The sequence below is a fragment of the Nicotiana sylvestris genome, chromosome 9, assembly GCF_000393655.2.
Source record: "Nicotiana sylvestris chromosome 9, ASM39365v2, whole genome shotgun sequence".
Taxonomy (NCBI): Eukaryota; Viridiplantae; Streptophyta; class Magnoliopsida; order Solanales; family Solanaceae; genus Nicotiana; species Nicotiana sylvestris.
In genome coordinates, this window is record NC_091065.1 from 103031782 (window position 1) to 103103870 (window position 72089).

Genomic DNA, 72089 nt, shown 5'->3' on the forward strand with positions numbered 1-72089 from the left:
GTCATCACAATATCCTAACAAATCAAACTTTAAACTTGTAAGCCGAAAGTTTACTTGCACAATCAGTATGCCAAATTTCAAATAAAATTTGTAACTTCATACGTGGATTTTTACAAAAATTCAATCTCGTATGTTTGAAGTTATTTCTCAAATGGCTAAACTTAAAGAAAATTATAAACTTAGATCATGGCTTAAATAGCAGTTCAGAAATCGACTATTTGTGCACTTGTTCCAGCACAATATATGTTGCTTTCTCCTCTAAACTAAAATTAGTCGCATGTTGCCTTTGTATTTCAAACATGTAGTTTACCATAAAATTCTTAATGCAAACACTTCAAGTTCTCTACTTACAATGACAGAGAGAAAAGATACTGAAGATTCGACTAGGAATTGCTTGAGAGTTAGTGAACAAAAATACAGCTTCTTATCAAATTTGTGATATTCTGACTAGCTTCTTTTATTTTGAATCGTGTTTCAACAATTGAGTATTAAAAATTCTCAAAAGTCAGTGTTGATACAATTGCAATTTGATTTAGCCGGCTATTTGTGCAATTGCCCCTTTTTAAATGTCGCTTTTATGAATGCATGTGTGCTAGAAAAAAGGTTAAAAACACTGTTTGCAAAAATTAATTAAATATTTGAAGGAAATGTCACCTATGTTATGAATAGTTTGTACATTGGATACTACTTTGGATGCTACATTGGATACTCATGTTGTGAATAACTTAAAGATTAAATTTCCTACTTTATGTCCATCATCTTTACTTTTTATGCCTATAAAAGACCATGTAATTGCAATGGAAAAATACACCAAAGTGAAAGAAGAAAACACTTCTCCCTTCTTTCTATCTCTTCTTATTTACATTTTACTGCATTACTTTTATTTTATTACACGTTATTAGCACGAAGCTCTAATTTTATTCTTAACTCCCGCTAAGTTGAGCCATATTTTATTAAGTTTTCACTATGTCAAATTTATCAAAACTTGAATTTGTGGCACTTGACATCACCGGAAGGAACTATTTATCATGGGTTCTTGATGCTGAAATTCACCTTGACGCTAAAGGTCTTGGAAATACTATTATACAAGGAAATGAAGCATCAAATCAGGATAAAGCGAAGGCCATGATTTTCCTTCGTCATCTACTTGAAGGGTTAAAAACTGAATATTTAACCGTAAAAGATCCACTTGAATTATGGATTAATTTGAAGGATCGATATGACCACCTAAAACTTACGGTATTACCGAAAGCTCGGTATAAGTGGATACATTTAAGGTTGCAAGACTTTAAAACCGTAAGTGAGTATAATTCTGTTATCTTTAAAGTAAGTTCTCTATTAAAATTATGTGGAGACACTATCACAGATGAGGACTTATTGGAAAAAACATTTTCTACTTTTCACGTTTCAAATGTGGTGCTACAACAACAATACCGTGAAAAAGGTTTTAAGAAATATTCTGAGTTAATCGCATGCCTACTTGTGGCTGAGCAGAATAATACTCTATTAATGAAAAATCATGAAGCTCTTCCCACCGAGTCAGCTCCATTTCCGGAAGTGAATGTTGTAGCAACATATGATAAGTTTGAAATAAAACAAAATAATTACCGTGGTCGTGGACATGGTCGTAAACGTGGACGTGGCAGGGGCGAAACAATTATCGTCATTATGGTGGAAATAAATTGGAGAACAATAAGGGTTCTCAAATTAATCATTCAAAAGGTAAAGCTAGTATGTGTCACCGATGTGGTATGAGAGGTCATTGGGCACGCATTTGTCGTACGCCAGAACATTTTGTCAAACTTTTATCAAGCCTCCCTCAAGAAAAAAGAAAATAATGTGGAGGCACACTTGACCTTTCAAAATAATGATGATGAAGCAGGTCCCTCAAATAAATATGATTCTAAGGCACATCTTGCATATAAAGATGATGATTTTGAAGGCCTAACAAATATTACTCATTTAGAAGTTGGAGACTTCTTTGAGGATATTGACTGAAGAACTAATCATCTTACTGGGGAATGAAGCTATAAAAGTTGTTATTTTTATGTTTGCAACTAGTTTATTTTTCTTGAGTGTATTTTCCTAATGCATCATGTGTTGCTAGTTTCTACATTCCTAATGTATTTCTTAATATTTTTTTCCGCTTGTCTTTCATATTTCTTATGATGTATTTTTTTTTTATGAAGAATATGAAAATTCCCCAGTCTTCAGTTGGACTCAAGATTAATAAAGATGATATATGTCTTCTGGATAGTGCTACAACACACACTATTTTAAAAGATAAGAGATATTTCTCTTATTTGGTAATGAAAGAAGCGAATGTTAATACAATATCCGGTAGTACAAGATTAATTGAAGGTTCTGGAAGAGCCAATTTATTACTACCAGGAGGAACAAATTTGGCTATTGATGAAGCACTATATTGTAGTAAATCTCAAAGAAACTTATTAAGTTTCAAAGATATTCGCCAAAATGGCTATCATATTGAGACTACAAATGATGAAAAGATTGAATATCTTTATATTACTACAATAATGTCCGGTAAGAAATATGTGCTTGAAATGTTACCTGCTCTTTCCTCCGGCTTATACTACACAAGTATTAGCAGGATTGAAACACATGCCATAGTAAACGAGAAGTTTACTAATCAAGATAATTTTATTATTTGGCATGACCGGTTGGGCCATCCTGGTTCTAATATGATGCGTAAAATAATTGAGAATTCACATGGACATGCAATGAAGAATCAGAAGATTCTTCAATTTAAGGAATTCTCTTGTGCTGCATGTTCTCAAGGAAAATTAATTATTAGACCATCAACTATTAAAGTTAGGATGGAATCCCCTGCATTTCTGGAACGCATATAGGGTGATATATGTGGGCACATTCACCCTCCATGTGGACCATTCAAATATTATATGGTTTTGATAGATGCATCTACAAGATGGTCACATGTGTGCTTACTATCAACTCGCAATATGGTATTTGCGAGATTGTTTGCTCAAATAATAAAGCTAAGAGCACAATTTCCAGATTATGCAATTAAGACAATTCGTCTTGATAATGCTGGTGAGTTTACATCCCAAGCCTTTAATAATTATTGTATTTCAACTGGGATAACAATTGAGCATCCGGTTGCTCATGTGTCATACACAAAATGGTCTAGCAGAATCATTGATCAAACGCCTCTAATTAATTGCTAGACTAATGCTTATGGGAACAAAACTTCCCATTTCAGTATGGGGTCATTCTATTTTGCACGCAGCAGCACTTGTGCGGATAAGGCCCACAAGTTATCATAAAGTCTCCTCATTGCAATTGGCTTTTGGTCAGGAGCCAAATATTTCCCATCTTAGGATCTTTGGTTGTGCGATATATGTTCCAATTGCTCCACCACAATGCACAAAGATGGGTCTTCAAAGAAGGTTGGGGATATATGTTGGATATGAATCTCCTTCTATTATAAAATATCTATAGTCGATGACTGGAGATTTATTTACGACAAGATTTTCTGATTGCCATTTTGATGAGTCAGTATATCCAACATTAAGGGGAGAAAATAAGCAGCTAAAAAAGAAGATAGATTGGAATGCATTATCACTATCTCATTTATATCCTCGAACAAATCAATATGAACAAGAGGTTCAAAAGATTATTCATTTACAAAATATTGCAAATCAATTGCCAGATGCATTCACTGACCTACCAAGGGTGACTAAGTCACATATTCTAGTTGCTAATTCTCCAATTCGAGTTGATATCCCGGCAGGACAATTAATTAAAGCAAATGAGTCTAAGCCATGCTTGAAACGTGGTAGACCAATCGGTTCTAATGATAAAAATCCTCGAAGAAGAAAAGGAGCAAGTGATCAAAGTGAACATAACACAGAGGTAGTGGCTCAAGAAGAGCCCTAAGACGTAACAAATGATAAGACCTTAGGAGAGGTCCAGGTACCTGAAAATAATAAAAATGAAGAGACATCAATAAGTTATGTCTCAACCGGGACAAGGGTTTTCCCAAAGGCCTGGAATTGATTATATGGAGACATATTCTCCTGTAGTGGATGCTATCACCTTCAGGTATCTCATAAATATGGCAGTGCAAGAAAAACTTGATATGCATCTAATGGATGTTGTTACAGCCTATTTGTATGGATCATTAGACAACGAAATTTTTATGAAAGTACCTGAGGGATTTAAAGTGCCAGAAGCATATAAAAGTTTTCGAGAAACTTGTTCAATAAAGCTTCAGAAATCTTTATACGGATTGAAACAATCAGGTCGTATGTGGTACAATCGCCTGAGTGAATACCTGTTGAAAGAAGGGTACAAGAATGATCCAATTTGTCCTTGTGTCTTTATAAAAAGGTCTGGATCTGAATTTGTTATAATCGTCGTGTATGTTGATGATTTAAATATCATTGGAACTCCTGGGGAGCTTCCAAAAATAGTAGACTGTTTGAAGAAAGAATTTGAAATGAAAGATCTTGGAAAGACAAAATTTTGTCTTGGTCTACAAATTGAGTATATGAAAGATGGAATATTTGTCCATCAATCAACATACACCGAAAAGATTTTAAAGCGATTCTATATGGATAAAGCACATCCATTGAGTACCCCGATGGTTGTGAGATCACTTGATATAAAGAAAGATCCATTCCGACCTCATGAAAATGATGAAGAGCTTCTTGGTGCCGAAGTACCATATCTTAGTGCAATTGGGGCATTAATGTATCTTGCCAATAATTCCCGACCAGATATAGCTTTCTCAGTAAGCTTATTGGCAAGATTTAGTACTTCGCCAACACAAAGACACTGGAATGGTATTAAACATATATTCAGATACCTCCAAGGGACCATTGATATGGGTTTATTTTATTCAAATGAATCCAAGCCATCATTGATTGGTTATGCAGATGCAGGATATTTGTCTGATCCACACAAAGGTCGATCTCAGACAGGCTATTTATTTACAAGTGGAGGTACAGCCATATCATGGCGTTCGACAAAACAAACTATGGTTGCTACTTCTTCAAATCATGCAGAGATAATAGCCATTCACGAAGCAAGTCGAGAATGCGTTTGGTTAAGATCTATAACTCAACACATTCAGCAAATATGTGGTCTTTCTTCGAAAGAGAATATTCCAACAATATTGTATGAAGACAATGCTGCATGCATAGCTCAATTGAAAGGAGGATATATCAAAGGAGATAGAACAAAACACATTTCACCGAAATTCTTTTTCACTCATGATCTTCAGAAGAATGGTGAAATAGATGTACAACAAGTTCGTTCAAGTGATAATTTGGCTGATCTGTTCACTAAGGCGTTACCAACCTCAATATTTGAAAAGCTGATATATAAGATTGGAATGCGTCGTCTTCGAGACATTAAGTGATTTTTCATCAGGGGGAGTAACTACACGCTGCACTCTTTTTCGTAACCAAGGTTTTGTCCCACTGGGTTTTCCTGATAAGGTTTTTAACGAGGCAGCAAATAATGCATATTATAAATAACTATGTACATCCCAATATTTTTTTGTAAGTTTTTAATGAGGCACATTATCTTACATGGACATCCAAGGGAGAGTGTTATGAATAGTTTGTACATTGGATACTACTTTGGATACTACATTGGATGCTACATTGGATGCCCATGTTGTGAATAACTTAAAGATTAAATTTCCTACTTTATGTCCATCATTTTTACTTTTTATGCCTATAAAAGGCCATGTAATTGCAATGAAAAAATACATCAAAGTGAAAAAATAAAACACTTCTCCCTTCTTTCTATCTCTTCTTATTTACATTTTACTGCATTACTTTTATTTTATTACAACCTAACCTTAGTAAGAGCATGTTTGGAGTAGTTGTTTGAAACTGCTTCTTTTAATGGATAATTATATGTTTGGATAAAAGTGTTAGAAACTAATAATAATTTTTAGTAAAAAAAAAACTGATAAGATGTTCTTTCAACTAAATGACCAAAATATATTATTTAAAAAAAATTAAAAGTAGTCACGAGAAAAATGAGAAACAATGAATATGGAGTTGAGAGGAAGTTAGGAATTTTATTTTGGAAAAGGTATATTGAGAATAGGAAAATATCAACAGTAAAAATAGTAAACTTGTTGGTCAAATTAAGTTCTGAACTTAGGGTTTATCGAAAACAGTTTTTCTACCTTCTTATGGGTTAGGGGTAGGATTTGCGTACATACCAACCTCCCCAGATCGCACTTGTAAATTACACTGGGTTTGTTATTATTGTTGTTAAACAAATTAAGAGCATGTTTGACCAAACTACAAAAAAACTACTTATTTTGAAAAGTATTTTTGTTCAAATTTTGAAAAGTACTTTTATTCAAAAGTGCTTGTTTTTTGCAAAATAACCGTTTGTGTTTGGTCAATTCATTTGAGTAGTGTTTTTTGTAAGCAAATTGTGTTTGACGAATCTTACCAAAAAGTACTTTTGAATATCAAATTACGATAAATGACAGTAAAGATTCAGTTTGTAATTAGTATTATTTAAAAAGAAATATGAATTTAAATATTTATTATATAGGAATTCAACAAAAATATATAATATAAATTAAATATTTTAATTAATATAAAATATAATTATTTCGAAGCAATACTATTGGGTACATGATATTACTTATTATTAAATGATGATTTAAATATATCAAAATACATCATTCAATATTTACTTAAAATCTACTCTTATAAATCACCATATAAAAGAAGAGATCTATTTGTAATAAAGAGGAATAGGAGAAAGAGAATAAAAAGGGGGTAGAAAAAAAATTAAATTAGTAATGTATATATTTTATATATATATATATATATATATATATATATATATATATATATATATATATATATATATATATATATATATATGTTGTAGGAATATTTTTGTCTTGAATAAAATTTCTGCTTCTGCTTCTTGGAAGAAGCTAAAATTTGTAGCTTATTTCCAAAAGCAGAAAAATTGCTTCTGCTGCTGAAAAATACTTTTTTTGTCGTGGCCAAACATTTCAAATTATCAAGAAATAATTTTTTGAGCAAAAAAAGTACTTTTGACCTCCAAGAAGCTTAACTAAAGCGGCTCTAAAATTACTTATAAACTAAAAAATTATAAGTTGAAGATGGCAAACTTACTTTTAATTGATTTTGGCTTATAAATACTTGACGGATAAGCACAGGAAGTAAGTGATATTCGAGATCATATGGGTTACATGGGATTCTAATATTAGTGAGCGCCAAGATAAGCCAAGTATGCACACAACAAGGGGCAGAAACACTAGGAAAAGTAATTGCTTACGTTTGAACAAAGCTGAGAATGAACGAAAGGAATTATTCGATCAACGATCCAAAGTTAGTTACGATATGAATGCACATAAAATTTTGGAGTAGTATCCATGCAGTATATATGTTGACAATCATACAGTTGTAGAAGACTCCGGTATAAGTTAAAAGAAAGAATTGAGTCCAGGTCATAGACAAAGGATTGAATTTTTAGATGATGGTATCACGGATATTCCATAGCGTCTATGAAAGGTAAAATAATAACTAATACCAGGAGCTGCAAATCGAAAGATAGCTTAAGCCTACATAAAGGTTGATCAGAGGGAAGAGGAAACTAAAGAGTTACATCAACTAAGTAAATCAGGAGTCTGATTATTGGACCCAGAAAATTATAAATCGTGATTGAGAACATTGCAGGATAACTCTTAAATATCAGAGGTACAAAAGAGATAGTACAGTAGCCATATTCTATAATGGCTCTACGATAAAGCTAGTTAGAAAAGTATCAACCTCATAAGAAGTCGGTATGAAGCTCCCACCAGATTGTGTATGCACCAGAGGTGCAAGTATTATAATAGAGCTTCAAGTTGTAGAGGTAACTATGTGGAAGGGAGGTTATGAAAGGAATAGAAGAGATACGGCGATATTTTAAGGTAAGTAAGGTAAAGGTTAACAACGTTTGAGATACTCAGGTGCAGAAGGTTGTGAATAATCCATACTTCAGATAGAGGTCTAGAAGCGTTGGGATTCAGTATCCAGGAATGATAGCGGTGTCATTAGTGGCATATCTTCCAAACTATGGTTTCCAGATACCAAGAGGTCTAGTTAAGAGAGTAAAGAAGAGTTAGAGATGATGTGATGTCTCTCTTGATGTTCCAGAATAACATAAGAAAATCTATGGCGCAAGCAAGTTGAAGGAAGGTTGTGAGTAGTATAAATAGACATGTATGGTCGCAAGCTAAAGTATGGTAAAGCGACAAGATTTTAGGAAGACTGGAGTAAGGACAAGAAAGGGCGAGTGAAAAGGTGACGAGAAATGGATAAGTCCTCGGGATTAAGCCCAGAAAATAAAAGAGTTAATGGTTTCTCTAAGTTATAGAAAGATCAGTATAGCCTGAATGAACTCAAAAGAGTCTAAGACTAGTAGCTTTTAGAAGAGATGGAATACTCCCTGGTAATAGAATGAGAGTGTAATTGTGACAGATAAAGGATGATGTTTGGGCCTTCGATTGAGAAAAAAAGAAGAAGAAAAGATTTCACGGACGACATGGGATTAGAATACCCCACATAAGATGAATCACGAAATACGTTATTAAAGTATAGTATCGTATCGCCCCAGGTGGGTTAGGAAAATCACTTCAAATGTTCCACGATGCAACGTGAGCCCTAGTGATTAGATAAGAGGTTTCAAGTTATTCGTAGTAGATTGCAGATCAATATTGAGGTGAATCAACAATAGATGGATAAAGTTCCAATGTATGAGAAGAGATAAGGATTCCATCCTTCAGATGAACAGTAACGAGGAAGCATTAAAGGACTTAGATTTATACATACATGAGAAGCAATGAGAGGGTAACCTGGAGTTTGGTAGCAGACCTCAGCAATGATAAATCGAAGTAAGAGTCATGGTATAGTATGACCTACCTAGATGCAGTAAAGTCATACGGATGGATAAACGGATCTATGAAATAAGGTATAGCAATATTCGTAAGTTCAATAAAGTACCGAGCGAAGAACTTCATTATACCTATAGATGCCCAGAGAGACATTTTATCAAGCTTTGTATATGTTTACAAAGTGAGGCCTAGAGATTGGCTACAAGCTGGATGAAAGAGAAGAGAAGAGTCGCATAGACGCACGTACAAGGAAAAGTCATACAGGCTGCATGATGGAAGGTAGCAACAGTTACGAGATTGGAAGGATTCCGACCACAAGTTGTGGTGTGAGAAAGAGGCCTAAAGGAGGGAATTCCCTGGCCTTTGGATTTATCCGTAGAACAGTTGCCTAGATGGCAAGAAGAGTACTAAAGTATTCGGCAGACATAAGTTACGAAAATAATAAGTGCATCGGTCAACATTCGAGGACGAATGTTCCAAAGTGGGGAATGATGATACACCCCATGTTTTCATACGTGTAAGTACGCCATAAATAAATTGATGGAAGCTCAGAAAATGAGATGTTACATCCCGCATTTTCATACATTAAAGTTTCGTCGTAAGTTAATCGACGTAAGTTCGGGAATGAGATTATTTTGAGATTATAAGCATTATGTTACTTCAAACAAGTGATAAGTAAATTCGTGAAGATGAGAGGGTAAGCAAATTGAAGAAAATGAGTTTCGTCGAAGTTTGACATTTTAAGATAAAATACGGTCCAAGCTATAATACCCGATATTTATGGACTAGTGCTATACAAGATACCACATGCCATAATAGTAAGATGTACAAAGTGTGTTAAAAGTGAGTAGTATTTTAAGTAATTTGAGATAATTCCTAATTATGTGGATAATTAGATAATTATTGATTAATGGGAATTAACAAATTAATTAAGGTATTGGTGGTTAATTGGTTGGGAATGGGTAAACATCAACGTGGCAGCAACATAAATCAACTAAATTGACTCTTAAATCATTCTTCAAGGTGGCAAGGATTAGTCATCCTAGTGGGGCCCATATCTAAAGGTTAAAAATAACCTCTCTTATTCACCAAAATGAATGGCTCACCTCTGCTAATTTAAGAGCTTTCGTTATCTCATTTTGGGAGGAAAGATGTGATTAAGAATGCCTATTCAAATTCACAAAGACGTGGAATGGAACATGATAAGCTTCAGCAAAGATGTTGATTTGAAATAGCAACTTAATAACTTCAAATGTTTCATACGAAGGCTATCTAATACTATAGCAACGTGGGATTTGTGATTCTAAAGGAGTACGGTGCAATATTTTTCAAGAATATCATATGGATTGTTTCCTATTTCGATTTCGTCGTTACGTATTTTGTCGCAATTGGCGTGTGTTAGAAGGTGTCAAGAGAATCGGTTCAGGTATGTTAAGGCTATCCCTTCTTTTCTTTTGGCATGATCCGTACAATGCAAACGAAACGAGAAAATATACAACTTCCATAAATGACTTTATTCATAGAAATGCTAGAGATGCTTATGTTCTTGATTCCCCATATGGTTTATTATTGTATCTTCTGTTCACGGGTCTCAGAAAATACGTAAGTTGATGAAGTTTATTTCATGATATTAATCAGAGGCATAATGGTCTTATGACGTTCCGAAAGATTTTAATGGCGTACTTCTCATGCATTTCATTCATTTATACATGCACATTGACCCATGAACAGATGGCGTTATATACGCGTATATATATATATATATATATAATATATATATATATATATGGGTTTTGCTAACATACTACATGAAGGTAGTATGTTAGCATTGTCCCCAACTTTCTTTCCTTTTAAATACCCTTAACAGTGGTTCAATAACACACTTAGTAGAGGGGTGTTTTTGTCTTTTTCCCCAAAAAAATAAAAAACAATTTGTACTCCCCCATTTCCCTTTCTTTCTCCCTCTCGTTCTCTTTAAATTTTTGCTAACTTTCCCGATCTGTTTTTTTGGCTGCAAAGGTATCGCTAGACTCGCTAGCTTCTTTTTTCTTTAGTGATAATTTTGGGTTTTCATTCTTCTTTGAGTTATTTGTGAATATTTCCGGAGGTTAGTATTTAAATAAGTACTTGATTGAGCCAAAACTTTCAAAAAAAATCATGAAAAGAAAATAGGGAATACCAAATCTAAAATGCATTTCGTAAATGGATGCTTTTCAACTCGATAACCAAACTATCTGAGAGGATTACATCAAAGAAAGAATTTGTGATGCAATTTCTTTTGATAAACGAAATTTTAAATCTTACTGATTTGATATGATAAGAGAAGGAAAATGCTTATAGGCAGAAAATAGTGAAGATAGCGCAAAAACTATTTGAAAAGAAAAAAAATTGCAGAACAGATTGTCAGTGCCGAAACGTTCTACCATTGAAAGAGAGAAAGATTCATTGAGGAGAATGATAATGAAAACTATATGGCTCAAATTATAATTATAACCTTCAATTAATAAAAAACATAAGGGTACTTTAAAGGGCAATTTTGAAAATTAGAAAATGGACACAATGCTAACATACTACCTTCATGTAGTATGTTACCAAAACCTATATATATATATATATATATATATATATATATATATATATATATATATATATATATATATATGGGAAAAGATTACGGCACTATATACGCATCACCACCTGATCAGCTGGTATACGTTGATGATTTGCTCACAGTGGCTGAAATGATATGATGGGATGTCTTCAGAGGCTTGATGATGTTATGAACGCATATACCCATGCATGGTATAACATTTATACGCATATTCATGACATTATAATTTTAATGATTCACAGAGTTATTCAAACTTACATGTTGAGTCTTTTACTCTAATGTTTTCTCATGTCTATTATTTATTGATTTTCATTCCTTACATACTCGGTACATTGTTTGTAATGACGTCCCTTTTGCCTGGGGACATTGCGTTTTATGCCCGCAGGTCCTATAGACAGGTTGAGAGTCCTCCAAGTAGGCTATCAGCTTAGCGGAAGATATTAGTGCGCTCTATTTGCTCCGGAGTTGCTTATTTGGTCAATATGATCAGTACATGTATTGATTGGTATGGCAGGGCCCTATCCCGGCCTTTATAATGTTATGTACTCTTAGAGTCTTGTAGACGGGTATCATGTATACGGATATTTGTATGGCCTAGTCGACCTATGTTTTGGGTTTACAAGCGATCATATTGGCCTTATAGGCCCGTATGTCATATGTACAAGTTTCTATATTAGGTTGTGTGGTTTTATGTCGAGTGTTTCCTCACATTTTATTATTGTTGCCTCATACAGCCCTTCTGGCCCATTTACCCATGATGATGTAGTAAGAAAGATATGTTACGTTGGAACTCGGTTGAGTAAGGCACCGAGTGTCTGTCGCGGCCCATTGGTTTGGGTCGTGATAGAGGGCTAGTGCATCGCGTTCGCGTGGTGTTTTCCGCGTTCGTGTAGAGTTAATTTCGGGGCAACTGAGTTGTGCTTCGCGATCACGAAGCTATTTCCGCGATCGCGATTAAGGAATTACTTGGTAGAGTATAAACTTTTCAAAAATGAGGGTTAGTCATTTTTATCAAAACATGAGTTTGGGAGCTCGGATTTGGACGAGATTTTAAGAGATTTTCAGAGAAAGCTTTTGGGTAACGATTCTTAACTCCTTTATGGTTATATTACACTAATATATGGTTGATTTCATCATTTAATTTCGGATTTGGGTTGAAAAATTAGGGAAAATGGAAAGAAGTTCTTCAACTAAGATTTTGGATTTTGATTGAGCTTTTAACTTTGGATTTGGATAATTTTGGTATGAGTAAACTCGTGAGTGAATGGGTGTTCATATTTTGTAACTTTTACCTATTCCGAGACGTGGGCCTAGGGAGACTTTTTAGGGCGATTTCCTAATTTCTTGTGTTAGCTTTGATTTCATTAATTATATTAATTTCTTATAGTTATATTTATGATATGTAATTGATTTTGGCTAGATTTGGACCAATCGGAGTCAGATATTCGTGGGAAAAGCATTGTTACAGATTGATTTGAGCTTGGTTCGAGGTAAGTGGCTTGCCTAACCTTGTGGGGGAAACCCCTTAGGATTTGGTGTTGTTATGACATGTAAGCGCCGTGTACGCGAGGTGACGAGCGCGTACATGGGCTATTTGTTGAAAAACTTGATTTTTACTGAGTAATAGACTGTTTCATCTTATCTGAGTATACTAGCATATGTAGTTATCCTGTTAGCCAAGAATAGCATGCCTACTTGTCTTAATTGCTTATTTGAACTCTTTGCAGCATGTTTAGTGAATCATGCTCCTTCTCAACTTGTACTTAGTCTAAATTATAGGTTTTCTTTTTGTAGCTGTTATCTTCATTTGTTTGAGTTGCGTATTTACTTTGGGACTGCAGGACGGTACCCCAGGAGATCCCCCTGCACATTTACTTTTGAGACTACGAGGCGGTTCCTCGGGATTTCTTCCTGTACATTTACTTTTGAGACTACGAGGCGCTTTCTTGGGAGTTCTCCCTGTATGTTTACTTTTAAGACTACGAGGCGGTACCTCGGGAGATTTCTTGCTCATTTATTTTGGGACTACGAGACGGTATCTCGGGAGATCCCCTGTTGTTTATCCATGTGTAGTGTATTAATATCATTGTTGTGTTTTCCTTTGTTTCATTCCAGTATTTTATTATAGTGTACATTTTCCTGCTTCATTTATTATAGACCAGTGGGCATGACCTGACCTCGTCACTACTCGATCGAGATTAGACTTGACACTTACTGGGTACCATTATGGTGTGCTCATGCTACTCTTCTACACATGCTTTTTATGTGCAGATCCAGGTACATCATTCCAGCCTCGCTATTAGTTGTGCACCTGCTGCTGTTACGGAGACTTCAAGGGACATCTACTGCGTCCGGTGACCTAGAAGTCCCCCTCTATCTTTTGTGTAGTTGTTCCCCTATTACTTCTAAACATTGGTGTATAAAACTTTTAGTAAATTCTTAGAAGCTTGTGACTTATGATGTTCCGGGTCTTGGGGAAAGTTCCGTATGTATTTTTGGGAGTTGCTTTTGTATATGTCAAACGGTCTTTCTGTCATTTGTTTCATTACTGTACTGTTAGTGGTTTAGATTTATTCTTCATTTGTTGTTTTCCGCAATTGTTAGGCTTACCTAGTCGTAGAGACTAGGTGCCGTCGCGATCTCTCACAGAGGGAAGATTGGGTCGTGACAATTTTGACGTTAAGAATTGAGGGAGAATTATTAACGGGAAAGAAATTAAATGAGAATTTTTGAAAAAATGACAGTAGTGAAGTGTGTGACATACCCCACGGAAGTACACGTCCTCTTTTGAAAATTATAAAATTTTGTAATTTCCAGTCACTATCAATTAACAGGAACTTTGAAAAATAAATTGTGAATAGTACAAAAACACATCCAGTAATTAGACTTTTTAAAATGTATTACTATTTACGAGCCATCCAGATCGAACGAAGTGTTGCTTAACAAGATTTTAGTAGTATATGATCGAATATATGATTTTAAACTGGTACAAAAGCAAATAACTTATACATGAAAATAAATTTATTGTAGTTGTATTAGTCATTTGCGTAGTGCACTCATAATTGCATTACTTTTAGCTACGTAATTGTTTGTATTATAATCAGAGTTTGCTCGAAATTGCATTAAAAAATTATTATTGAATCATTGATTTAACTTTGTTTCTTTTGCTTTTTCTCTGACAATACTAATGTTTATTCGCATATTTCTTTTTGTATGTCCAAGCATGGGAAGAAATATCTCTCTCATTTAAGTGTGTGTAAGGCAAATGTTACTACAATTCTGGTAGTAGTAATTTAATTGAAGGTTGTGGAAGAGCTACTATAACTCTACCTAGGGGAACAATACTTATCATAGATAATGCAATATTCTCCTCCAAGCCCAGGAGGAACTTGTTGAGTTTTAAAGATATCCGCCGAAATGGATATCATATTGAGACAATAAATGAGAATAATCTTGAATATCTCATCGTTACCAAGCATGTCTCTAGTCAAAAAAAGGTTATTGAGAAGTTCTCATCTTTATCTTATGGCCTGTATTGGACAAGAATCAGTACAATTGAGGCACATTCTATCGTAAACCAAAAGTTACTGATTCTAATACGTTTGTGCTTTGGCATGATTGATTGGGATATCCTGGATCAATTATGATGAGACGAATTATAGAAAACTCAAATGGTCATCCACTAAAGAATTTAAATATTCTTTTAAATAATGAATTTTCTTGAACTTCTTGTTATCAAGGCAAATTAATCATTAGACCATTACCAACAAAGGTTAGGATTGAGTCCCCTATATTTTTGGAACGTATACAAGGGGATTTATGGACCTATTCACCCACCTAGTGGGTCGTTTGGATATTTTATGATCTTCATAGATGCATCTTCTAGATGGTCTCATGTTTGCCTATTGTCATCTCGCAACCTGGCATTTGCAAAATTAATGGCACAAATAACTCGATTATGGACATAGTTCGCCGATAATCCAATTAAGTCTATTCGACTTGATAATGCTGCTAAATTTTCATCACAAGCATTCAATGATTATTGCTTATCAATTGGGATAAAAGTGAAACATCTTGTAGCTCATGTCCACACTCAAAATGGCCTTGTAAAATCTTTGGTTAAACGCCTGCAATTGATAGCAAAACCATTACTCATGAAAACGAGGTTGCCCACTCTATTTTGCATGCAGCAATGCTAGTTCGTATCAAACCGATAAATTATCATAAATATTCTTTGTTGCAATTAGTTTTAGGCCATGAACCTAATATATCTTATTTAAGAATTTTGGATGTGTAGTATATGTGCCTGTAGCACATCCATATCGCACGCCTAAAGCGTGGTAGACCATTGGGTTCTAAGGATTGAAATCCTATAAAAAGAAAAAGAAATGATCAGGATGACACCAAAAGAGTCTACAGAAATCAATTCTGAGATTCATGAGGAAATTACTAAGCCTGAGACTCAAGAAAATAATGAACTATCGATAAATCCAATTGATACTGAGATGAATTTGAATCGATTGGACATAATGGTGGATTATGTCTTTACAAATAACATTGCATCTAGCATTATGCAAGATAGTGAGGATCTTGAACCTCAATCTGTTGGAGACGTGATTGGCTGAAATGGCAAGAAGCAATCCAATAAAAGTTGAATTCACTTGCGAAACATGAAGTTTTTGCGCCTGTAGTCCAAACACCTAACGGTGTTAAGCATGTTGGCTATAAATGGGTCTTTGTACATAAGAGGAATGAGAAAATTGAGATACAAAGATATAAGGCACACCTTGTTGCACAAAGATTTTCACAAAGGCCTGGTGTCGATTATGAAGAGATATATTCACCTATTACGGATGCAATAATGTATCGTTATCTTATTAGTTTTGTTGTCCATGAAAAGTTCGACATGTATTTAATGGATGTGGTTACAACCTACCTTTATGGCTCACTTGATAATGAGATACACATAAAAAAAATTCGAAGGATTTAAAATGCCTGACGCACATAATTCAAATTCCCAGGAAATGTTTTCAATCAAATTGCAAAGATCTTTGTATGGTCTAAAGCAATCAGGAAGAATGTGGTATAACCGCCTTAGTGAGTATTTATTAAATCAAGGTTATAGAAATGATGTCATTTGTCCATGTGTTTTTATAAAGAAAACAACGTCGAAATTTATTGTACTTGTCGTATATGTTGATGACATAAACCTTTTGGAACTCCTACAGAACTCCAAAAGGCAACTGATTATTTAAAGAAGGAATTAGAGATGAAAGATCTCGTATAGACAAAATTATGTCTCGGTTTGCAAATTGAACATTTGACAAATGGGGTTTTGGTTCATCAATATGCATACACAGAAAAGGTATTGAAACGGTTTTACATGGATGGAGTGCATCCATTAAGTACTCGTTGTTCGATCACTTGATGTGAATAAGGATTTGTTCCGACCTCAAGAAAAGAATGAAGAGCTTCTTGGTCCTGAAGTGTCATATCTTAGTGCAACAAGGCGTGACATAACTTTTTCAGTTAATGTCGTAGCATGATATAGCCATTCTCCTACAAGGAGACATTGGAATGAAATCAAACACATATTTCGGTATCTAAAAGGGACTACCAATATGTGCTTATTTTATGACAATTATTGCAGTCCCGATCTTGTTGATTATGTCGATGTTGGATATTTATCTGACCCACACAAGGCTCGATCTCAAACAAGTTATGTGTTTACATATGGAGGCACTGTCATATCTTGGTGATGGACCAAACAATCAATCGTAGCTACTTCAACTAATCATGCTGAGATAATTGTTACTCATGAAGCAAGTCGAGAATGTGTGTGGTTGAGGTCTATAATACATCTTATTCGAGAAAAATGTGGTTTGAAACGTGACAAGCTACCCACGATTTTGTATGAAGACAATGCAATATGCATAACCCAATTGAAGGGAGGATTCATAAAAGGAGATAAGACAAAACACATTTCACCAAAGTTATTTTTCACATATGATCTTCAAAAGAATGGTGATATCAATGTGCAACAGATTCGTTCAAGTGATAATATGACTGATTTGTTCACCAAATCTCTACCGATATCAACCTTCAAGAAGCTAGTGTACAAGATTGGGATACGAATGCTCAAGGATGTGAATTGGTGCTCTCATCAGGGGAAGTTAATGCGTATTGTACTCTTTTTCCCTTACAAGGTTTTGTCTCTTTTCCTTGCAAGGTTTTTAACGAGGCAACCAAAAGGCGTATTTCTAAACATGCGTACTCTTTTTCCTTCACTAGAATTTTTTTCCCACTGAATTTTAATTTAGTTACGATTTTAACAAGGTACGTTATTTGTTGAATAGACATTCAAGAGAGAGTATTATAAATAGAACTGTATTCTAAGTATCTATCTTTTACGGAGTTTGTTACTTTGTGACTAAATTATTTTTCCCCTATAAATAGAGGGATTTTATCCCATTGTAATTCAATCTCAAAATCAATAAAATTCTCTTTCTTTTCTTTGACATATTCTTCTTTCTTTTATTATGTTATTTCACCACTAAAGTTATTACGTGCTTCTATATGTGCCACGAAAGTCGGATTTTAATTGTAAAAATAGCACAGTATAGCCAGTTTTCGGACTGGTCATTCAAAAATAGTCAGTGTTTACAAAGTCAATGAAAAATAGCCACTATTTTGCTGCAACAGAGACCGGTCCAGCATAATATGCTGGAGTTCGGTGCACCTGTGTATGAACTCCAGTATATTATGCTGAACCGCTATACTTTGCTAACTCCAGTATAATATACTAGAGACCGGAGCACCGGTGCTCCAAATTCCAGTATATTATACTGGACAATTATACTTGCTGGAACTCCAATATATTATGCTGGAGTTCTAGTGCACTTATGCTGGAACTCCATCATATTATGCTGGAGTTCCAGGATAAGTACTTATCCTAGAACTCCAGTATAATATGCTAGAGTTCAAGCATACTTATGCTGGAACTCCAGTATAATATACTAGCGTATTTTCCGGGTTTTGAACAGTGTTTTCGCTCAGATTTATCTTTACATAAAAAGTGGCTAAATTTCGATTACTTTTGAAACTGGACTATTTTTGAACGACTAGTTGTAAATCTGGCTATTTTTTAATTTCTTGCATTTTAATTTGAGTGCAGCACTCTGGGACTTCCCCAAAAAAAATTGTCTGAAGTTAGAAGCCAAATAAGAAAACAGCATAAAAAGTTAAAACGAAATCACAACCCAGTAATATATTGAGTATTCAATAAACAATTTCTAATTGCTGTACACAGACAAAGATGTTTACAATATCCAATATGAACTGTCCCTGTAATTAGTAAACAATAGCTTTACACTTCTAAATTGTAATCACGCAAAGCAGAACGCAGTATAGTCACCCATGAGGCCATCACTGTCCATGACATTAAAGAAGCACAGCGTTTTATGAAAACAACTGACCTGCACTCCTTCATCAGGGTACTTATTGTTGCAATAGAATTGCTGTATAAGTGGTCACAGGCGGACCTTATCAGTGACTCCTGGCTTCATCTCCAGGTAGTTTGTCACCATGAAATCTACAAATCAAGAAACAACGATGGGCAACTTGAGAAAAGAAAGAGAGATGAGAGTATAAATTCCGGTGAATAACATGATCACCAATTATGCATAGTACATTGCTAGAGTATAAAGATGTAGCAGATAGGCGTAGCAGCTACTCATGCTGTAACCTTGTTATTTAAGAAGGTTACTAGAAATAATGGTGGTCATTCAAGGCACTTGCATTTGGACAATTATGGGAAAAGGGAAAAGGGAGGCATTTGAGAGAATCTGCTGGTAGGTTGGTAAGAATGGACGGAAAAGTAAAAAGGAGTATTAATAAATGCGACAGTGTATTTCCACCTAAAAAGGCACCCATCTCTATGTAAATCCACGAAAATAAATAAATGGCATCAAACCTTTCCTTCCTATTCTTCAAACCAATCAACCCCTTGAATCTTTAATACAGAAAGCAAAGCATCAATCTCTATGTAAATCTAACTCCATACTGAGCATAGACGAAGTGTACCGTAGCCAATGAATTTGAGAAGGTTCCCAAACCACTACCATATCAACTATTGGAATGGAGATCTAAAAGCTCTCAAGGCATTTCCAAGGATGAAGGTCCATGACTTATCATAATAAAAAGGAATGACAAAACTATGTGTGGGTCTGCCAAATCTTGGTTATTGAGCGATAAAGTGCAGATTCAAGTAGTCTGTCAAATTAATTGGCATGGATAATAAAAACAAAACGAGACTGCATTTAGCCATGCTAAAACACAAAGCGCCTTCTTGAACAGAAATTCTCCACATGTGCCGAACGTGGGGAATCAAGAAGTTATACTTTATTCAAGCAAACAATCAATCAACTTGACTAGATTTCCATGACAGAAGAACCAAGTTCTTGATACGAGAAATTTTAGAACATATGAAGATATTTCATGAAATAAGAAATTACCACAATAATGACCTTCTGATAGAGTGAAATTTGTCATCATCCAAATTTGCAAGCTCTTGAACACCTCCAGCAGCACCAACAGCTTTGCTTTGTGAATCTACTGTCCCTTCTGCATTGTCCTTGCACGCATTGAGATCTGCCTTGACATCTGAAGAATAGGCGCAATGCTTTTGGAGCCACCTATCAGTCTCCCAGAGTACATGCATTATACTCTCTCGTGCTCCATAACCATGACTCTCATATGGAAGAATTACAAGGCGACAAAGTGCACCATGACCTTTAAGTGCATTGAAGAAACGATCTGACTGTATATTTTAAGCAAAACGAAAAGAGTTTTTAAGATCAAGACTCTTGAAGTCAAGGCTAGCAAACTCATTAGATAAATCTAGGAAGAACTAGCATACTTACGGAGTAAATCAAGAACATTTGCAACTAACTTGCCTACTTTAGGTGACAGGCAACATTCACGGAAAATATGGCTCTTGAAACAAGATGCTGAAAGAAGAATAAGAACAAGAGGACTGTCATTTTACCTGCATCGTCAAGGTTCCTGGATTGTTGTCCTCCTCCCCATGGATAAGCAAGATAGGCTTCTTAATCTTATTGGCTGACATAAAAGGGCTCATCTCAACATAAGTATTGGTCGCCTCCCAAAGTGTTCTCTCTTCGTTCTGAAAAGATAAACAAATAAGTTCTTAGCAAAGTAAGTTAATGAAATAATCCTCCTAGAATGCAGAGAGAAACACCAAGTCATTAGGACTTTAGACTTATTGACCTTACACATGACTTGGGAGGATTACCTGGAACCCAAAAGGTGTTAGTGTTCTGTTATAAGCACCAGACCGAGCAATTCCACAACAGAAAAGATGAGGTGCATGTGCAAGGAGGTTTGCTGTCATGAATGCCCCATAGGAATGACCACCAACAGCAATTTTGTTTGGATCGGCCACCTAAAAAACAAAGCACCACAGAGCTCAGCCGTAACTCCAAAGTTTCACGCAACATATGTTCAGCGGGAAGAAGAAAAAGCTTACTCCACGGCGTATAACTTCTTCCACTGCAGCCTCAGCACTTGCAACAAGTTGTTCTATGTACCTGGTTAAGACAAGATTTAATCAATAAACACCCAAACCTCCAAATTGCAGGTGGAAAAGTAAAGGAATCCATTTCATCACAAGACAGAGACATGGTTTATCCTTAAAATTAGTCCCCGAACATCAATAATCTATCTACAAGGAGCAGCTGAAGGAAGCAAGTCCAGTCAACAGCCCATGACATCATCCCTCCCCCCACCCCCACCCCCAAAATAAAAGCAACAAAGAGAAAGAAAGGGTTTAATAATGCTTCATCACTTGTCAGCAACCACATGGGCACAAAATTTTACGCAGAAGAACTTCAGTAGAGTAGGTAGATGCGGCATGGTATTCAGCATATTACTGCGGAGTTTTTTATATTCAAACTACTCCCAAAATCATTAACTCTACAAATTACTAATACACCAACAGTATCTGTGGTTAGCACGATACTCATGCAAAGTGAATTTTGTTTAGAAGAACTAAATCCGTGGTTTTGATGGAGAAGTCCAATATGCGCTCCAACAAGCAACTTTCACATGGACCGCCTTTCATGCTGTGATTCATAAGAATAATATAAAGATCAAACTTTCAGTATGCACTATGCAGTTTTACTCATTTCATAACAAAGTGCAGAACACCAACAGCTCAGAACACGAGGGCTAACTGATCAAGATGCAACTGAAAGCAAAACATGCAAAAGAAAGGGAAATCTAAGATGAAAGGCGGTAGCTAGTCACAGCATTTTCCATTTTCCAATAGAGCATTTACAAAGAGTGGAAGAACCTGGGAGAGCAGGATTTCACTTGTGGATGCTCATTTGTGCTGTAAGTTTTACCAGATAAAACAACAAGAACAAATTCCCAAACAAAGTCCCCAAGGGCATAGGTAAGTGGTTGAGGCATAGGAGATTAGGAGTAACAATCAGAAGGGCATTTGGTAGTCGTTGAGGCACAGGAGTAACAATCAGGAGATCCCAAGTTCATACCCTGCTATAACAATTATTGTAAGCCCAACTGCTCGATCATTGTTGGGCATGTTTACTCGACACATGTGCTTGTAGACATTTAACAGGCTACCTGGTGAATTGGTTGAGGCTGACCTGAACACTGCCGTCATTAGAAAAAAAAAACTAGCATTGTCCCTAGCAAATGTGTCTTTTTTGCTTCCTTGTTGACATTTGCAATATTTCTTCGAGTTTGGCCCAAATAGGAATAACATATTTCACTTACAAAAAAAATGTAATTCACATTTCTCTTTAGAGGTGCTCTAAGCTTGCTTTCACTTGACCGTGAAGCACCCCTGCTTCCATTTCGGTTTCTCATAAATGAGGTGTGCCCACTCATTAAGTTCTCAAATGAATTAGATTTAAACCTTTGATTTTAAACCTCTGATTACCATTGAATTAAAGATTTTTTTCACTTATAAAAAAAAACATAAATTGGATTTATACCTTTTATCACACTTCTGCTCTTAAAGCTTAGTCTTGTGACTATGCTTCATCGATCAAAAATTTGCTAGGAGTCTAATTAATCTTCTTGGGGGGTTTGTATGTCAATTTTCAATAGAAAACGTAAAAGACCTCTTATGTTAGAGCAGTGTTGTTAAAATCGGCCGCTTCCTCGCTTAAAGCGAGAAGCGATGCAAAGTGAGGCATCTGGCGCTTCTCTGATCTGAAGCGTATCAGGTACAAAAAAGCAAGCGCTTCCCCTGAAAAAGCGAGAAGCGAGAGCGACAGAAGCGAGCGCTTCTCTTTATATTTGGGCTGCCAATGTTAATTAATTAAAAAGGCTCTCTTTTTTTAACTTCAAGATCATCAAGTTTGGTCCCAGGTATGTGATATCTTCCTCCTCCTCCTCCTCCTTCTTCTTCTTTTTCTTTTTCCTTCACTATTTCAGTGTCCAAATAGCAGCGAAATGCTGCGAAATTTTTTTTCCCCTTCAGTTCTTCTTTTTCTCATTCTCTTCTTTTTCTTCATTTTCTTTCACTGTTTTAGTGATAAATTGTAGCGAAATGCTGCCCATTTTTCGTTTCAGTTATACTGCTATTTTTTGGCATACTTACTGTCATTTTTTTCATATCATTTATTCTTAGTTGTCTATGCAGTATTTATTTTAAATTCCGCTTCACTTCAAAAAAGCGAACGCTTCGCTTCTCGCTTTAAGCGAAAAGGGACTTGTCGCTTTTTCTCGCTTCACGCTCTTCACAAGACTGTGTTAGAGAAACTAAATTTTTAAATATCAAAATAATGAAATGAGACACTCATATCGGAGTGAAAGGGATAGTGAGGATTCATGCAGCTAGGCCCAACTAGATTGAGATTGGTCTTATTATTTGTTGTTGCCGTATTTGTAGCAAGAAGACAAACCCAGTTTTTCCACTAGTAGACCAATGATCATTAAACAGATTTAGTCAAGTAGTCCTACTGCTACTCAAACTGATAAAGAGAAGTCACATCCTTAAATTATTAGTGCATAAGTTTACCTGTCATTGGCCTCTTCATCACCCTCTCCGATGATTGGAATTGTCGGCCCTGATAAGACAGCAAACCTGAAATTTGTGGTTCCAAATCAAGCAGTTCCCCGAAAAAGACTAACATGACACACCGGCAAAATAACAATTATAGCAAGCAAAATTTAGATGGACAATACAGAGAACAGAGACACACCTCCTTGCTAACCATAGGAGGGGGGATGTTGGCCCAATGCCAGCAAACTCATTAGGGGAACCTCGAACTTGGCTAGCTGCATCTTTACTCTTAAATTCTCCTGGGTATGACCATACTAGGCATGGGAGGGGTCCATCTCTCGAGGGATCATAACCTGGTGGAAGATATAGGGTCGCAGTAAGTTGAACTCCATCCTTCCTCTGATACCTGATCATTTCTTTTTGCAACGATTCCAACTGTGGGTATGGATGAGGGAAGTTTGTAATCTGACATGCTTTTTTCTCTGGCCAGCTCAGAAGGTAGTACTGAGTGTTTTCAGTTTTGGATTCTTTAGAAGTGAGTATCTTCAACTTATTTATTGACAATTCCCCTTCTTTCTGATCAGACATCAAAGCAACAACAGTCTCAAAATATTTTTCCCTGTTACTCTGCCAGATTCGTTCCTTACTGCCTGTATTTCTGAAAGAATTCATGTCAGATCACTTTCTTCGGCAAACGAAAAAATATGGGAAAAAACGTACACCAGACCTACATGTCAAACAAATCAAGAAACGGAATGTTTCCTTCCGGGGTAGCGCCACTTCCATTTAATAATAGATAAGTGTCCCCATCATCTTCCTTCTTCACCTTTGCAATAACATAAGTTCCAGCAGGAGTTCTCCGCGACATAGGAGAACCAGGATCAGAATAAACATCTTCTGATGATCGATCAAAGAGTATACGTGGATTTACATTCTCTGATCCGGGGGATATAACCCATGTCCTCACCTTCCTTGTTTTGTACCACGATTCATAAACTAATGCAAGTGTATCATCACACCAAGAAATCCCTCTGTACATGTAAGAAGATCCCAATATAAGAACATCATTTTTATTGGAGAATAATCTTGGTTCCTAATTCTTGGTTGTTTACTCGACAAGTGAATCCCCTCGTCAAATATAGAGGATAAATGAAACCTGTTTTTTGTAAAGGCAGTCAATGATAGCAATACTATCAAAAGCATCTATCTGCTTCTGCTATAACCCTATATAACAAGTAATATGTGCTTTTCCATTTATTTTGCAAAATGAAAAGAAAAACTTTATCAATTCTTTATAAACCTGGCAACCCAAGTCAAATATGATATTAATTGTGTAAAAGTTCTTTTGACGACTTTGAATTATGTTACTGTAACCACCCACCAAAATGACTTGAAATTCAACTTATCTATAGGTAATCAATCACCTGTAATTGACCAAATACTTGCTAAATAATTGACATAGTGGCACCCAAAAAAACTGAAACAATTGACTATTTGCATACTCTTACACAAAGTATAACTTGCAATCCAATACACCATAAGTAATATCTTCCTACCGAAAAATATCAATCATTGTTCACGCATGTATCAAAAATAAATGAAAAATAAAGCTGTTTCAACGCACATGAATCCCACGTGTATAATTCACATTTGTTGAGTAACAATCGTACATAACATGACAGGTATAATTTTGTACATACCCATAGCGAAGATCCAGTTTATGTAAAATTTTAGGATGTTCATTTTCATGTGGTGCAGCAGATTGTGTATAAATTATGTCACGTGGAGAAACTTCGACTTTAGCATCACCACCATCTTGTGTCTCAACCCTGAAACAGTTTCAGGAGAAAAGCATCAAATAAGTGACAATACTGACAATATAGCATCAAATAAGTGACAATACTGACAATATAGCCTCAGATAAGTGACGATACTGATAATTCAACAAATCAATGTGCAACTATCATGAATTGTTATTTCAAAGGGGTAATTATAGTACTAGATTAGTACTAGCATCCAAATATTAGTGGATTACCAGAAACAAGTCATTCACATTTCACATGAGAGCAAAATACAACAAACAACATCTACCTTTCTTCTCCCTTATATATAAATCTGTAATCACTCAATATTTCTTTTAGGCTTTTCTGATCTGAGGAGTCATAAGCCCATATTATAGGCTCAAAAATCAGTTAGAAAGATCTAGATAAGACTATCATTCAACTCCCCTTTCCCCCAACCAACCAGGAAAACAAGGCAGCTTAATTTTTCCCCATCAAATCTGAAACATTCATCTCTCTTTTTTTGGCAGTCCAGAAGCACATCCATGGAGTTTTGTTAACCAGTGAACTAAATATACTAGAATAGATTTTTGTATGCATACCAATAGAGATTCGATGGTTTATCTGCTCTCCAATTGATTGATCGCATCCCTTTCCTCACACTATTGAATGCAATGGGAATATTTTCTGCAAGGGGCAAATCACAAAGTTCTCTCACAAATTCTCCATTGGCCTTCCACACTTCAACCTTTTTGGGAAACCTTCCACATGGTACAACAAATGAAAACGGCCTGTGAGTTGAGGTTAACAAAATGTATGCTTGGTCCGGAGATGGGTCCATTGACGTGTATATAGCTGGTGGACCAAAAGGCTTTATTTCCCCATCTAAAGAAGCCAAAACCAGCTGTGTAGTAGCATAATACTCGAACAGATCTTCATCATATTCATCTTTGAGCAGATCCTGGTAGGTTCTAGATTGAATAACATTCTTCTGCTCATTAGATTGAATCTTGGGGCCAGAGGGAACCAAAGGTTTCCTTGGTGGATCTCCACGAGATAATGGAATGGTACATACCAAAAGAGTTGAGTCATTCACCCAAACAAAGCTGATAATAACAGAAACAGAGTTGTCAGGACAGGGAGATGTAGCTTAGAATCAGCAGACTTTCCTTTTAATGACAGGCAGAGTATGGAAAATAACCTACTTGTCAAAAACAGCATTTACATATATATCTGGTGACTCGAAAAGAGGTCTAGCTTTCCCAGTATCCACATTAGCAACCCATACTCTCAGTTTGCTGCTGCTGCCATCATCCTGATACAAAAAGTCAAAACATCAGATCTACCTTGTGACAAAGGACCTTACGTGATATTAGGCATTAAAAATATCAGAATGATACAAAGTGAAATAGCTGAAGGCAAATCTACTATTAAGTTTTCCGTAACATCAACGTACAAATAATATAGACTCACAGGGAGACACCCAAACATATATCAAAATACCTCATCAAGACGGACAGTGAAGGCTAAATGCTGACCATTATTTGACCTTCATAAAAAAGCAAAGAATCAGATGAAGAAGGAAAGATAATAATTGATCCAAATATACAAGTATATTAGGTCTCTATTGAAGAGACATTTATATATAAAGGGAATATGCAAGGAAAATATGATAAAGAGGCTTTTTTTTAGAAGGAAAAATAAAGAAAGAGGCTTTTTACTCTAGTTTCACATTGCATCCCCCATTAGGTGAAGTTTCTGTTTTCTTCTAGTAATTAAAGTGATGTACAGGTTTAATCAGTAAGGTAACTGATAGTAAACACAGAACTTTTTCTTTTGGATATGGTAAACTCCGACCTCCAAACCCACTTTACCTAGGAGCCGAACAATGGCCCTTTCCAACTTTGTTAGCTTAGTGATGCGAAACCGCAACCTTACCGCTAGAGGTCGAGGGTTCTTACCTCTAGAATATCCTCCCTTAGATAGGAAATACTGAACTATAAAATGAAAAGCTTTTATAGTTTTACTTATTGCTAGTCAATCAAATGCTTTGGAAAGATCAATGACATCTACTGGTTGACCAAGAGCTAAGTGTGATGTTCAGTCTACCAGATCATCTCTTCTCTTAGAAATGATATTCATTTTTCATAGGGACGTTGAATAAGTTATTAGTCAATATCGAATGTTTAGAACACTTAGGACTCATCGTCATCTTGCTCAATTAGGAAAATCTGCCTCCCATTTGTGACTAAATGAATTTTCAAAAGTAAAAACTAGCTGGTTACCATTTCCATGGAGGTTAGAATCTTGGAACAGATGGTTGTCTCTACCAGTTTAAAGATACCTTTTTGACTTCCAGTGCAATTTTGCCATATTTGACATGACAAAAATGGAGAAGGTAGGTTAGCTTGTGCAAGCATATGACAGAAAGCTAAAATTGATATAAAGTAGTATTAGTTAACACTATTATCCAACATTAAATTTTTTGAAAATTTTAGATTAACCCTACCTTAACATCAAAGAATACATTTTAGCTCTTAAAATTGTGCGTCTGAGATGCATGGAGAAGTTCATTTACAAAAGTTTCACTGTCCCAAATTTGAAAACCTAATGGAACTACTGCTTAGATTAAGAGAAAATGTGGTGCTATTATCGCCTGAGTCGTCAGAGATAATAAGTAATAGTTGGAGAAGTATAAAAATGTCACATCAAATTTAAAGTAATACTAGAAAGTGTTATTATGTGTTACATTTGTTTTCGCAACTCAAGGAAAGAGGTCAATCTTTTCAGTATGGACTTAAATAAAGAAAGGACTACACCAAAACAAAAGGGATAAAATGAGTATTACATGAAGTGCATATTAATTGGTAAGACCATTGTGAAGATAAAACCATCACACAGTAACTCAAAGCACGCACACATACAGGTATGGAGAAGGAAATTACCATGTTAAAAAATTAATTCTAGCACCTTCTGGGAGACCCTGGATCTCTTTTTCCGGTCCTAGGCTACCATCTTCCATTAAGTGATGGATCCCTATACCAGTATAGAAAGACCTGAGAAAGAACATCATAAGATCCTGTGTGGAAGCTGCTTACTAAAGATTGATGTAGTACCACCATCAAGGCATCAACAATTACTAGCTTTAAAACAAGAAAACATTTCTTTTTGATAATTAACAAGAAGAAAAGGAAGAAGAAGAAGAAGAAGAAGAAGAAGAAGAAGAAGAAGAAGAAGAATGATACCAGCAAGGAGCACTTAATCTATGTAAAGAACATAAGAGACACCAAGTATACAGCCAAAGGGAATAAAACAACCTAACATAGCGTCTCCAGCACTTTGAGTGCTTAAAGGAATAATGAAATATCATGAGAAGCTTCATCATTACTCACATGCGACTCCTGGTATTACATTTCCCGTCGATGCGGACTCCAGCAAGTTTCTCCTCAGGTCTTGCTAAATCTGACAAAGGTGGCAAGGATCTCCGCTTAAGAAACAGTATTTTATCCCTCAATGGAGAGAATGATAGTGCTGGAAGTGGTGGAGCATCAACAATATCTCTAATCTCACGGGGAGGGAGACGATATCCAGTTTCTGATGCTGATTCTAGATCTAGTAAAAAATTTAAAAACAAGAAGATTTATCCAATTAGCAACATATGTAAATTCTATTAAAGAGGGAAAATTAAAGAGTTAGAGAGTATCGAAACATGAAACTAAAGGCAACGAAAAAATGGAGATATAGATGAAAAACTTATAAAATTTACAGATCCCCCCACCCCACCCCACCCAAAAAAAAATTAACTTGATAAGCCCATCCTTGTTTTATCTATGGAAGGTACATACTCTACATTACATGAAGTCAGTGCATTGCCCAGGGGCAGTAATACATGAGGCAAAGGAAGAGGCTTTATGAATGAGCATGGAGAAAAGCTAACAGCTTTATCATTATCTATAAGCACTAAAACAGTGAGGAAATTTTTCCACTTGAGATCCAACGCTCCACTGAAGGCGGCATTGCATGTGTTACTTCAATAGAAAGTTAACTTGCCTTAAAGATGAGGAACAAAATACATCCTTTCATATTAAGGACTCTGTTTAAATGTCATAGTCGCCTTATAGGCCAAAAATTCTGGAATATAGTGCCTGTGTAATAGCGAAAAGATTCTTCTTTTCTCTGTGTTTCTCATTTTAGGGATGCACAGCAATCATATACACAGTAGTACATTCAATGAATTTTTAGAGATAAACCTGTTTGGATCAGTCACAATAAATCCTCTATATTCATTCCACTCAAATCAGGTCCACTCTATTCCATTAGAAAAAATGATTTTTAAGTCAAACTAGACAACGTCTAAATCCCCCACTTATCTCTTCATGGACGAGTAGTTTAACCCCAAAATATCAATTTAATGTTTAAATAGCACTGTGAGAATTCTACCAATTCTTCTTTTATTCATCAAAACTCCTCAAAATCTCCATAGATATAACTGCCTTAACCATGTTCTATCACCTGAAGAACAGAAGTCATCGTTTACTGAGGGATTATTCAGGTCCGTTTCATTCCAATACTAAAAAATTTATCTTTTAAGACAAATTAGAAGTTCTCCAAATCTCCCACTTGTCTCTGCACTTATAACTAGCTTAATCCCAACAGGTATCCATAATTAAGGTTACCTAGCAGCATTAACGAAAAACAGGAATATTTATAAACGAAACTGAATTATTCAAGATGAGTGGACTAAAATACCGTCATCATAAGCAACAGAAGCAGTAGCATTAGCAGCGCCGTTAGAGCCACTGCCATTGCCGCCGTCCTCAATCGCAAGGGCGTTGACGGGGACAACAAGGTGAAATCTGGAGGAAGCCATGGCGGATTTGGCCTTGAATTGCTTGCCGGTAACGAATCTTCTAGAATGGGCGCGTAGTAACGGCGGCGATGGGAGGCGTTTCACGGCGAGAGGGAGAGAAGAAGAGAAGAAGAGGGTTTTGGGTGAGTGTAGAGAGAGTAAAGAGAAACGATGATAGACTTTGGGAAGGCTCATGATTGACTGACCGGTTCATAGATTTCAATCAATCCATCTGAGATTCCATAGTTTTTTCCTTTTTTAAAAAGGTCTCCCACTTAGATTTTTCTATTGGTGTTGGCATGAGATGCCTTACTTTTTCTATCTTTTTTAAAAAATTGTATTCTTTAGTAGGAGAGAAAGAGGCTCAAAGCCAAGAAGAAGAAAAATCATTGAAATTCAAGGTCTTAACACTACTTGTGAATGTTAGCTAGTGCTATACATTTGCAATAATCTTTTACAATATTTGATATTCCTCCCGTCAAGAAATAAGTCTTTCGTAAAACTTTTAAATATTTTACTCTTTTTTATAATTGAAATTTTAATGACTCCTTTTATGCACTAAGAAAACAAATAACTATTACTACCGTGAAAAAGGATATTATTAGTTATGAAATGACATTTAATGAAACTGAAAACACGAAACTATTTTATTTCACCTTATCTCGTTACTAATCAATCAATTATAATTTTTTATTTGTGTTACTTATCAGTTTAATTACAAAAGACAATAATAAGAAAGAATACTGGAAAGACGATAGAATTATGTGACTATTGCCTAATGATCCGCTGAACCTTTACGTTTGGAATTACATTGATGTCACATATTGTAGTTTGCATCAAATTACACAAGACTACAACTGAATTGGAGAAATGTGAAACTTGTTACAAAGTTCTAGGCTTTTACCAATAAATTGTTGCTCTAACAAGCAATAATATTAATTCAAGCTTTTAATTACAGAGAGAAGGTCTTTCACTAGCTAGGAACCAACAAAAGTGAGTTGCTTTCTCCATCATTCTTAGTTTTCATGAGTTGATGTAGATATTGCAGCCCAATTCCCACATCATGCAACATTAGGCCTAGCCTCCCACCAATCCAACTACCAAATTGGCTTCCCAAAAGAAAACCCAACCACCTAGTTTTCCCTTCTCCAATAATTCCTCCAATATAAGACCCCAACAATGTACCAACACTTCTAATAATTGCCTCACCCAATGTGCCACCTACATATATTGTCTCAAAAAAGTCCCATCCAGATGAAACCATTGGCCCCATAATATGTTTTGCTTGTAAAGATGCTCGTTTGGCCGCAGCATTTCCCACTTGCTGTCCTATTTTGACTGCATCTTCAAGACTTTGTCCTTTGGACAAGTTTTCTTGGACTGCTTCTTTTGTTGCTTCATTCCTCACTTTGTGCACGTATATTGCTCGAATGTAGTATAAATAGATCTTCACTAATTCCTTGAGTAAACAGCCTATGGTTCCGTAACTCATGTCAAAACAGTTTATGAATGTGAATCTTTCGGTTTTGCTCCTCGAAGTTGATTCTTCTCCCACCAACTGCCGGCATTTTTCAGCTGCAGTAGAGAAACATACAAAATAGGGTCATTAAATGAAGATATTACCAGCTTGAAAATCTTACTAGCCTATGATAAGAACAATAATTACACCTCAATTTCAAACAAATTGGAGGTTAATTATACGAATTCTCATTAATTACTCATGTAGCTATTTAAGTTTGTCTCAATCCAATATATTAAAATTTAGCTTCCAATCAAGCACTAGAAGTTATCTATATTTTGTATAAATCTCAAAACTAATATGAGGCTCTTAAAATAGGACACCACGGAAGAAAAAGATTTGTAGGTTATACATATATAACACACACACACACCTATTGAATATTGCGTAAAGATTAAGTTTTAAATCTATATTTTCTAAAAAAAAATAAAAAAAAATTAAACTTATTAAATTTAAATCATAAATCTGCCGCCGGAAGTTGATCGAGAGTAGATGTACCTATGAAACTCAGAACAAAAACTGATGTCAAAGAGAGCAACTGTGCCCTCATCCTTATAGAAATTGTCTGCTTCTTTCTTCTCGAAACTCAAAACCCCGATCGAAAAATTAGTTTTTGGGGTTAGAACATGGATGGGATTGAGTTTAAAAACGTAAAGATCATAGAGCCTAGAGGGAAAAGAATCTGATGTCATGTCGTAAAGGAAAAGGAAAGCAAATAACAGTGTCCAGCCTCGAGGCAAAGGAAGAAAAGATGCCCCGGAAACAGGAAGGCTTTAGGCTCAAATTAAGCACACTCAATTCACTCCTCTGTTTAATTAGAATTTCCATGTTTCCTCCTTCCGCGGACACCCCCATCTTAGTTTCTTCCACAACATTTATAATTCAATGTCCTAAATTTGGAAGCGACATATTGCATTATACCTCTAGTAATCAGTTGGATTAGCCGATTAGGTAAACGTAAGAGATACACTATGTAAGTATATTCTTCAAGGTATATGAGAATATGTTTACGTAACAGAATGATTTAAATGAACTGATTATTGATTCTGTATTATCATGCTTATGCTTTCGATGATTAATTAGCCACATCTAGCTAAACTTTTTCTTCCATATCTTTTTTTTTTTTTTTGTGATTTACAAGAATAGATCGTGTCATTTGTTTTCTTAAAGTACCTATGTCAACATCATGGATGACATGGAATAACAAGTGCATGGAGGTCGATAAGAAAAAAACAAGCAGCTCCTTGGATTTTTCGAAGTTTGGACTTTTTAGAGCCTCAATTTTGCTGAAATATCGAAATTTGGAGACGTGAGATTCACCCAGTCACCGCTTACGATTTAATTTATATACACTGACAAGTATAAATAAATTATAATATTATAAATTTAATTTGACAGTTATATCATGTTATATGCTTTATTTTTCGAGCAACTCCTTCAACTTATTGTGAGCATTACCTATGGTTATTTTGAATTTAAGGTATTACATTGACGCTTTAAAGTTCTATTACACAGTAGTGTATAGAAGTTAAACTCAGACTGTTTTCACCCTTTGTTCACACTCCAATTTTGAAAAACTGATTAACAAGGACTATCCAACTTCTATTTAAGAAGAAACTAATCCTTGTTTGATTTAATCAATCTTGAATTTCTGTGAACGGTACAAATTCCGTGACCAAACTGGACCATCATCTAAACTCCAACTAACGCACGGAATAATATCAAGCTTTATGCTTTAGATTTTGTATTTTCTAACATAAAGATCCTAGAGAAACAGACCACATAAAAGACATTTTACGACGTGCATGTCCAGCAGTGGCTATAAAAATGATAAGAAATGTGCGCTCAATAGTCGTTCCATGCTCTGTTTATATATATGTACCTTCTCATACATTAAACATCATATCATACAAAAGATCACTAAAACAGAAGGAAAAAAGAAAAGATCTTCAGAATATGGCAACAATTGCTGGTGTTAGTCTCACTACTCCAAGAGTATTGGCCAACAAATCCAATTCTCCCAAAGTTGAGCCCTTTAAGTTTCCATGCCTTAACAATCCATGGAAGAATTCAGCTCAATTTGGGTCTAGTAGGATGTACCTCAAGCCAGTGTCAGCAGCACCAGATAAGCTTTCTGACCTTGTGGCTGACAGTGTCAAGGGAGCCGAGGAAGCATGCTCAGAGAATCCAGCTAGCGGTGAATGCGCGGCGGCTTGGGATGTAGTGGAAGAGACAAGTGCAGCAGCTAGCCATGCAAGAGACAAGCAGAAGCAGAACTCTGACCCTTTGGAAGGTTACTGCAAGGAAAATCCTGAGACTGATGAGTGCCGTGTATATGACAATTGATTATGGTTGTTTGTGTTTCCAAGCAGACTTCTACTTCTTAACTACATACTTATATTTCATGCCATGTGTTTTAGTCCTTTAAATCTTGGATGCTCTAAAATAGGCTACTCATATCATATGTATGATGAAAAAATTCTTCCTATTTAGCTTAGTATAAATACGATACAAACCTATTGAATGTGGTGTTTAAGGATGGTTTTGTTATATGAATTCATGGTATAACAAGAAATTAATTAGTAGTTATCTATATTTCTTGAAAGTCTTTGTCTGCTGTTTTACTCGATCTTATCGCGATATTACTAGTAGTATCATTTATATATATTTTTGTGTGAGCTGGAATCTTTTGTCTGTTTATACCTAGCTCTCAGAAAGTCTGAAAAGATACTTTTAGAGAGACTTTTTGTTATAAAGAATACATAGACATAATTGAGACCGATAATAGAGGACAGGGCGAAGCTACATTATCCTAGGGTAGTCAATTGAAAATCATACCAAAGAAAGTGAAACTGACGCAGCTTATGCTTATAAATCAGAAGTCATTATTCAATACTCTGTTCTCATGCTCGAAATCTTGGTGCTGGACATCACATTTCCAACTCTCAACCAACTTCCCCTGAACTAAGAATCATTTGACTTCCGCTTTCTACCTTAAACCATCTACTGTATGGTTTAGCTAAGACGATGATAACATTAGATTTAGCTCGATTTGCATAGTCACTATGTAGCCATTAGTCAATTGTCGATTATCTTTTGACATGATAAAGATTGCCTTTGGAACAAAGACTAACAATATATGGTAATTTATTTCTTAGGAATCTCCACAAGGCAGTCAATGACCAAATATTAGAAGCCTATAAATTGGCCTCAGCGCATGAAATATAATGAAATGGCAAATCTACCCGTGTGATGTAAATAACCTTTTACGAGATGCACCTAAAAATGGAATTATACATAATTCTCCACAATTTAACAATCCGTTCAGCTATAGATGCGCAACTTTTGTCGACAAAATAGCCAAGAAAAATTTCAACGGGGATTATGATGTTTGATTTTAGAGTAAGCTCCATGTTCCATTCTTGAACGTGTACAGTGTTCTAAGAATAAGCATAAAGAGAGTTGTTTGTGAAAAGCCTTGCTCTGTATCACCAACCTCCAAAAGATCCAAACAATCAACACTGCCCCCAACATTGTGACGAACAGATCCACAATTACCCACAACCTTGGAGAATGCGCAAAAACAACAATGGCCAATCTCGTTGACATAAATGATTTATTTATAAAACTGGAGGCAAAGATCATTGACACGGCGCTAGAAACTGCTAACCCACCAGAGCTAAACATTGGAGTACCAACAACACCGAAACTAACACCAAGCTAATACAAACAGAAACTACTGACCCACATTGACAATAAACAAAAAAACAGTGACAGACTGCAAAAGGGATAATGTAAGCAACCCCTGACAAGGTCCACTTCCACTAAGGATCGCATACTCCAATCCAAGAGCAAAACAACACCTGATTAAACAAGAATTCAAGCTAAGAGCAGAGTAGTTCAGAACTGCAGAGCAGCAGCTCAAAACTGAAACATATCAGCAGAAGCAGTGATGGGTTGAATTGGGCAAGGAAGCTGCCAGGGCTCAAGCAAAGTGTCAGGAATTTCAGGGATATCCACAGCTAGTCCATTAGCATCAGCCCAGAAACGAGTGAGCGAATTGAGAGAATCCAAGCGTTCAGTCAGTTCTGCCATTTGAGCCCTCAAGACATTGTTCTCCGCATCGAGGGTGAGGTAGTTTCTTCCCACAGCATCAATCTTCTCGCGCCACAGAACGTTCTGATTCTGTAGCTGTGTCATTTGGCTCATCAACTCCTCCAAATGCTGCTGCTTTCTCATCCGTGACCGCCTTGCAGATTCACGGTTGGACTCCATTCTCTTTCGTTTTCTATCGTCATTTGTGGCATAACGTTGGCCATCAGAACCTGAACTAGCCGGTTGCTGTGTCAAAGCCATGTCTTGTGTATCGTTCCAGTCAGAGGCTAATCAGACAACTATTGGAATTCAAAGAAGGGGGAGGGCACTATTGCTCTTGCTAGGTTTTGCGAGTTAGGGTTTTCTAAGTATGGAATTTCTATAACAAACTGGACAGGAAAACAAGGTGTGAGGGGGGCTAGTTCATGAAAACACGTAGAACCAGTACAGGAAGACTACGGAGAAAGAATGCATAATACGAATTCGACGCATGAGGGTCATGAAGAATTGGAAGCTAACATATAAACTATTTGTGAAACCCTAATTCAATGGGTTAATGAAGAATCCAAAGTATGTGTAGATCCAAATCCAAACAGTATCTGCAGCAATTAAACGCAAATCAATCTGCAAGCCAAAAACAGAGCAGCAAAATATTAGCAAAATCGCCAAAAATAGACAAATTTAACAATAACTGAAGCATAATATTTAAATAATCAACCCGATCCCAATATCCTTCTCGATCTATTCGGGTCTAAAAGAATTCACCACATAATCAAAATTAGGCTGATTCTACAACAAAAATATTGAAGCCACCGAAATTTATAATTTTAAGAAACACATATGCGGCAAATAGGAAGAACAAATAAGAGAAACAGCAGCAAAAATGAAAATTCATATACAAACAAATTAAAAACAGAGGAAATGAAAACACAAGCAAAAAGGAAAACAGAGAAAATGAACAAAAAGAAAACAATAAAATGAAAGGATAAAGGAGAAAGAGGAAATAATTGAGACATACCAATAGGTGTGAAACCGAAAGTAGGCGAAAGAAGGTCTGAAAGACTGTGGAGAGCGGGTTTATATAGGTGAGAGGAGGTAGGTTTTTTGGTAAATATAAGCATTTTATTACGTAGTGGTTGGCGTGTAAATTGAAAAAGTAGTGATGACAGCTAATCAAAAAGAAAAGATTATTGGTATATCCGTAAGCGACGCTGGAATCTTCCCTTCCTGTGGGCGATGTTTTCCAAAAAGTGAAAAAATATATTTTGTAATAAGTGAAAAAAACTTTCTAGTGACTTTTTGTTAAAAAATTCTGAAATTTTTAATTGTTCGTGAAAGCTACTTTTATACTAGTGTTTTTTCAAACTTAGAGAGTATTTGGGTACGTTTACAGGGTGGATTATAAATATATTTTGGCTTATTTATACATCTAGCAAACACGTAATGTTCCTGTTCATTAGTCACGATAGGTGCCACCTTCTAATGGAGTGCATATAAAATTATTGTGAGACTGTTGTTATACGACCATTTCCTCTTTAAGTCACTGTGCTTAGGTTAAAGCCTTCTTCCTTATATGACTAGTCTTTCATTGTAGTACTTAAGGACCCTCTGACTCTTGTAAAGTTGTGAACTTATTATATCGTATATTCGACGGAATTTTTGATGTCCTTCCTCGCCTATAATTATCCATAGTTACTTACCTCCATGCCCTTGTACTTGTAGGTTGCTTCTGAGCTGATATTTTGATTGCCTTCTCAGTGCCACTCTCTTTTATCTTCGTAACACTCATATGGTACATTTAACTACCCTAACTCCTATCTGAATATTTCTCAAGTATTACAATGTCATAACTGCGGGGCTGAATTCCTCATGTTAGGGTTCACTATGTTTATCTTTCACGATCTATTGATTTGTTTGTATCCTCTTGTCTAGCCATAACTAAGCTCTTCCTGAGTCAATTATTGACTACTCGTTGGCCCATTCTCATATCAGTATTCTGCGTAATCATTCTTGGGTTATTTCTTTTGTCTTAACTTACCTCTCGCACTGGCTCTTTATTTATCAATAACATCCTGGGCAGGAATCCTTACTTCCTTTCCTTGACGTCGTGTTTGCATAGTGTTCTGGAATCGTAGTATATCTATAGGCTTTGAATAAGTGCAATCTCATACCTTTTTCATTTTCTATCGCATTCTTCCTTTACCATTCTATAATTACTAGAACCATTTAGTTCTGACTTAATTCCACATCACTCCATATCCCCCCCCCCCATTTAGGGGAGTACTAAGAGTTGGAGCTACGATGACCAACCTATAGATGTTTTACCTCTTCATCTTTGGGTCCTTTCACATCATCGATGACCCTTACTCGCCTTGTGGTAATCCTTCTGTACCAAGGATAACAAAATTCCTTACTTGCGATGGTGACACTTAGTGTTACTGTCACATATAATCTTTTAAACTTAACTTCGCTCACATTGCTTGTTTTAGGGAAGCGTCTTCCTGAATGACCATTCTCTGAATTTCTCATGAATCTTCTTCTGTTGTACATTCTATTATCGCCGGAACGCAATATGAAATTCTCATGATGCTGACTATTATCAAATCATTCAGCCCCTAATTCATATTTAGTTATCTTGTTCACCGGCCCATACTGATTTCTATTACTCTAGGGTTTAACTCTCCCTTCTGGTAGTCGTGTTGGAGTCACGAACTTATTTCTCGAAATGAGGATATGACTTTATGGCATATACTCTTTTGTTGTCTCAAGGCCTGGCTCCTCCCGTATTTTCCTTCACTTGACTATATACTTTGTAATACCGTCATATTTTTTTTTATCTACCATTATCATCCATGCATACATCTTACTCATAATGCTTCATTAACTCTCTTCTAATTTCTTGCTAACATTTCTGTCTATCACTTTATTATGAAAATTTCAATAGAACATTCTTTTGCTTTTAGCTCCCCTTGATCCATCTACTAGCTCTTCGGGTTGCCTAACATTCTTTCTTTACTAGGGACGAGAGCCGCACTAAGGTAATATTTATCCCTTCAAGGCTTCCAGCGCCTTCTTTATAGTACTCATATATAACTATACTATTTTAGAGTGCACCATCTGAATGTCTCAAGGAGATTTATTATCACTTTTGCAATATCCTAATGTCAACTAATGCAAATAATCCATCCACCATTTTGGGTTACTTTAACCCCAGTCGGATCCTGATATCCCCTCCTTCTCTTAAACCATATATATTATCTCACATAGGGCATAACTGGGATTGGTGTGGCCAATTGTACATACCTCTGTTACTATTGAAGGTAACTCAAAAGGCTTATATTCCTCTGCCTAAATTGTAAATACTGTTAACCTTCATTAACTGGGTGCCTCGTAACTTTCTTCATCTTGCTTCATTTGCTTGTTGAAACTTGTATTTATCTTCTGAATTTCTCATTGTCTTTCACTATAAAGGTGGATAAATATTCTTGCCTTAAGGCTCCTTATCAAGAGGCTTACACGTCTTAGTACACGCATGATCTACTGAAGACCTTACATTTACTTATCACAAGCATCATGAAAAATCGAGTTCCTCTGACTCAACTTTTCCATAGCCACATTCAATATCTTACGAACTGTCTTTCTGGATGTAGGTATCATCTTATTACGAATAAAATAGAAGTTAGGAATTTGAATTCTTACAACTGAGCTCTACCACACGATCTAGAGTAAGAAGAAAGAGGGGCAATCCTAAATACCCTGTAGTCTCCTACTTATAAGTATGGTGCACGACACACCCATAAACAAGACTCTACTAGACACGGCTTGTAGACTCCCTAAGACAGAACTGCTCTCATACCACTTTTTTCACGACCCAAACCGATGGACCGCGATGGGCACCCAGTGCCTTACTCAACCGAGTTCCAACATAACATATCTTTCATACTACATCATCATGGGTAAGTGGGCCATATGAGGCAACAATATTAAAATGTTAGGGAACACTCGATAAAACACGACATAACCAGATATAGAAACTTATACATATGACATACGGGCCTATAAGTCCAATATGATCATTTGTAAATCCAAAACATAGGCCGACAAGTCCATACAAGTATCTGTATACATGACATTTGTCTACAAGCCTCTAAGAGTACATAACATCACAAAAGGTCGGGACAGGGCCTTGCCATACCAATCAATACATGTACTGATCATATTGACTAAATAACTAACTCCGGAGCAAATGGATCGCACCAATATCTTCTGCTGAGATGATAGCCTACTTGGAGGACTCTCAACCTGTCTATCAGACCTGCGGGCAGCATCCCCGGACAAAAGGGACGTCATTACAAATAATGTACCGAGTATGTAAGGAATGAAAATCAGTAAATAATAGACATAAGAAAAACATGGAGTAAAAAACTCAACAAGTAAGTCTGAATAACTCTGTGAATCATTAATATTATAATGTCATGAATATGCGTATAAATGTCATACCATGCATGAGTATATGCATTCATAACATCATCAAGCCTATGAGGGCATCCTATCATATCATTTCGGCCACTGTGGGAAAATCATCAACGTATACCAGTTGATCAGGTGGTGGTACGTATATAATGCCGTAACTTTTTCCCATATCCCATATACATATATACACATATATACGCATATATAACGTCATCTGGTCATGGGTCAATGTGCATGTATAAATGAATGCAATGCATGAGAAGTACATCAATAAAATCTTTCGGAATGTCATAAGACCATTATGCCTCTGATTAATATCATGAAATGAACTTTATCAACTTACGTATTTTTTGAGACCCATGAACAGACGATATAAAAATAAGACATATGGGGAATCAAGAACATAAGCATATTTAGCATTTCTATGAATAGAGTCATTTATGGAAGTTTTACATTTGCTCGTTTCGTTTGCATTGTACGGATCATGCCAAAAGGAAAGAAGGGATAGCCTTAACATACCTGAACCGATTCTCTTGACACCTTCTAACACAATCCGTATGATATTATTGAGAAAGATTGCACCAATTTCCTTTAGAATCGCAAATCCCACGTTGCTATAGTATTAGATAACCTTCGTATGAAACATTTGAAGCTATTACGTTGCTATTTCAAATCAACATCTTTGTTGAAGCTTATCACGTTCCATTCCATGTCTTTGTGAATTTGAAGAGGCATTCTTAATCACATCTTTCCTTCAAAAATGAGATAAGGAAAGCTCTTAAGTTAATAGAGGTGAGCCATTCATTTTGGTGAATAAGAGGGGTTATTTTTTTACCTTTAGGTGTGGGCCTCACTAGGATGACTAATCCTTGCCACCTTGAAGAATGATTCAAGAGTCACTTTAGTTGATTTATGTTGTTGCCACGTTGATGTTTACCCATTCCTAACTAATTAACCACCAACACCTTAATTAATTTGTTAATCCCCTATTAATCAATAATTATCCAATTATCCACATAATTAGGAATTATCTCAAATTACTTAAAATAATACTCACTTTTAACACACTTTGTACACCTGGTTATGTGGTACCTTGTATGGCTCTAGTCCATAAATACTGGGTATTATAGCTTGGACCGTATTTTATCTCAAAGTGTGCAACTTCTACGAAACTCATTTTCTTCAATTCGCTTACCCTCTTATCTTCACGAATTTACTTATCACTTGTTTGAAGTAACATAATGCTTATAATCTCAAAATAATCTCATTCCCGAACTTACGTAGATTAACTTACGATGAAACTTTAACATACGAAAATGCGGGATGTAACATCTCATTTTTCGAGCTTCCATCAATTTATTTGTGGCGTACTTTCACGTACGAAAACATGGGGTGTAACACCCTCAGATTTATGCGATTGCGAACGACACCATCCGTTCGCGATGAACAAAACGTGTGGTCCAGCTTCCGTCTTATAGACACTACGTGAACGCAGCCTTGTCCACGCGTTCACGAAGAACGACATCACACAACTACGCGTTCGCATACTCCTACCTGTTAATGGGAAGAAAGAATCCTTCCACTGCCTAGATTAGCCTACGCGATCACGAGACCTCTCTCGCAAACGCGATGAAGAAAGGTCTACAACAAAAACACCAGAAAATCTGCTATCTTCCAAAGTCCAAAAATGATCTGTTGAGCATCCGAAACACACCCGAGGCCTTTGGGACCTCAACTAAACATACCAACAAGTCTCAAAGCACCATACGAACTTAGTCGAGCCCTCAAATTATATCAAACAATTCTAAAATCATGAATCACCCTCCACTTCAAACTTCAAGAACTTGAAACTTCAAATTTCTACAACCAATGCCAAAACCAATCAAACCACGTCCGATTGACCCCAAATTTTGCACACAAGTCATATTAGACATTACAGACTTATTCCAACTTCCAAAATTGGAATCCAGCCCTGATATCAAAAAGTCCACTACTGGTCAAAATCTTTAATTGACTTTCGCCATTTCAAGCCTAAATATGCTATAGACCTCCAAAATATAATTCGGACACACCCCTAAGTCGAAAATCACTCAACGGAGCTAACAGAATTGGTGAAACTCCATTCTGGAGTTGTCTTCACATAGTTTCGACTACAGTCAAAATCCTAAGACTTAAGCTTCTATTTAGGGACTAAGTGTCCCAAAACACTTCAAAAAACCAAAACAAAACCTCCCGGTAGGTCACATAAGCAGAAAGAGATACGGGGGAAGGGGATCAGGGCTATAACTCTTAAAATGACTTGCCGGGTCGTTACATCCTTCCCCTCTTAAAACAATCGTTCATCCTCGAACGAATATAGAGACATATCTGAAACGTTAAAAAGATGAGGATAACGGCTACGCATATCCTGCTCGGTCTCCCAAGTTGCCTCCTCCACCGGCTGACCCCTCCACTAAACCTTCACTGATGTAATGTTCTTTGACCTCAACTTTCAAACCTGCCTGTTTACAATGGCCACTGGCTCCTCAACATAGGATAGATCCTTCTCCAACTAGACTGAGCTGAAATCCAACATATGAGATGGATCATGGTGATACTTCTGGAGGATAGAAACATGAAATACCGGATGAACTCCTGCTAGGCTGGGAGGTAAGGCCAGCTCATAAGCAACCTCCCCAACTCGTCGCAACACCTCAAAGGGACCAATATACCTTGGGCTCAGTCTGCCCTTCTTTTCGAATCTCATAACGCCCTTCATAGGCGAAACCCAAAGCAAGACCCGCTCTCCAACCATGAATGCAACATCGCGAACCTTCCAGTCTGCATAACTCTTCTGTCTGAACTGGGTTGTGTGAAGTCGATACTGAATCACCTTAACCTTCTCCAAGGCATCCTGAACCAAGTTTGTACCCAATAATCTGCCTTGACCAACTCAAACCAACCTACTGGAGACCGGTACCGCCTACCATATAGAGCCTCATACGGTGCCATCTGGATGCTCGACTGATAACTGTTGTTGTAGGCAAACTCCACAAACGGCAAGAACTGATTCCAAGAACCTCCAAACTCCATCACACACGCACAAAGCATATCCTCTAGTATCTGAATAGTGCACTCGGATTGTTAGTCCGTCTGAGGGTGAAATGTTATGCTCAGCTCCACTCGAGTACCTAACTCATGTTGTACGGCCCTCCAGAATCGTGATATGAACTGCATACACCTGTTAGAGATGATAAATACTGGTATGCCATGAAGCCTAACAATCTCATAGATATAAACTTCGAGCTAGTTGCTCGAAAGAATAGGTAGTCATCACAGGAATGAAGTAAGCTGACTTGGTCAGCCTATCCACAATCACCCAAACTATATCAAACTTCTTCTGAGTCTTTGGGAGTCCAACAACGAAATCCATAGTGATCCGCTCCCATTTCCACTTCAGAATCTCTAACTTCTGAAGCAACCCACCTGGATGCTGATGCTCATACTTCCCTAGATGGGAAATACTTACTAGTCTTGGAGGGTTCAGGAACTCTGCTGGTGGTTGGTTTCTTTCCTATGTTTCTCTGAATGGCAAGTGGTAGGTTACTCTTGCCTCGGCCTCACCCTCGGGAGGGTTCTGCCCTCCCTTTTGATGTATTTCCTCTACCACTTAATCTAACCATCGTCTGCTATTCATAACAATAAGAATCAGTTAGAGTTAAAGTTCTTAGGACACAGATATATGCATGACAGTTGCAGGCCAGTTGTGGAAAAACAGTCTCAGAAGAGGCAGTGCGGCCGCAGACTGCCAAGTGCGGACCGCACAACCAAAAGTGCGAACTGCACAATTTTGAGTGTAGCCGCACAACCCCAGGTTCAGAATACTAGGTTCTCTGATCATTCATCAGTGCAGACCGCACAATTTTTCTACGGACTACACAATTTCACTGCGAACTGCATATTTTTGAGTGCGGTCCGCGCAATTTAAGCACACAGAAGCCCTAAGTTAAACTGCGGACCGTACAAAAATGTGTGCAGCCGTACAATTTGAATTTCACGGGCAGTAACTAGGGTTCATGCAATTTTTCACAATTTAGACATGGTTTGCACAAATTGACAAGCTTAGTGGTCTACACGGTCCCTAATTAACACATACGAAGCTATCCACATGATTTTGGAGTACATATTTAGCACATTTGACATTTATAGGCCTAAAAATAACTAAACTAATCAAAGAAAATAAGAACACAAATTAAGAAGAAAGAACAAAAATCTAACATGGATTGAACATACTAGTAGTGAATGATGCAGGTGAGAATCTAATTTGATGAAATGAGAGAAGATTTAGAGCTAATGGGCTACGCTTGCTTAGGGCTTGATATTTCAGAGAGTGTAAAGTGTGAAAAGTTTTGAAAAGCCCTATTTACAGGTTGACCCATCGGGCCTAGCACTTACCTGAGTGCGGCCGCAAAATTTTAAGTGTGGTCTGCACTCTTTACTTGTCCCTGTGAAGAATTTCTACGTTCCGCACAAAAGTGAGTGCGGCCGCAGAATTTGTGTGGACCGCACAATTTTGTGTGCGGCCGCACAATTTTGTGTGCGGCCGCACATTGTTAACGGGAGTCGACATGCCAAACTTTATAGAGCATGCATTTTTTGATCTTCCAGTTGTACGACCGCACACAGAATTGTGTGGTCGTAGCGTGATTGTGCGGTCCGCAAAATTCTGGTGTTGTCCGCACTTTTGCGACACTTAGCCAATTTTTCTTGCACAGTCCCTACAATGCACACTCGTTCCTACATACATTTAAAAATTAGTTAGCACAAAACAAAGCCTATCTAATCCAAAGAAGAAAAAGTCTAATCCAAAGAAGAAAAAAAAAAGACACATGGGTTGCCTCCAAGAAGCGTCTGATTTAACATCGCAGCACGATGCAGATTACCAATCATTTGAAATGGAGAACCACCACGATGTGGCCATCATAAACCTTGCCAAAATAGTGTTTAACCCAGTGCCCATTAACTCTAAATACCACATCGTTCTTATTTTTCAAATCTAGAGCACCAAAGGAGGTTACTTTCACCACTTCAAATAGGCCACTCCATTGTGACTTCAACTTGCCCGGAAATATCTGTAACCGGGAATTGAACAATAGTACAAGATCACCCTATTTAAACTCCTTATTGTGGATGTACTTGTCATGGAGGTACTTCATCTTCTCCTTGTAAAGGGACGAACTTGTGTAGGCATGATATCGGAATTCATCAAGCTCATTCAATTGTGACACCCTTAGGTTTGCGGCGACATCTCACTCAAGATTCAACTTTTTTAAAGCCCACATGGCCTTTTATTCAAGTTCCACAGGAAGATGGAACGCCTTCCCGAACACTAACCGGTATGGAGACATTCCGATCGGTATTCTATAGGCCGTTCTATAAGCCCAAAGAGCATCATCAAGTTTTCTTGACCAATCCGTCTAGTTGGTATTGACTGTCTTTGACAAAATACTCTTGATCTCCCAATTGGAGACTTCAACTTGCCCGCTTGCTTGAGGATGTAAGGGGTCGATACTTTATGAGTGACACCATACTTCGTGAGTAAGGTGTCAAAAGCCTTGTTGCAAAAATGAGAACCCCCATCACTAATAATGGCCCTTGGTGTACCAAACCTCGTAAAGATGCTCTTCTTCAAGAATGCCACCACACTCCTCGCTTCATTGTTGGGCAAAGCAACGGCCTCGACCCACTTAGACACATAATCAACCGCGACTAGAATGTAGGTGTTCCCACAAGAGTTAACAAACGGACCTATGAAATCAATACCCCACACATCTAAAATGTCTATCTCCAAAATGGTGGTGAGAGGCATTTCATTCTTCTTTGAGATCCCATCGGCCCTTTGGCATTCATCACAATGCTTGACAAGCTCATTAGCATCCTTGTAGAGCATCGGCCAATAGAATCCACAACTCAAAACTTTTGTTGTCGTTCTTGCTCTACCATGGTGACCACCATACGGTGAAGAGTGGAAAGCCTCAAAAATACCTACTTGTTCCTCCTCCAGTACACATCGTCGAATCACACCATCGGTACAAATCCAAAAGAGGTACGACTCATCCCAATAATAGTTAAGGCAATCCCGTTTGAGCTTCTTCCTTTGGTTTGAAGAGAACTCATTCGGTACAATGCCACTTATAAGATAGTTTGCTAAGTCGGTGAACCATGACATCCCGGTCATTGAAACGGCTAGGAGTTGCTCGTCGGGAAATGAATCATTGATCTCAAGGCTGTCATGTGGCCTCCCCTCCTCCTCCAATCGGGACAAGTGGTCCGCCACTTTATTTTCACTATCCTTGTAGTCTTGAATCTCTAGATCAAACTCTTGCAATAGAAGTACCCACCGCATCAACCTTGCCTTAGAATCTTTCTTGCTCATCAAATACCGAAGCGCCGCATGGTTGGTGTGAACATCAAGTACGGGCGAAACTTCTCCATAGAAAAGACAATAGCTAGTAGCTCATTTTCGGTCATTGTGTAGTTGACTTGGGCATAATTCATGGTCTTGCTTGCATAATAGACTGGATGGAAGATTTTGTTGATACGTTTCCCCAACACCACTCCAACTGCTACATCACTAGCGTCACTCATAAGTTCAAAAGGCAAGCTCCAATCCGGTGCGGTGATAATAGGAGTAGTAGTCAACTTGAACTTAAGCAATTTGAATGCCTTCATACAATCTTCGTTGAAATGGAACTTGGCATACTTCTCCAAAAGTTTACACTAAATCGGCGATAAAAACTCGTATGACCCAAGAAGCTCCTCACTCCCTTCACGGATGTAGGGGGAGAGAGTTTGGAGATCACCTCAATTTTTGCCCTGTCGATCTCAATACCATGCTTTGAAATTTTATGGCCGAGGACAATGCCTTCCTCGATCATGAAGTGACATTTCTCCCAATTCAACACCAAATTTGTCTCCTCACATCTAGCCAAGACCATATCCAAATTGTTCAAGCAATCATCAAAAGAGTTTCCAACCACGGTTAAATCATCCATGAAGACCTCAAGAATATCCTCCACCATATCGGTGAAGATGGCCATCTAGATGGAGCTACTAGGGGCTCCTCTGTAGCAGCTCGCGTGGGTGCTCTGGCTGCACCGCGTGGTCATCCTCTGCCTCTACCCCAGCCCCGGCCTCTGGCGGCTCTAGCAGGGGCGCGGGTTCCTGGTCATCAGATCCTCTGGTATGGGTCCTCACCATCTGTGAGAAAGAATGGAATACAGAAGTTTAAATTTTTTTTGATGTCAACAAATTTCGCACGACAAGGAATCAAAGAAGTGTAAATTTTTCCTAATAGTTCCATAGCCTCCCAAAGATAAGTACATACGTCTTCGTACCGATCCACGAGACTCTAATATACCATCTTGTGACTCACAAAACCTATGAACCTAGAGCTCTGATACCAAATTGTCACAATCTAATCTTCCCTCTGTGAGAGGTCGTGACAGCACCTAGTCTCTACGGCTAAGTAAGCCTAACAATTGCGGAATAACAACAAATGAAGAATAAATCTAAACCACTAACAGTACAGTAATGAAACAAACAATAGAAAGGCCGTTCGGCATATACAAAAGCAACTCCTAAAAAATACATACGGAACTTTCCCCAAGACCCGGAACATCATAAGTCACAAGCTTTTAAGAATTTACTAAAAGTTCTATATACCAATGTTTAAAAGTAATAGAGGAAGAACTACACAAAATATAGAGGGGGACTCCTAGGTCTGCGGACGCGGTAGATGTACCTTGAACTCTCCGTAACAGTAGAAGGTGCACAACTAATAGCGAGGCTGGAATGATGTACCTGGATCTGCACACGAAAACATATGTAGAAGAGTAGCATGAGTACACCACAATGATACCCAGTAAGTGCCAAGCCTAACCTTAGTCGAGTAGTGACGAGGTCACGCCAGGCCCACTGGTCTATAATAAATGAAGCAGGAAAATGTACAGTATAATAAAAGACTGGAATGAAACAAAGGAAAACACAGCAATGATAGTAATACAATACACAAGGATAAACAACAAGGGATCTCCCGAGATACCGTGTCGTAGTCCCAAAATAAATGTGCAAGAGATCTCTCAAAGTACTGCCTCGTAGTCTCAAAAGTAAATATGCAGGGAGAACTCCCGAGGAACCACCTCATAGTCTCAATAAATGTGCAGGGAGAACTCCAGAGGAACTGCCTCGTAGTCTCAAAAGTAAATATGCAGGGAATCTCCGGAGATACCGTCCCGTAGTCCCAAAGTAAATATGCAGCTCAAACAAATGAAGATAACAGTTACAACAGGAAAACCTACAATTTAGACTAAGTACAAGTCGAGAAGGAGCAGGATTCACTAAACATGCTGCAAAGAGTTCAAATAAGCAATTAAGACAAGTAAGCATGCTATTCTAGGCTAACGGGATAACTACACATGCTAGTATACTCAGATAAGATGAAAACATGCTATTACCTAGTAAAAATTAGGTTTTCAACAAATATCCCGTGTACGCACTCGTCACCTCGTGTACACGACGCTCACATATCATAACAACACCAAATCCTAAGGGGGTTTCCTCCACACAAAGTTAGGCAAACCACTTACCTCGAATCAAACTCAAATTAATCCGTAACAATGCTTTTCCCACGGATATCCAACTCATAATAGCCCAAATCTAGCCAAAATCAATTACATATCATAAATATAACTATAAAAAAACTAATCTAGTTAATGAAATCAAAGCTAAAGCAAGAAATTAGGAAATCGTCCTAAAATGTCTCCCCGAGCCCATGTCTCAGATTCGGGTAAAAGTTACAAAATATGAACACCCATTCACTCACGAGTTTACTCATACTAAAATTATCCAAATCCGAAGTCAAAAGCTCAATCAAAACCCAAAATCTTAGTTGAAGAACTTCTTCCCATTTTTTCTAATTTTTCAACCCAAATCCGAAATTAAATGATGAAATTAATCATAGATTAGTGTAATATAACCATAAAGGAGTTAAGAATCGTTACCCAAAAGCTTTCTCTTAAAATCCCTCAAACTCTCGTCCAAATCCGAGCTCCCAAACTCAAGTTTTGATAAAATGACTAACCCTCGTTTTTGAAAAGTTTATACTCTGCCCAGTAATTCCTTAATCGCGATCGCGGATTATCGTGATTTCTTGTGAGCAACTCATTATTTTATTCAACCACAAGAAGAAGAGAAATCAACTTAGTGTACTTCTTGAAACCTTTCTTTTGATATTGCTGTTGCAGGATCATATTTGAGGCATGAAACATTGTGAACGTTTTTTTTCCAAGCATATCATAGTCACTGATATTATCTCCACAAAGCTTCAATTTAGAAGTAATTCTGAACATCGCGGAATTATATTCAGAAACAGACTTAAAGTCTTGGAGCCTCAGATGATCCCAATCATATCGTGTTTGTGGAAGTGTGACCAACTTTAAGTTGTCATATTTTTCCTTTAAGCCAGTCCACAAAACAAGTGGATCTTTGATTGTGATATATTCTATTTTCAACCCTTCATCAAGGTGATGGCGCAAAAAAATCAAGGCCTTAGCACAATTTTTGGTAGATACTTTATTTTTATCTTTAATGGCATCTCCAAGACTCATTGCATCTAAATGGATTTCAGCATCCAACACCTATGACATATAGTTCTTGCCCGAAATTTCAAGGGCGACGAATTTTCGTTTCATAATATCAGTCATAGTTAAAAGAGGAAAAAACAATTGTACCTTAGTCTTCTCAAAGAGATTTTTGAGATGGTAGAGTCTCGTGTTGATAACGTGAAATAAAATAATAAAAGAAAGAAAATATTGCAAAGAAAAGAAAGAGAGAATTCTATTGATTTTGAGATGAATTACAATGAAATAAAACCTCTCTATTCATAGGGGAAAAATAACTTAGCCACAAAGTAACAAACTCTCTAAAAAGATAGAAATTCACCTACAATACAATTCAACTTATAACAAGTGGTAAAATAAAGAGAAATGGTAAAACATTGAAATTAAAGAGGTAGCCAAGAAAAAGAGAGACAGAAAAAAAGAAAAAGATCCTAAGTAGATTTAACGATATTTCTTCTTGAGCTTATACTATTCGATAACAATAGATATTTGAAAGAGCTTTGTTTTTGGAGAGAGCATTTAAAAGAATGACCTTACGTTCTTGTAATGCAATAACTCCCCTTCATTATTCATTTTATTCCAGTTAGACTTTACTCTTTCCATAATTCAATAAATTATATTTGTGACGCCAGAAAGTCTTTACAATTTTCATCCATAGTGTGAGTGTAATATAGTCAAACCTCTCTATAACATTCTCGTTTGTTCCAATATTTTTTGGCCGCTATAGTGAAGCGTTGTTATAGAAGACATATATTATAACATAACATAAGAATCGATTCAGGAGAAAATATGACTTTTATAGTAAATGGTTATTATATAGAGATGCTGTTATAGAGAGGAATGACTGTAACAAGATTTAAGTTTTAATTTTAGTTGGCGCCATATGGATATCCTTTTTTCATTAGTTTTTTTTGGGGGGAGGGTTTGGGGGGGGGGGGCTAAGCATGAATTTCAAGAGAATGGGAGAATTTTCAGGGACAAATTCTTCCTATGTGATGTGAGGTATACATTGTCTTTTTTAACGTCTTCAACTATCTTTGTTTCAAGACAGGTGCATCTTATTTTATCCTCTGCCTCTTTACTTGCAAATGTTGATTATGGTAAAATTTAGCGACTTACAACATAGCATGCCGACATAGGTACAGTTTGTTACCACTAGTGTCTTTATTAAGCTTACTCCCTAGCCAAGCCGTTTAGGAATGCCATTTGTTGGGATTTTAAGTATATGATATGCTTAAAATAGGGTGAATGGGAAATGGAGGGAAATAAAATTTCTAACTAAAATTTTAAGTTTTCCCTCTTGGTAAAGGGACATTGTCCCATATTGAAAGAGGAAGAGGTTTTTTATGGGTATAGAATCAATTGCTCTTCTTCTAGCTCTTAAAGAGTTGAGAAGAAGGCAAGCCTCGCGCCGTCGTTGTCGTCGCTCACTCAGCTCGGCTTCGGCTTCGGCTTTGGTCAAATGATTGATTGATTAATTTTTTGGACCAAATTTATTTTTCTGAGTTCTTCTCCTTTCTTCTGCATATTTTAACTTCAAAGAAAGCAACAGTAAGTGTGATTTGCTACCGAACTTTGTGTTTGCTGAAACACTGGGGTTTGAAGTACCACTACACCAGTGTGTAATTCGTTCTATCCAGGGAGGAAATAATCCATAACTTTGGGTACTAGGAGGGGATTAAATTCCTTAAGGAAACACTGTGAATTCAGTGGGCTCGAATTGGTTTTTATTATTTCGTTTACATTTCTGTTTATGTTATTTTATTTTCTCCAGAATTATTTTACAAATACATATTACTAACAAGCTTAAGGAATTTAATATATTTTCTGTATTTGTGTTATACTCATTGTTTCTGGAGAGTAAAACCTTTGTGGTTTTGTACTCTATTGGAGATTAAACTCTATGTGATTTTAATGTTTGTGTCATTCTTTTACAGAAATGACGAATGACAATGAAAACCAAGTTGTTCCGATGGTAACTGCCAATGCCTCAACGAGCCGAACAACACCGGCAGCATTGGCACCGGCGGAGAAACCCGAAAAATTTTTCGGGATTGATTTCAAGCGCTGGCAGCAAAAGATGTTCTTCTATTTGACTACTCTAAGTCTCCAGAAGTTCATCAAGGAAGATGTTCCTGTGCTGTCCGATGAAACTCCAGAGACTGAACGCTTTCTCGTGATTGAGGCGTGGAAGCATTTAGATTTTTTGTGCAAGAATTATATTCTAAGTGGGCTGGAGGATGCTTTGTATAATGTCTATAGTGGCGTGGAAATGTCAAAAGAACTGTGGATTGCGCTTGAAAAGAAATACAAAACTGCAAATATCGGGTTGAAGAAGTTCGTTGCTGCAAAGTTTTTGGACTACAAAATGGTAGATAGCAAGTCTGTTATTACCCAAGTCCAGGAATTGCAAGTGATTATTCACAATCTCCTTGCTGAAGGTATAAGTAGAATTAATACTAGTGTTGGTAGAATTAATTTTATTATGTTTACTAACAGAACTTTCATTGAAGATCTTGTCATTAATGAAGCATTCCAAGTAGCATCGATGATTGAGAAGTTGCCTCCGTTGTGGAAGGACTTCAAAAATTATTTGAAACACAAACGCAAGGAGATGTCCCTTGAAGATCTCATTGTTCGGTTGAGAATCGAAGAGGACAATAAAACTACTGACAAGAAAGGCCGTGGAAACTTAACAATAATGGGAGCAAATATTTTTGAAGAGAACAAAAAGAGGAAGAAGGCTTCTGGACCGAAATACAACCCAAGCAAGAAGCGGTTCAGTGGAAATTGCTACAATTGTGGAAAAGCCGGACACAAATCTACGGAGTGTCGTGCTCCGAAGAAAGATAAGAAGAAGGGTCAAGCAAATATGGTTGAAAAGCATGATGATGTTGATGACTTGTGTTCCATACTTTTCGAATGCAACTTGGTGAGCAATCCTAAAGAGTGGTGGATTGATTCTTGAGCCACTCGCTATGTTTGTGCTGTTAGAGAAGCTTTTGTTACTTATGCTCTTGTTGGACCCGATAAGACGCTTTCTATGGGAAATGCTACAAAGACCAAGATTGAAGGATGTGGAAAGATCTTTCTGAAGATGACTTCCGGCAAAGTGGTGACTTTGAACAACGTCCTTCATGTTCCTGAGATTAGGAAGAATTTAGTCTCTGCTTGACTTCTTGTTAAGAATGGTTTTAAATGTGTATTTGTATCCGATAAGGTTGTAATAAGTAAGAACGAGTTGTTTGTAGGAAAATGTTACCTCACCGAGGGCCTTTTCAAGCTGAATGTAATGGTTGTTGAAAATAATAATAAAATTTCAGCTTTGTCTTACTTACTTGAGTCAAATGAATTATGGCATATACGTTGGAGTCATGTCAGTTATAAAACCTTGCGGAAAATGATTAATTTGGAAGTATTGCCTAAGTTTGAATGCGACAAATCAAAATGTCAAGTATGTGTGGAATCTAAGTATGTTAAACATCCTTATAAGTCAGTTGAAAGGAATTCAAATCCTTTAGACTTAATTCACACAGATATTTGTAACATGAAGTCAATACCATCTTGCGGTGGAAAGAAGTATTTCATAACCTTTATTGACGATAGTACTCGATATTGCTATGTTTACTTACTTACTTAATAGTAAAGATGAAGCAATAGTCGCATTCAAGCAATACAAAAATGAAGTTGAAACACAACTTAACAAGAAAATCAAAATGATAAGAAGTGATAGGGGTGGTGAATATGAATCTCCTTTTGAACAAATATGTTTAGAATATGGAATTATTCATCAAACAACGGCCCCTTACATGCCCCAATCCACTGGGATAACAGAAAGAAAGAATCTTTCATTAAAGGAGATGATGAACGCATTATTGATAAGTTCTAGTTTGCCACATAACTTGTGGGGGGAAGCCGTTCTTACGGCTAACCAAATACTAAATCGAGTACCCCATAGTAAAATACAATCCATTACTTATGAAAAATGGAAAGGAAGGAAGCCCAACTTGAATTATTTTAAAGTTGTGGGGGTGTTTGGCAAAAGTGCAAGTTCCTAAACCCAAAAGGGTAAAAATATCTCTGAAAACCGTTGATTGTGTTTTCATAGGATATGCGACCAATAGTAAAGCATATCGATTTCTAGTTCATAAATCAGAAAATCCCGACATTCATAATAATACGGTTATAGAATCAGATAATGCTGAGTTCTTTGAAAATATATATCCGTATAAAAAGGAATGTGAGTCGATTGGTGAAGGATCTAAACAACCTCGGGAAGAAACAAAAGAAAGTATATTTAATCAGGAGGATCCAAGACATAGTAAACGTCATAGAACGTCTACTTCATTTGGACAAGATTTTGTGACTTTCTTATTGGAAAATGAGCCTCAAACATTTAAAGAAGCTATGTCTTCGTTGGAATCATTATTTTGAAAAGAGGCAGTCAATAGTGAAATAGAATCCATATTGAACAACCATACGTGGGAATTGATTGATCTTCCTCCTGGAAATAAACCATTGGGTTCTAAATGGATATTTAAGAGGAAAATGAAAGATGATGACACTATTGACAAATATAAGGCAAGACTTGTGGTCAAAGGGTATAGACAACGAGAAGGTCTTGACTATTTTGATACATACTCTCCAGTTACAAGAATTACGTCCATATGAACGTTAGTAGCGTTAGCTGCAATTTATGGTCTTGAAATTCATCAAATGGATGTTAAGACGACCTTCTTAAACGGAGAGTTGGAGGAAGAAATTTACATGGAACAACCTGAAGGGTTTGTGGTTCCAGGTAAAGAAAAGAATGTATATAGACTTGTTAAGTCCCTTTACGGACTAAAACAAGCACCCAAACAATGACATGCGAAATTTGACCAAACAATGTTGTCAAATGGTTTTAACATAAATGAATGTGATAAATGTGTGTACATTAAAAATGTTCCAAATCACATAGTCATTGTTTGCTTACATGTGGACTACTGATAATGAGTAATGACATTGCCAACATAAATGCTACTAAGCGTATGTTAACTAGCAAGTTTGATATGAAGGACTTGGGAGTTGCTGATTTAATTCTGGGGATTAAGATCCATAAGACTTCTCAAGGTCTTGCATTGTCATAATCTCATTATATTAAGGCAGTACTTGAAAAATTGAAGCACTTAGGGTTTAAAGTTGCAAAGACTCCAATTGACGTGAATCGTGCATTAACAAAGAACAAAGGCCAAAACATATCACAATTGGATTATGCTCATGTGTTGGGATGCTTAATATACATCATGAATTGTACACAACCAAATATAGCTTGTGCTATAAGTAAATTGAATCGATACACGAGCAATTCAGGTCAATCTCATTGGATGGCAATGAAACGAGTTTTAGGATATTTAGAACATACCCAGAGCTTTGCTTTGCACTATAGTAAATATCCAGCGGTGATTGAGGGATACTATGATGCAAATTGGATCACCGGTTCAGCTGATTCGAAGTCCACAAGTGGATATGTATTCACTATTGGTGGAGGAGCAGTATCTTGGAAGTCATCCAAACAAACTTGTATTGCCCGCTCTATAATGGAGGCTGAGTTCATCGCCTTAGATAAAGTCAATGAAGAAGCTGAATGGCTTCAGAATTTCTTGGAAGACATTCCATTTTTGCCCAAACCGTTGTCACCAATATGCATACATTGTGATAGTCAAGCGACAATTGGAAGGGCTGGGAGCGTTATGTATAATGGTAAATCTCGTCATATATGATGAATACATAAAACCGTTAGGCAATTACTCTCTAGAGGAATTATCACGATTGATTATGTAAAGTCAAGTTATAATGTGTCGGATCCACTTACAAAAGGCCTAACTAGAGAGGTAGTTGAGAAATCATCAAGGGAAATGAGACTATGGCCGAGAACAAGTCATAGTGAAACTCTACCTAGAAGACTGGAGATCCCAAGATCTAGGTTCAAAGAGATCAAACAAAGTCATTAATGACGGTTCAACATTGTCAACTAAACTTTTGGTCCATTCTCGTGATGAGACAATGCTCAAGTACCATGGATAAAGCATTAAGGCTTTTTAATGATTTCCAAATTTGATACGATTTATATCAAATAGTGTATCTACGAGATGACATGTTTAGGAATCACCTATGTAAGTGTGAAGTGTTAGCCTCTTCAAGGAAAACTTTGTAAGGCCAGTTCTCTACGCACTTATGAAACCAGACGGTGTTCATGGCATAAATGAACACAACAATGAGAACCAAAGACGGTTAAGGGTTGGTTGTATGACTTATGGTTGTCTAGGTATACACCAAAGTTCAACGGTTCAAAGACATCAAATCTACCGATTGACCGAGTATATCCGACATAAGTTCACTACAGAAAATTCAAAGAGAAACCTACTTATACAGATGCAATTAATCCTTGCTTGCGAATCACACAGTCTTTCATGCATATTTTCGTGATATAGCCATTCCCCATTCATGTGGGGGATTGTTGGGATTTTAAGTATATTATATGCTTAAAATAGGGTGAATGGGAAATAGAGGAAAATGAAAATTTTAAGTGAAAATTTAAATTTCCCCCCTTGGTAAAGGGACATTGTCCCATATTGGAAGAAGAAAATATTTCTTTTGGGTATATAAGCAATTGCTCTTCTTCTAGCTCTTAAAGAGTTGAGAAGAAGGCAAGCCTCACGTTGTCACCGTCGTCGCTCGCTCGGCTCGGCTTCGGATTCAGATTCGAATTCGGATTCAGATTTGGATTTGGATTTGGTCAAATGATCGATTGATTGATTAATTTTTTGGACCAAATTTATTTATTAATAGTAAAATATTAACATAAATGTTATTAGATAATTATTTTAATAATAGAATATTAATATTAAAATAAATATTAATATTAAATCCAATCCATTTTTCAGTTGTGTAACTGAAAATAAAACTACCCTCTTCAATTTTTCCTCTTTATTGTTGAGTAAACAGCCATTTATATTATGGCATTTATGCTGTGGCCGTTTTGCATAAACAGCCATTCTGAAGAGTTGCACCTCTTCAGATTTCAGCCCAACTTTGGTTATAAATACAAGTCTATTCTGCTCAGAATTTTCATACGAATTTTCTGAGTTCTTCTCCTTTCTTCTGCGTATTTTAACTTCAAAGAAAGCAATAGTAAGTGTGATTTGCTACTGAACTTTATGTTCGCTAAAACACTGGGGTTTGAAGTACCACTACACCAGTGTGTAATTCGTTCTATCCTGGGAGGAAATAATCCATAACCTTGGGTAATAGGAGGGTATTAAATTCCTTAAGAAAATACTGTAAATTCAGTGGGCTCAAATTGTTTTTTTTATTTCGTTTACATTTCTGTTTATGTTATTTTATTTTCTCCAGAATTGTTTTACAAATACATATTACTAACACCATTTACACTTGATGTAACAAATCCTATAGAAGTAGTTCACACTTGAGTCAACTTGTACAAGCTCGACTTCTCTTAAAATGATACAATTCGATGACTCTACTTTAAATATATAACATATTAAGTAGTAGATAATAAGGGGGGATTTGCATCTATACCCGCTTTTTGTATCACGTTTTAACTTGTGCCCGCTTTGCAAAAAACAATTGCAAGCGTACCCGCTTTTTCGCATAACTTCAGCATACGGAGCTGAAGTAGCAAAGGCAGTCACGCAAAACTTCAGCATTCTAGTAGACGGGCCTGAAGTAGCAAGTGTGCTGAAGTTTTTATTTTTGTAACTGGCGAACTTCAGCTCTAGAGCTGAAGTTTTTGTTTTGTAACTCGCGAACTTCAGCTCTAGAGCTGAAGTTTTTGTTTTTGTAACTGGCGAACTTCAGCTCTAGAGCTGAAGTTTTTGTTTTGTAACTAGCGAACTTCAGCTCTAGAGCTGAAGTTTTTGTTATGTAAATGGCTTAGCAGATTCCATTTTCTGTTGATTCGAAAACTCGAAAACGGATTGATTTGCTAATGGTTGTGTAGGTTAAAGAACCTTCTTCGACAATCGAGTCGAAATCAAAATCATTAGTTTTTCGCTTCTTTGGAAGTGGTTCAGAAGCAAAAGCAGAAGCAGTAGTGTTATTAGTAGAAGGAAAGTTAAAATCTTGAAAAAAACGGAAGAAATCCTCTGGAGTGGGAAATGGGAAAGAAGAAATTTTCATTAAAAGTACGAAATTTAAGAAGAAGAAGAAGAAGAAGAAAACGAAGGAGGAGAAGGGTGAGGAGAAAGGGGGCTGAAGTTATTTAAAAAGTGGGTACAAGTTAAAAGTTTTTAAAAAAAATGGGTATAGGTTAAATATGGTCGACCAAATAGGACACCCCGTACAATTTTTACGATAATAAGGTACTAAACACTTATATTTGTTATATAACAAAAAACCCTAAGTGTTTTTTCGTTTCTTCTTTTTGGCCAAATACCAGATTTTGCTTAGACCATAATAGTTTAAATGGAAAAGGTCCAAATACCCCCCTGAACTTTACAATAAAGTCTACAAATAACCCTCGTTAGAAGTTTGGCCCATTATCCACGACACTCTTGGCTCGGATACCCCCTTAATTTTAAACGGCTGCCACAGTGGATAAGTTATCCACTCATAATTTAACATGTAAAATTTTAATTCACACCCAAACATTTTAATTCACACCCAACCAGATTTAATTAGCCAACCGCTACCCATTACCCGACCCGAATTTTCAAAATTATTTTTTTCCCTACTAACAGTGGCATCCGCTCTAACTTGCATATACCTCACTATTCCACCAAATACCTAAATAATAGCTAAACATAACAATGTTTGCTGGGATTTCCTTTTTAATGATCTTGTCAAATCTAGAAAAACAAAATCAATTAAAAAACCTCAACTATTTACACTAAAGCTGAATACATGGTAGGAGAATCTGAAGGAACGGCGAGAAGAGCAGCTTCTTTCTCGAAAGCCATGGTAGCAAGCTTCTTTTGATGAGTAGTAAAGTGTGCAGTCAATATTTGGAGTCGGCTCTTATTGGGGTTTTCTTCACTCATATCGTAAAGCTTCACCCGTTACCAGTTACCCTCTTCTTTACCTCTTGCCCTGATCTCTGCCTTAGCTTCCATGGCAAATTATGACCCCTTCTATGAAGCTGCAAATTCGGGTCCCTTTGAAACCCTTTATTGTAAATCTCACAAACAAATCTGTTCGTCGCTGGTAGAGTTTTAGGTGACAAAGCAATAGCCTCTGCATCGGGATCTAATCAAAACAAGAACAAAACATAAGGCCTAAAAATCAAAATCTTTACTGAAATTTGTAATTAGGGTTCATCAAAAATTGTAGTTAAATTAAAGAAAAGGGTTAAGTTCGAGTGTTTTTAAGAAAGGGGTTAAGTTATACGGGTCGGGTAACGGGTAACGGGTTGGCTAATTAAATCTGGTTGGGTGTGAATTAAAATGTTTGGATGTAAATTAAAATTTCACATGTTAAATTATGAGTGGATAACTTATCCACTATGGCTGTCGTTTAAAATTAAGGGGGTATCCGAGCCAAGAGTGTAACGACAAAGTGGGTAATGGGCCAAACTTCTAATGAGGGTTATTTGTAGACCTTATCGTAAAGTTCAAGGGGTTATTTGGACCTTTTCCGTAGTTTAAATAGAAATTATTTTAACCAAAGATATAGTATATTTCTAGTAAATTCCTCTTATTAATAAGACACAATTTGAGGAGCTTAGGGTCGTAGGGGCATTTTGGTAAAACTATAAATATTTTGGCCTAAGCCACGTGCTAACACTTGCAACTGATGAGCACTTGCTCTACTACCATTTTGCTTCGTCTCTCTAGCTCTTCCCTCTCCAGGTCAGTTGCCTGTACAATTTTAACTGACTTTTTCCAAAAAAAAATTCTTTGTTTCCCCCACCTTTTCTTATTATAAGTGTTATTTAGATTTAAGATTGTGTTGGTTTTTAATTTGAAGAATGTCTCCTTATGCTGTTTTGAATCTAGCATATAAAATTTAGGTAGCTTCCGTCTTAAATTTTAAGCTAATTGGTGATATACTGCTACGCCTCCGCTTTGCTCTTTCCATGGTTTAATCTTAATATTCATATGTTTTAACTCTTTTAAAAGTGCAATAAGATCGGATTCGAGTTTGTATTTTAGATACTACATCCGGACTTGCATTAGACGTGTTTGAGAAATTGCCCGAAAGAAACTACCAACTTTGTGGACTCTGTTAGGGAGCTCTTACACCCAGTTGACTTTGGCTGACCAAAATAAGCTTTGAGTATGAGTAAATACCACAATGGACGACAACAGATTAAAGCTTTCTATAACCTGAATTGCCACCCAAAACCTACTGCTTTTGGGCCTAGGAATTTTATGAATCAGGTACGGTAATGTTGCTTTCAGGAGAAATCTGCAGAGGAAAATCAAGTGCTTAATACCAACATCTTAGGTAAACTAATGGAAATATAAGCTAAAGCATTAAATGGATATACATACTAATGTAACTTTAGCAATAATTGAGAAAATTAATGATAAAAAGCTGCGGTGCAAGAAAAACTAAAGTGGCTTTACTTCATGAATAAATAACACAAGGTGACTAGTATTCAGTGAGCATCTCATAATGTGATAGCACACATGTTTTGTAGTAAATGTTACCTTAAATCTTAGCAGTAGAACACAATCGCACACCTTCACGTGCAAAAAAGCATTTAAACATAAAGAAAAATAATTGAAGGAATGAACTTTAAGCCTGGTCAGACACTCTAAATCTACCAAGCTTCCTCTTTTCACACTCTTTACAGTGCACAAAAAGATGGAATAGATTCTTATTATGCAGGGGACAGTTGATCAGCAGAATGTAGGTTACTTTTAGTAGAAGAAACTCATATTGTATAGAGCCTTAACTCAATATGTTCGTACATAAATAGAAGAAAATCAGTTAGTGAAAGTATATTGCAATGAGTAAATTATATCGATTACTTAAAGAACAGTTTGTGTATGAAAATTTTGTTTTTGGATGAATAGTAGTCTTTTACCATTTTTCTTCGCCTGGAGATATGCTTAGATCAAATAAATGAAGCTAATGTTGGATTGCTTGAGTGTGTTGTTTGTTTTTTCCCCGTCTTTTTTTGGTAAACTGAATATTTGGTGATAGCTTGAGCATGTTATTTTTACGTGCACTGAAGTAGTATAATTGTTGATATACATTACTAATCATAAATGTTACAAAATTACAAAGGCACAATATTTTGAAGCAATTACATTGGAATTTTGAAATGGCAGATAATGATTGAGTTCATATTAACTTAGACATTAAACAATTGATATTGTGCATGAGGATTGAACATAAAATATAATTTTGTATTTTCGTCAAGTCTTTTGAACATACAAAACAGTTTATGTCTCTTTTAAATATTTCACGAAGAACTTGGATGCAAATATCTACAGGTGAAAAATGAATCTGAACTTGCATAACTCATGGATTTCAAAGAAATTAACAATTCGAGGGTAGTCGCATTCATCACGAAAGGAGGTTCTCAATAAGCAGATTTGTTCTACCAAAAGTCACACTAAGGTATTAAAATTAAATGACAAAGTAAATACCTATTTATGTGCTTATCGCTGCCTTCAAAGATATCAATAAAAATCAAAACATTTTTCATCCCTTAAGAAGGTTAAAATACAAGGGGCAGCTATGGGTCATGCAGTGGATTTAACTGTACTGACTAGATATAACTAGCTCATAAAGTAACTTAAGGAGATTTTTGAAATTCAGGAAGAGTTTCGCACCCGAAATAAGTAGGAGATCATTTTTGCGGATGATGAAGAGCTAATGATGCCTACGTCTGATCATCCTTGGATGTAATTGTCCATTTCTCCATTTAACTTAAAATTAAAAAATATATATGTCAGTTCTCTACTGTGCATATCACACTGTGGTGCTCAATTAGTTTATTGCAATAATGTGGTGAAGAAGATTTATATATGAAAGTGATATATATTTTGATATATCATGAAATACTAACTACAACGGTTGACAAAAACAATGAGAGTATATATGATGCACAAAACAAGGTATAGTCTTGAAACTCTCATATGTAACTTACTAATATCTTTTCTTTTTCGGGATAATGTGCTCCCTGATAGTCATACCTCCCCAGTTTCCTGGCTGACTTCTGTAGTCATGATAAACTGGTTGTTGTGACTCTTTTGTTGAGAATAGCATTGGGTAGAGATCTACCTACAGACCGGGTCTTCTACACATGTATCATTGATGGACTTCTCACGACTAGAATGCGTCAAGTTGCCAGTTACTTCTATGATGAGATGACAAAGAAAGGGCTTAACTTAGAAGTTATCGCGCTGAATATGGTGACCCATGGTTACTAAAATCATGAAAAAATTGAATGTCTGTTGGCTTTAAGATTATTTATCAAGTAATAATTAGAAGTACTGCTTATTTAAAAACATTATACTATTTCTCAGAGAACCAAAAATCAAGATAATGCTATCTGTGTATCTTTAGTGTTTGTTAAATGAATACAGGTGAGCCAGATGCACTTCTCAAAGTTCCCAGTAAACTGGATATCACTATTTTGCATAACTGGACATGCATGACAATATCCAACTTCAAAATTTGATGGAAGTGGACTTTCATCAAACTATTATTTCCTCTGGTCCATGTGAAGCTGTGCATGTATGATGTGCTTACTGTGTTAAATTGACTCTTTAGTGATTGGAAACTTCTGTTATGATTTTTGTCTTAGATGTTTTCTGCACCATGTGCATTGATACATTACCTCTGTGAATGTAAAGAGTGGTGGCCTATTAATCTCAGAATATTGCTTTAAAATGAATATACAACCCAAATATAGAAGAACTACTAATCATATTAGCTCATGCTCTACATCAACAAAGAAAAAGAGCTACAAGAAGCATGAAGCATAGACCCCTACTCACTTGCTACTGTTCAATCAAGATTTAAGGCAAACAGAACATGTATCTGCTTTTACCTTGTCCAATAAAATTAGTTGAAAACTCTATGCCTTAATGTGTAAATGTTAAATGCGGAGAGTTAAAAAAATATGTACTGAAGATGTAGTTAAAAACTCTATGCCTAACCATTTAAATGTTAAATGCAGAGAGTTAAAAGAGACTTGGGTGAATTTGTAGTCAAATAGCAATTTCAATGCTCAACTTGGGTCTCCAACTCCTTACTTGGGACTGCATTATTCGTTATGATTCTTGAGAACGTAAGGGTTATCAAGGTTGGCGATTCTTCTTGAAAAACTATTATTATTAAATTTTGTGGTCACTTAAATGTTAACTGCTACCTTCAAAGGTTTTTCTTTGATTTTCCAGATTTTTTCCTTTTGTTTATATTTAAGATCTAAATTATTTTGATGTATAATGCTAATCCAATGTAGTAAAAGATGTCAAATTTTCTTATAGTTTTAGAGAAAGATCTTGCATTCCGTGTTTGTGACATTTTGCGTTTGCTTGCAGATATTTGGGAAGACCATTTTGATTACAAATACTCTTTGCTGGAGTATGTTTTTCTCACTTTTCACGATCATTCATCCTTGCAGAACAATAGCATTGTCATTTTCATGATTCTGTACATATATATGTTAGTACTATAAATGATGCTCAATGTAACTACTCTTGTGGATTTCTACATATCTACAAGATCAATTAGTATTCTACGTTTTGGTTTTACTGTGACATATATATTTGATTCCAAGTAAAACTAGCTTGTGTTTCCTGTTAGTCGTGCGAAGAGTTCTTCTACACCTGGCCTGATTTACCATTCCTTTTGACTGTCAAGTATACATATAAGCATTTAGAGCTTCGTCTTAAGCAGTTACTACAGCATTTGATTTTGTAAAAATAGCACGGTATAGCCAGTTTTCGGACTAGTCATTCAAAAATAGCCAGCGTTTACGAAGTCAATGAAAAATAGCCACTATTTTGCTGCAACAGAGACCGGTCCAGCATAATATACTGGAGTTCGGTGCACCTGTGTATGAACTCCAGCATATTATGCTGGACCGATATACTTTGCTGACTCCAGTATAATATACTGGAGACTGAAGCACTGGTGCTCCAAACTCCAATATATTATACTGGACAATTATACTTGCTGGAACTCCAGTATATTATGCTAGAGTTCTAATGTACTTGTGCTGGAGTTCCAGCATACTTATCCTGAAACTGCAGTATAATATTGCTGGAGTTCAAGCATACTTAAGCTGGAACTCCAATATAATATACTGGCGTATTTTTCGGATTTTGAACAATGTTTTCGCTCAGATTTATCTTTACATGAAAAGTGACTAATACTTTTGAAATTGGGCTATTTTTGAACGACCAGTTATAAATCTGGCTATTTTTCAATTTCTCCCTTTGATTTTGGATATGGTAATTGGGCCCGGGCTGACTCACCTAATGGTTTAAATAAGGATAAACAAGTGAAAAACCAAGGAACCAGTAAAATAACTAGCATGCCTTCTCTTGAGATTTCTACTCAAGCATGCAGTTTATTCAACATTCGCCAAAGGACTGATTTCCCCATTTCTCTTGACGCCATCATGTTTATATTCGATGTAATGCAAGTCTGGCAATAGGATAGGTAAAATAGATTCCAGCAAACGTGAAATTTTTACCGGATAACGAAAATAAGTTATATTAAAATGTGATTTTTAGTCATTAACCAACTATAATGCAAACGTGAAAATATGTTATAATGCAACATACCCATTTAGAATAACCAAATTATAAGATGAAAGTATGTTATTTCATCAGTCAGCTTTATACCATATGTGAAAAGAGCACATTCGATAAAATCCAAACATGGGTGTGTTGCATGTCAACAAAAAAACCCCAAGAGCACATTCAACAGCTTTCTAGCAATGATAAGGCATATATTAACAGAATAATGCCATCTGGGAATTACAAGCACGCTTTCTATATCTATTTTGTCCACTAGAGAGGATTATCAAAAGTAAGATAAATTTTCTGGTTTTGGATTAAACCTATTAAGCGAGAAATAATATACTCAAAATAGGCACATGAGGTTGCCTGTTAAATGGCACGCTTAAACTGATGAAGAAAATTTATTCTGGCCTGTCAAAGCAGGTCAATGAAAATCAAAAACTAGTCAAACATGGAGCAATGAATAGACAAAGAGATACTTGGTTTATAAACTTATTCTTTTAGACATAAGAGTATGCCCATGTTTAATTGAAGAGCCAACTCACACGAGATCCTCGAAAAATTATTCTTCTGCGACTAAACTTATTTCACCTTTCTCCAGCAAGTCATAAAATGACCTAACTTTTCTTTGCTCATTCCAGTGGTGCATCTTCCATAAGCTTCCAGCAGCCAAGCCAAGTACAGTTGCAATAACTATTTCCTTCACCACACTAGGGCCTTTCAAAGTGGCATGCGCAATCCTATGGCCAGCCATTTGATGCTGAACTTAGTGTAAACTTCTGCAAAATCACCGCAGGGTACAGTTCAACTCACCCATATTAATTTACACATATAAAACCAACAGTCGACTAAATGGTGTTAAATGAAGCATGAAAAGTAGTTAGAAGCAAGTTATACACAACCATACAACAAACTAATGAAGCAACTACACTGAAACAAATAACTAACGAACTTGAAGAACGAGCTCAAAGAATTACCCAAAACATTGAGTTGATGGCAATTAAACTTTGAGGTAATACCGTAATAATAATGAAAGATGAACCACCAGGACCTCAGCTTAGCAATGGAGGCTAAAACTAAGTCCCACCAAAAGCTAGCCATTGTTCCACCAGTACAGAGCAGTATAAGTACCAACAGCTAACCACACTAGTTATAGTGTAAATAGTACTACCATATTTCGAGAAAGAGTTGATTAAATTATGTTAGTACGAACTACGGAGTACCAACTCATACAATTTAATGTTAGTCCATCAACACTGCAGCTCCCTACAAGTTTGTCCATCCACAACGGACCCTCTCTCTTTTCCCTTCCTTGGACATGGATTTATTCATTGGGGCTTCGAATTGCACTGACATGAAATTTGAATTGACTGTAGCTTGCAGTTCCATCATGATATCATTCTTCCTCTTCCTATCTCCGTCCACTATCCCTGAATTCCATATTTCCCTCTGCTATTTTTAATTGCTCTCTAACCAAAATATTCTCTTATTTATTTTTCTCTTTTGAATCTATCATTTGCACTTGGCCGCCCCATAAAGCAATAAATCCTTTCTCACTTCGGCCAATACCTGCTTTACTTCTATCCCTATCCTTAATAGTTACTAGCTCTAACAAGTCTGCGCGCTTTTATACCCTTTTTCTTTGTGTGTGTTTCAGTGTTTGCCTGGCTTAAATAATTCTTACCAAGTAGAAAGCACGCATATAAAGAGAGAGGTTAGCTAAGCATAAGAAGTCAAAAACCTCACCAAATGCAACTTCCTCTACTTCCCAGCAACTGCTTTCTAAATAGTTGGCTAAGTTTTAATAATCTTTTCACCCTAAGGTAGCTAAACATCAAGCGTACAGTTTATATCCTAGCATAGCTCCTATTTCATCCAATTTATTCAACTCAAAATTCAGCAAAATTATTCAAAAATCCAGATCGGAAAGTAAGTCTTTCAAGTCAAACACAAAATATATAAAAATAAAAAGCATAGTTCTCACTGGATCTGAGTTCGGGAAGATAAATAAAATCAACTACAGCAGATTCTATCAGATCCATGAGTAATGAAACAAAAATAAGAGGAAACAAAATATCAACTCAAAATAGAGACGTTGATCCTAACAACTTTGCTGAATAAAATTGCAGATCAGAAAACTAGTACAGAATAAGTCTAAAGAAATTTGAGAAACGTCGAAGATTGAAAATTCGATTGACTTTGAAAGTAAAAGCTAGGGTTTGTACCTGAGAGGAAAGAACTCGGATGAGGACAATGTGGTAGAGAAGAGAAATGGAGGACCCTGGCCTTTTCCAATAAGCTATTAGTACAAGTTGCTACTTTATTTGTTTGTTTTTCAGGCCTGACCAATAGCACCATGTTCACGGGGACCAATTTACGAGCATCTAGGATTTATCTGGTTCCCTGTCCTAAATGGGCCAATCCGATATTATCGTGGCCCAAGTACTAATATTTTAAGGGGATTTTTTCCGAACTTATTTATTCGTGTTTAACTTGGTTTTATAGTTTTCAAAAATTACTTTGATTTTTATTATAAAATATATATGATATGATCTTTTGCAGCGTCTTCCTCTTCTCCCCCTTCGACTTAGGACTGCAAATCCTGCCAAATCTACTCGAAATCTCCACCTAATTACCCAAAAATTTAGGAACAAGGCATAACAATTACTTGCCACAACACCCAAACAAAATTTAATTTTTGAACTCGAAGCTTTAAAGCTTTATTTAATACTATTAGATAACTCTTCTTCAAGTTTTCACACTCCAAATCAATGGATAAGCACAAAAATGACTTGGGAACAGTAGTAAATAGACATGAATTAGTTGCTTTTTAGGTTTTTTTTTTATTAAATAAATCTGCAACTGTTCGAACTCAAGTCAGAAATTGAAGTTCGAAATTTCTTGATCCGACTAAGTTTAGCTTAGTTTAGGGTCACGTTTGCAGTCATAGTTCCCTTACCCAAGTACTTTCGGTCTTAAAATCTCAATTCGAAATTTTTTGTAGCAGTTATATAAAATATATGATCCCAGCAGTATAGAACTTCAAGCTTCTCATTTCAAACCCACGAATCAGAAGCTAAAACATATAACTTTCAAACAATTTAGATAGAAAATTGTTATTGCATACAGCCTGCATACAATTACATGTGTATGTCATTGTATGTCAAGTGATAAATTGAACATACAAATAGCATACACCCCACATACACAATATATACAACTTATATGCATATCATTGTTCTTCTTCCTCTATGAGATTCAATCTGAAAATCCAACCAAAACCAACTCGAATCTTCACTGACCCCCCTAAAAAATGAGATATGAACTCCAAACGATATTCATTATCATTTTCAACAGCACCCAATCCAAATAAATAATAATTTTACAAAACTCATTTTTCGAATTCAAAAGGTTCAATTTTTTTTTAATGGTTGTCACTATTTTAGAATTTGGAACTTGTCTAGAAATTATATTGAATTTAGCGAGAGAAAGAGGTGATTTTTAAAAAGTCAAAGGAATTATTTTTGAAATTGAGTTGAAAAGGGGAAGAAAAGTTGAGGGCTGAGAAGTAATTGGATGATAGACGCGAGGGAAGAGGTCCTACGTTATTATGAATTTGTATACAAATTATAAACGTTGTTATGATATGTTATTAAGAAGGAACTCTATAAAAGTAATAATTAAGTCTATAATTAAGTATAACTATGTAAAATTTCCATCTTTAATGAATCGTTTGGTTGATCAACAAGTTATATCAGCATTATAGTGACGGAATTATAATATAAAAAATATTTAGTGAGTCTACTTTTAATGATTCATATTTGATTCAGTATACTAAAAATATGACATACATATATACGATTAATTCTTCAAGATGGTGTATCTAAGGTTGGATTCTTCCCTAGCTAAAAGTCAGGGAAATTCTTCAGTTCCGGAAGCATACTTCAAATTCTGGCAGCATACTTCAAATTTTTAATAATGTGCTTCAAAATTGTAGCAGCATACTTTAAATTTCTGGTATCTTCTCAAAACTTTTCTTAAAAGGTTGAAACATAAATATTTGGCACTAAATGATCCTATTTGTGCAAATCCCATTAAAAGCAAATGCATGTGGAGGACGACCTACACATACTTATCACTTATCTTTTTGTTTTTCGTTATTTTATCTCAAATGACAACATTCACGAAGAATTGAGCCTTCGTGGCTTTTACAATGTTGTAATTATGAAGTTATCTTTTTTAGATCTCTTATGTATAAAAGATAGATCTCTTATGTGTAAAAGTATTTTTTTCATGTGTAAAAAAAGAGATGGAATCATAAAACTAAAAATAAATTTGTAATGAGCCGCAAAACTATTTTATCCCAATATTCACATACTAATAACTTAACAGGACGGGTTTTATACATCTTAATTTATTCTAATTATTTGAGCAAATCCATTAAAAGTAGATGCATGTGGAGGACGACCTACACCTGCTTATCTTTTTGTTTTTCGTTATTTTTATCTCAAATGACAATATTCACATACTAATAACCTAACAGGACATGAATTATGCATCTACATTAAACTAAACTTTTTCCCACATGTAGCTATACTCTCTTCTGTCCATTGTCCTTTTAGTTTTATTTTTTTTCTTCTATTGCCTATGGGTACACGATTCTTTAAAAAAAGTTAATGAATAAAGAGAAACTCTTCGAGCTTTCTAGCGGATTGTGAATCCACCACGTGCGAGTTAAATCCTTGTCGTTCGCTCATCAATAAAAATGGACCGGTTGTTTTGGAGACACAAGACAAACTAGAAATAATTTATTTTGCAAGTCATTTCGAGGCTTTCGCATCCAAGTATTAGTATCTGATTGAAAGATAGAAACCATATGTTTGCGTCGTCTACTTGCTAAAAGTAAAAATAGAATGACTGATCATGAATCCTATGACGTTTTTAAGACCTCACTTATCAGCCAACCACTTTTTAATATATAATGAATGAACCACCTTTGGAGGTTTGGCTAGGCAAATTTTTCGTCGTCATCTGAATAACTACTATTATCTGCAAATAGCACTACTAAAAAACTGGATAATTTCGTCCAGGAAAACCGGTCGATATCAGTCGGAATTTGAGAAAAAGCGACCGATTCTCAACCGCTTTTAATTAGTTGAAAAAATAATGGTCGCTAAGTGTTGCGGCCGAAATCGGTCGCAATTTTCCAACCGAAAACGGTCGCAATTTTCAACGCATTGACTGACAACCAAACTAAATATATTGATTGAAATCGGCAGGTATTAATTAATTTTTTTTTCAAATAAGATCGCCATCGGTCGGAATTTTAAATATATAATAATTTTATGGCGAAATAAATAAACGGTCCCTCTAAGTTGTCCACAACGACCAGACAAAACACCTTAACTAAACCCTTTACCATTTAGACACTTCAAGTGTCCATTAACCAGATCAAATAAACACATATTGCTGATGTGGTATGCACATGTTTGCTAATAAAATTTTAAGCGCGTGAAATATTTTTTCAGCCTAATTTTTTTTTGTTGAAAAACTAAGAATTGGGCGTATCTTAGCCTCTCTTGGCTTGACTAACCCACGTCAACGTCATCGTGAAACCACCATTAAAACCAGCCACTAAAACTCCAGCCAAGCTACCGAAAATCACTAAAAACTTTTCGATTTTAACTGCGATAGCTTAATTATTGACTGAATGAAGTTTTGTGATGATGTGCAAACTAGAGAAAGGTTAATGTTCTTATTGTTTGCCCCCTTCTTGGAAGTGCACTTTCCTATGTCGTCTTCCTTTTCTCCCATGTCATTTTGTTCAATTCATCTCTCCATAAATAAACAAAGAATCTAGTAATAATCAACAACAAATAGTAGCAGTAAGAAAGAATCAACAGTGGCCACGACTATCGCTGCCCATAAAAGTCATCGGCTCCGACAATATATAACAAAAGAATTTCACAGATCAGAGAATTAAAGCATCAAAGTAGCAACAAAAATAGCTACAACAGCAGATCCGACAACGACAACTCTGTTCAAGAAAGCAGAGTTGGGAGATGAGGTAGGAGAACCGCTGGGAGAGGCACTAATGGATGGAGGAGGAGCACCACCGGAAGGAGATAAAGCCGCAGTATCGACGGTTGTGTCGCGCCCCCTTTTTCCTCGCGGAATCGGGTTTATGATATTTGAGAGGACAACTCATTCCCTTTTGGGAATTTAGGTTTGCATTTGAAGAGTCGCCACCTAATGATTAAGGTGCATTAGGACACCAAGAAGGTTTGATTTGAGTAACCAGAGATTGGGTAAGGGCTTGAAATTATTCCAAGGAGAAGGTGTTAGGCACCCCGCAGAATCCACTAGTGTGGTTCCCGGCCAGATTGTTATTGTGAATTTAGGTGCAAATAACATGTAGGCGAATAAATAAAGGGTTTTGAAAACATAGCTTTGAAATAAATATCAAGAAAACGTTTAAGAACTTAGGAAAAACACGGATCTGGAACAGATCTAAAAAGATCAGAAAAACCTCAAAAGCTAGGGTTTCAAAGGAACCCAAACAGTGAGAAAGGCCTGGATCAAAGAAGGAGGAATCGAAGCCAGGCTCGAAACAGACATAGCTTGCCGGAGCAAGGCCGGAGATGGCCATAAAACTTGAATCAACGAGGCCTGGACGAAGCTTCTCCATGGTCAGGCCATGAAACCTCAATAAACGAGTGTGTATGCACCATGGAAGGTTGGTAGGTGGTGAGACCACCATAGATTCAGGCCAGGAAATAGCCAGAGAAGATGAATGAGACTCATCGGAGAGGAGGGGAAGGGGAAGGTTCTAGAGAGAACCAGAGATAGAGAGATAGAGAGATAGAGAGAGAGTAGATTAAATGAGGGAAAATGAGAGGGGTTTGGGGGGGTCGTTTGGTTTAATTTAGGAAGGGTAAATGGTGGCCGTTGATCATTTTGATCAACGACCCGGATTAAATGGGGATCCGGGCGGGTTATTCAAACGGGTTGTGGGTCGGGTAGATTTAGGATTTGGGCTGGGTAATTGGGTTTGAGATTGGGTTTAATTAGGGGTTCAAATCTGGCTAAAATTGAAATGAAATGGGCTAACATTTAAATAGCCACTTTTTCCCTTGTTTAATTTATAAAAATAGTAAAATAATTTCCAGAAATAAATTAAAAGCACTAAAATGATTAATAATATGTAATTATCCAATTAAAATACTGAAGTTAATTTTATAAATATAAACACCATTAAATCTTAAAAAAGGCTAATGTCGCAATTACGTGCAATTTAGCTTTAAAAATATTAAATAAATTTATAAAAAATATAAAAATTATGTTAGCTATATTTAATGCAAGTATGAGAATCCAATAAATGAATCACCAAAATGATAATTTTGGGAA

General features: G+C 36.3%; 6 protein-coding genes and 1 long non-coding RNA gene across 8 annotated transcripts; 3 read left to right on the plus strand and 4 right to left on the minus strand.

Annotated features, from left to right (window-relative positions):
* Positions 1 to 10081: 10081 nt before the first annotated feature.
* Positions 10082 to 14036, plus strand: LOC104224689 (uncharacterized). The gene is made up of 4 exons (XR_710411.2): positions 10082 to 10355; positions 11926 to 12045; positions 12961 to 13030; positions 13382 to 14036. It is a non-coding gene; the product is annotated as an uncharacterized lncRNA (long non-coding RNA).
* Positions 14037 to 18781: 4745 nt separating this feature from the next.
* On the minus strand, positions 18782 to 30501 carry LOC104224688 (probable glutamyl endopeptidase, chloroplastic). Of its 2 annotated transcripts, none has more exons than XM_070155884.1 (15): positions 30126 to 30501; positions 28769 to 28988; positions 28322 to 28432; positions 26880 to 26925; positions 26582 to 26691; positions 25979 to 26482; positions 25296 to 25424; positions 24327 to 24626; positions 23795 to 24253; positions 23611 to 23676; positions 21088 to 21148; positions 20854 to 21003; positions 20587 to 20724; positions 20054 to 20358; positions 18782 to 19131 (listed from the first exon to the last, which is right to left on the minus strand). In XM_070155884.1, coding segments are annotated over exons 1-15 (2895 nt in total). In that variant the 5' UTR covers positions 30421 to 30501; the 3' UTR covers positions 18782 to 19130. The 2 variants fall into 2 exon arrangements, with proteins under 2 accessions (XP_070011985.1, XP_009774674.2); XM_009776372.2 differs by having other exon boundaries at positions 18946 to 19131; positions 20066 to 20358.
* A 612-nt stretch (positions 30502 to 31113) lies between these two features.
* LOC104224687 (uncharacterized) lies at positions 31114 to 32371 on the minus strand. The gene is made up of 2 exons (XM_009776369.2): positions 32243 to 32371; positions 31114 to 31800 (listed from the first exon to the last, which is right to left on the minus strand). The coding sequence occupies exons 1-2, from the start codon at positions 32292 to 32294 to the stop codon at positions 31199 to 31201; spliced, it is 654 nt and encodes a 217-aa protein (XP_009774671.1). The 5' UTR covers positions 32295 to 32371; the 3' UTR covers positions 31114 to 31198.
* Positions 32372 to 33649: 1278 nt separating this feature from the next.
* Positions 33650 to 34349, plus strand: LOC104224685 (calvin cycle protein CP12-2, chloroplastic). The gene has a single exon (XM_009776368.2). It carries the CDS (start codon positions 33701 to 33703, stop codon positions 34088 to 34090), a length of 390 nt encoding a protein of 129 aa, XP_009774670.1. The 5' UTR covers positions 33650 to 33700; the 3' UTR covers positions 34091 to 34349.
* A 997-nt stretch (positions 34350 to 35346) lies between these two features.
* LOC104224684 (bZIP transcription factor 53-like) lies at positions 35347 to 36925 on the minus strand. Its single transcript, XM_009776367.2, has 2 exons — positions 36858 to 36925; positions 35347 to 36463 (listed from the first exon to the last, which is right to left on the minus strand). The coding sequence occupies exon 2, from the start codon at positions 36098 to 36100 to the stop codon at positions 35666 to 35668; it is 435 nt and encodes a 144-aa protein (XP_009774669.1). The 5' UTR covers positions 36101 to 36463; positions 36858 to 36925; the 3' UTR covers positions 35347 to 35665.
* A 17762-nt stretch (positions 36926 to 54687) lies between these two features.
* On the plus strand, positions 54688 to 55733 carry LOC138877988 (secreted RxLR effector protein 161-like). Its single transcript, XM_070157640.1, has 2 exons — positions 54688 to 54769; positions 55324 to 55733. Exons 1-2 carry the CDS (start codon positions 54688 to 54690, stop codon positions 55731 to 55733), a joined length of 492 nt encoding a protein of 163 aa, XP_070013741.1.
* Positions 55734 to 65070: 9337 nt separating this feature from the next.
* On the minus strand, positions 65071 to 67028 carry LOC104224683 (cytochrome c oxidase subunit 5C-2). The gene is made up of 2 exons (XM_009776366.2): positions 66908 to 67028; positions 65071 to 65461 (listed from the first exon to the last, which is right to left on the minus strand). The coding sequence occupies exon 2, from the start codon at positions 65434 to 65436 to the stop codon at positions 65245 to 65247; it is 192 nt and encodes a 63-aa protein (XP_009774668.1). The 5' UTR covers positions 65437 to 65461; positions 66908 to 67028; the 3' UTR covers positions 65071 to 65244.
* Between the last annotated feature and the right edge of the window lie 5061 nt (positions 67029 to 72089).

Excerpts from the sequence above, each read along its gene's own strand:
- LOC104224688 (XM_009776372.2), bottom strand. The coding sequence starts at position 30,420 with ATGAGCCTTCCCAAAGTCTATCATCGTTTCTCTTTACTCTCTCTACAC. Across the intron at positions 21,004-21,087 it reads AAGAAGTTATACGCCGTGGA|GTGGCCGATCCAAACAAAAT; the intron begins GTAAGCTTTTTC and ends TTTGTTTTTTAG. Across the intron at positions 19,132-20,065 it reads AAATTTCACTCTATCAGAAG|ATTTCATGGTGACAAACTAC; the intron begins GTCATTATTGTG and ends CTTGATTTGTAG.
- LOC104224685 (XM_009776368.2), top strand. The coding sequence starts at position 33,701 with ATGGCAACAATTGCTGGTGTTAGTCTCACTACTCCAAGAGTATTGGCC.
- LOC104224687 (XM_009776369.2), bottom strand. The coding sequence starts at position 32,294 with ATGAGGGCACAGTTGCTCTCTTTGACATCAGTTTTTGTTCTGAGTTTC. Across the intron at positions 31,801-32,242 it reads TTTTGTTCTGAGTTTCATAG|CTGAAAAATGCCGGCAGTTG; the intron begins GTACATCTACTC and ends TCTCTACTGCAG.
- LOC104224683 (XM_009776366.2), bottom strand. The coding sequence starts at position 65,436 with ATGGCTGGCCATAGGATTGCGCATGCCACTTTGAAAGGCCCTAGTGTG.
- LOC138877988 (XM_070157640.1), top strand. The coding sequence starts at position 54,688 with ATGGATGTTAAGACGACCTTCTTAAACGGAGAGTTGGAGGAAGAAATT. Across the intron at positions 54,770-55,323 it reads TGAAGGGTTTGTGGTTCCAG|GTCAATCTCATTGGATGGCA; the intron begins GTAAAGAAAAGA and ends CGAGCAATTCAG.
- LOC104224684 (XM_009776367.2), bottom strand. The coding sequence starts at position 36,100 with ATGGCTTTGACACAGCAACCGGCTAGTTCAGGTTCTGATGGCCAACGT.